Genomic DNA, 72,089 nt, shown 5'->3' with positions numbered 1-72,089 from the left:
TTGTTTTGGATATAACGTTTGACGTGATGAAGAAATACCCGATGGGATTTGAAGAGTTGACGATTGATGTATAAAAATTTATTTCTCTTGATGAATTTGGAAAAGCTTGGTTGCTGTTTCTTTAACGTGATGTTGCGATAGAGGTTCTTCTTTCTCAAAATAAGGTGATTAGTCATGCATGAGTGATCAATGATTTCCTTTGATTGATTTGGATTCAGTTGATTCTTGTTTTGAAAATTTCAAATTTTACTTTATCAGAATGAAGGTTTAGCTATCCCTTCACGATAAAGCGTGCCAAATGATATGGATAAGAGTTTCCCGATCTGGAAACTGAATTTGACAATTTGGAAAATTTCTAGACAAGTGTTTTTGAGATGAGATCCGTAAGATATTTAAAGGATTGAATTGATACCGATGATGACAAGTTTCCGGATTATGATAGAAAAGACGTCCTCTAATGCTTGATTCGTTTTCAGATTTGGACAACCTTGTTTGACGCAAATTTGACTTGAAAAATAGTTTTATGGCTTGTTTTTGTCACTCTGGTTTGATGAAAGACGTGTGTTGATAAAAAACTGTGTTTGAAATATTTTGAGATTTTCAAAAATTTTGGTTTTTCCAACTCTCTGTTTTTTTCCTTTTTCTCACGCGCTAAAACAGGTGGTCAATGCGCTAGTAAATTTTCTCAATGCGCTAAAAATATTTATCTACGCGCTACTCTGCCCTTGGTTACGCGCTAAACAATTGATTCTGGAAAATTTTGTAAGGTTGACTGTGAAATATGTACGCGCTAAACTGTATTTTCTACGCGCTGACTGGTTTGGTTAATGCGCCAAAACAGAGATTGTACGCGCTAAACTATTTGTTACACGCGCTAAAACAGACTTTTGTTGTGAAGTTTTTTGGAAAATTACGCGCTACCCTATGACCTATACGCGCTAACTGGTTTTGTCAATGCGCTAAAACAGAGGTTGGACGCGCTAAACTGTTTGTTACACGCGCTAAAACAGACTTTTTTGCTGTGAATTTTTTTGGAAATTTAACGCGCTACACTGTGATTTTGAAGCGCTATATGTTTCTGTTGCTGCGCTAAAATATTCCTAATACACGCTAGTATATGTTTTGGATGCGCTAAAATATTTGGTCTCTGTTTTACTTTCAGTTTGAAACGCTACTGTTCTTGTTGTACGCGCTATTTTGTTCTTCAGATGCGCTAAAATAACTGTTTGAGGCGCTAATATGTTGTTCCGACGCGCTAAACTGCGTTGATTTTTCCGTTTGGTGCCTTTGTGATGTTTTTGGATTTATGTTGAGAGAATTTTCAAGTAGGATGGATGATTTTCTAAAATACAAAATATAAACACGGCACACAAAGTACAATCATTTTACTTAATCTAACATAAAGTGTATGTTCTGTCGAGGATGTTTTCAAATCCCCAATGTTTTAACAGGTTGGATACAAGATAAACACTTCAGAAAGACTCTTTATTCAAGGGTCATAAGTAACATCATAGCTCACTAGTCTCGATACTCCGTCAGCTCAAACAACCGTGTCACCCCCTAGAGGGCGCCCGTTTTTTTGCCTTTTGCCAGAAATTAACCCAAAGTGAATTGCTTCACAGTTGAGTAGTTATCTTGGGAGATGTATGGTGAGTAATCTTGTGGGCGGATTCTTCCCCACCCTTGCACTATGATGTTACAAATGTTTGGATACTGACTCAGTTCAAAGTTTCTAATGCTAAGGTTCTTAATCAGGCTTCCCGTTCGGCCGTCAGTGATAAACTCCCTCAGGAGGCTTCCCAACCTTTAGAACAAAGGCTTTACATATCTCAAGGATACTGGGGGAAGGCTAATCGCTGCGCGCAACCGTTGAAAAGGACTTTCGTCACTTTCCACATTTGATTATAGTGGGTTGGAATACTTGACGTCAAAGCCGTTCCCCACTTAGGTCGTTCCCTTCACACCGGCCATAAACGGCTTTAAGAGTTGAGTGCAACTACTCGGGAAGGCAGGCCTGCTAAAGGATTTATTGCTTGAATAAAAGAAAGCATAAGAGTGGTTTGGCTTTTTGGTCACCCAGTTAAGGGGAGAGAATATACCTTCCACTTTCGATACACAGCAGATAAGTTGTTCTTTTTAGCCTTCAAGACAATGGTTTGCTAACCTCTATTTGGAGATGTTGCTCCAACAAGCATGGTGTTCTTTTTAACCCTTTATAGCAATGATTATTTAATCTATGGAAAATAGATCGTCAACAAAGCAAATTTCGATTTTCGAGGTCAACTAAAGGAAAAACGTTTTGTGGTGTAAAACAAGTCTCCTCACTTTTCCTGCAAGAAACTTGTTAAAAATCCTGCAAAAAGAAATCGATTAGTTTGTTTCGGGGGACTTCCACAAGTCTAAAATTATTTATTCGGTTACACAATTTTTTTGGTTGGTCTTCTTTTTGATGCGCTACAGAACAAACTGTACACGCTACAATATTGGGTCGATGCACTACTGTCCTGATTCCATGCGCTATTCTGTTTCACAGAAGCGCTACTCTGTGGTTTCGACACGCTAATTTATGAGCTGGTTTTTCAGCGGCCTGTTTTTCGGGAATTTTGGAATTTAATGCGCTAACTGTCCGTTCGGATGCGCTAGAAGATTTAGTCTAAGCGCTTGTATATTGGGGCGATGCGCTAATCTGTCAGGTAGAAGCGCTGATCTGTGTTTCGGTTTTTCTCGGAAAATGGTGAATTGTTATGCGCTAACTGTCCGCTGAGACGCGCTAGTATATGCAGGTGAAGCGCTAAATATGTGGGTATATGCGCTAATCTGTCATGTAGAAGCGCTAATCTGTGTTTCGCCGGCGTCGACACCTACAGGAAAATTTGTTAAATAGTGTCATGCGCTAAGGAACAGTTTTAACGCGCTAAGACAGAAAGCACACGCGCTAAACAGTAGGCTAGAAGCGCTAAACTGTTAGGCGGATGCGCTAAAATATGTCTTTGACGCGCTAATTATAGTTTTCCGCGTACCTGCAAAACTCTTCAAATTCAAAAAACGATAGGTTATTGGGGTGCGTGCCCCACGGTGGGCGCCAGAAATGTATGTGGGAAAAGTGGGTGAATAAAACTTAAAATGTGAAAATTACGAGAAATACCAATCCACACACACACACAGGACTTCTTGATGCAAGCTATGGAGTAACGTGGTGTTACTCAGCTTCCCAAGGAGGGTCCCATGGTTCTCTATCTCACAATGTCCCTCAAACCAATGTTTTGCTCTCAGATTACTGAGCAAAATGGTTTAGGGATGGCAAATATGAGAACGAGAGAGATTTTAACTGTTTTTAATATGAGATGTGTTATAAGCTAGATGAGATGCTAGAAATGCAACAAACTAAATGATAAGATGACGAGGTTAGTATGAAGATTATCCTAGCATACTATATTTAATCTATAATTGAACTAAAATGGTAAAGAACTTATTCTAAACATGCATATTAGTCTAATTTATGATCTAAGAGAGGCTAAATGAAGAGCATATATAAAATGAAAGCTTGAAACAATTTGAGCATAAGTGTGATGCTTCAAATTTGAAAGATGATTGTTAAGAATGGAGGAATGAGAGCTCTATTTATAGCACCAACAGGGCAATGGATGGTCAAGATTGAATGGCTTAATCAAGGGCCAAGTTTGAAAGTTGGGGATCCATGTGCACAATTGGCACCAATGAAATGATGACAAATGTCCACACCAGATTGGGTTGAAAGAAGAGGTTGGAGGCATTAAAGGCCTGAGGAGACCTCATGGTTATCTAAAGGCTAAGGGTCAAGTCTAAGTTAGGTTTACCCAATGAATTAAGATCTAATCCAAAGATAAACCTTTGTGCAAATGATTAAGAGATAATTATGGTCAAAGCATTAATGACCTGATGAGACCCTTGGGTTGGATAGAGGTTGAGTCAAAACAAATGTTTTAACCATGTGAGAGGGTTTGAAATAACCATTAATGGTTATTGGAGACTTTGGGGATTAAGTGGTTGAAGGTTGGAAGCCTTCAATGGTTTTCAAAGACTTTAGGGTTTTTGGTGGTTGAAGGTTGAAAACCTTCAATGGTTATCCAAGACTTTGGGCTATTTGAGAAGTGACCTCCCTTTGCTTAGGGATGTGACAAAGTTTAGAGGGGGTTTAGGTTAATTAGAATTGGTTAGAATATTCTAGAAGGGGTTAAGAAGGGGTTTGAGATTTTGCAAGTGGATGGGGAGGATAATAGGATTTAATTGAATTATTTGATTTTCATTCAATTTGGTTGGAATTAAATAAATTTGATTTATTCAATTTAGGATAACTATTTAATTAAATTTGAATTTAATTAAAAGTGGCTAGGGGGATTTAATTGAATAAAATGATTTATTCATTAAATGGGTATAGTGAATTTAATTAAGTGATTTACTTAATTAAATAGAAGAATGTGAATAATTTAATTAAATTGGATTTAATTAAATAGAGAAATGAACATAAAATATTCATTTAGGAATATGGTCATTTTTATACGTCTACAGTACCTAATGAATTTTTAGCCACATTATCAAAGCCTCGAATAGGATGAGAGTCCGGCTCAATTAAGGATGTATCCACATTCATCTTATGCAAAAGATTAATGCTACACACATTAAGACCAGAGCCATTATCTACTAGTGTTCGTCTTATAGCAGTGTCTTTCATGATAACCACAATCATCAAGGGATCATATTGATGTTGAATTTCACTAGTAGGCAACTCATCTTGGGTAAACACAATTTGAGCTTTAGGATTCATCACAGAGTTAACCAAAGATGCTATATTACTAGATGTATTCGGTGGAGGAACATTCAAATCTTTCAAGGCATCTTGTAACATTCCATGATGAGCGGAAGAAGTTTGAATCAAATCCCAAAGGGATATCTTAGCAGGGGTAGCTTTAAGTTGTTCTATGAGATCATATTCCTTGCCAAGAACTTGTGAAATACGCGGAGCTTGCGGAAGAATTGGTTGAGGATTCGGAAGAGAAACTGGAATAACAGGAGGAGGACTAGGCTGCCTATTATTTCTGGTATGATAAGTATGGGCAACCGCATGATAACTCTCTCTAGTTATTTGCTTGGCATAACTATAAGGACTTATAGGTTTTCTTCCTTGCACAGTGATGATTGGTTTATTCGGAGTATGAAAAGAATCAGGATCATACCCTCCTTGGATAGTAAGGAGAGGTGATTTAGGACCTTGAAAGGTGGGAGAAGGATAAGCACCTTGGACTTCAAAGAGAGGCTTTTTATGCTCATTCAAGTTTATCATGTTAACCAATTTAGAGGTTTTGTTTTTGTTTAGAGATTTCAATAAAGCCACAAAGTCATCAAGAGCATCATCCAACAAAGCATGATCATATCTATTAAAAGGTTTATCTTTTGATTCAAAAGGAGACATCTCCTCATAGAGGGGATTGTTGAAAACAACCATGTTACTAGATTTAGTGGAAGAGTTGACAGGAATGTACCCTTGAGAGGACTCATTCAACTTAACTTTCTCATCACAACGAAATGGCATAGTAACAAGGTTTATGAGTTTTTGGTAAAATGAAGGTTTGGCATCCTTAGGGTTCAAAAACTCATCTAAAGCTTCATCTAATTCATCTTGGCTATACTCATAATAATCATCATAAGCATGAACATTTTGCAAATAAAAGTCGGACATTTTGAAATAAAAATTCCATGAAATTTAAACACACAACACAAAGAAACACACTCTTTTTTTTCCTTTTTAATAAAAATGAAATGAAAACACACTAGATCTAGATCTAGGTCTAACAAATGCAATGCAAGAAGAAACAATGATAGTTTCACATCGGGTTCACCAAAATGTGTGGGGGAAAAAGCGAGACTAGGTTATCATGCCCTAATCCTACCTTTTGACACACATTACAGAATACGAAAGAGCCTAGAGGTATCACACAATTGGCTACTTCTTTTTGTGAAAGAGAGAGCCATGGGCTACCTATTAGGGTTTCTATTCCTTTGTTGTAATTGAAAGGTAAGATTATGCAAGTTCAATTCCTAACCCTAGAATGCAAGTATGAACTAATAACAAGATTGCAGAATTGAACTTAAACAATGGAAAGTTGTAAACACAAGGATAAGACAAGAATGTAAATGCGTACCCGGAGTCAAAATCTGAGTGGAAATGTTCGGGACGAGGGCGCGGGCGCCACTGTCCTGATTCTGCACCTGAAACTGCACCTGAAACTGTTGTTTTGCACTCTGGAAACTGTCTGAAATGCTGTCTGTCAGGAGGACCAGGGCGCCCAGCGCCTCTGTCCCAGGGACCAGGGCGCCCCACGCCCCTGTCCTGGTGTTCTGCTTTGCAATTTGATGTGGGGTGCTATCTCGACCTGCTTTTTCGGGATCTACAACCTGTGGTGTCATCCGAGTCTCGAAACCTGCACTTATATCTGAAAAAGGATGTTTGGGCGGCTATATAGGGTTTTGCCTTAGTCAAACCCCTGCTTCGGTGATTTCCACCTCCACGAATAGCCAAGTTGTATTGTAAAAGTAATGTGTGTGCAGACCTTGTGTGTGTGCAAGATCTAAAATGCAAGTAAGCAAACTAGAGCAACCTAGAAAGTAAACCCTAATTGCTTGTTAATGATAATGTGAATGCTCTAAATCAAGATGCAAAGTGATCTAAAGCATGAATAAATGAGATATTGAAGCTTATGCGAAGACATGAAAACAACATGAAATCATACCCAACCCTCAAGGGAGGAGTACAAGCCAATCTTCAGTCGGTGATCTCCTATTGTTCTTCAATGTCTTCCAAGCCCTAAATGAATGAATAGAATTGATAAATGCTTGATAGAGGGATGTTGAATGTTGTTGAAGTCTTCAAAGATCTTCTCTTTCGCTGCATATGAGGTTCCTGAAAACAAAATTTGGATCCCTTCAAATGAAAAAAGAGAGCTCTTATGTATGAAACTCTAGGTCGTAATTTCGTCTTTTGGCCGACCTAGAGATTGAATATCCCGCCAATTTCTTGGGGTTAAGCTTTATTTTATGATTGGATCGCGCTCCTAAAATTTCGGGAAAAATGTCCGGGACCGTGTGCACTCCGGGTGCCACGGTCCTGACAACTTTTCACCAAATTTTCAGGGCCGTCAGATATGATGATTTTAGAGAGAATCCCGAAGTTACAGGTGATTTTGAGATGTTTTGACCCCCGAAATCAAGCCCCCAAGCTCAGAATAGGGCCTAATTAGGGTTTTTGATTAAGTGATGTATTGGAAGAATAAAATGAAAGGGGCACGCTTTAATGAAAGGGCCCGACTTTATGATGTGGAAAATGATGAAATAGAACCTTTAGACCTAATTAATTTGATTAATTAAGTGCTAAAGGGGAAATGCAATGCAAAATGCAACTGCGCCAAGGCGGGTGCTAAACTAGGTGTTAAATTGCACTGCTTTAGCAAGTGCGTACAATTTATGACGTTACACAAAGTATATCAAATGGATGTAAAATCTGCATTCCTAAATGGTGTACTTGAAGAGGAGGTGTATATTGAGCAACCAGATGGGTTTGCCCTATCTGAAGACAGTAACATGGTATGTAGGCTACATAAAGCCTTATATGGACTAAAGTAGGCACCTAGAGCATGGTATGAATGTCTGCATTCCCATCTTGTGAAGATTGGATTTGATAGAACAAGTGAAGATAGTAATATCTACTTGAAGTCTGAAGGAGATCAGATCCTGATCTGTGAGGTATTTGTTGATGACATTATCTTTTGTGGAGATGACAATATGAGTCATGAGTTTGCAGATGAGATGAAGAAATAATTTGAAATCTCACTCATAGGGGAGATTAAATTCTTCATTGGACTGCAAATCCAGCAGATGAAGGATGGAATCTTTATCACTCAGTCCAAGTATGTTAAAGAGGTGTTGAAGACCTTTTGCCTGGAAGATAGCAAACTGGTTGGTACTCCGATGGTGTCCGGTTGTAAACTATCTAAAGAAGATGACTCATAATTGGTTGATGAGAAGGAATACCGATCAATGATTGGTAAGTTGCACTATGTAGTGCATAGCAGACCGGATATTGCACATGCAATTGGCATTACTGCAAGATTCCAGAAAAGCCCAAGAGAATCTCACTTGGTTGCAGTCATGCGGATTCTTAGGTATCTGAAGGGAATTGTTGACTATGGATTATGGTATCCTTATGGCAAGGATTTCAACTTGAAAGTTTACACAGATGCTGATTGGGCAGGCAATATAGATGACCGAAAAAGCACAACAAGTGGTGCATTCTTTCTCGGTGGTAGACTGGTCTCATGGATGAGTAAAAAACAGACTTGTATCTCTTGGTCTACAGTGGAAGCAGAGTATGTTGCAACTTTCATGAACTGCACTCAGACAATTTGGATGAAGCATGTATTAAATGGCTTCAAAGTTCCTGTATCTGAATCGGTAAGTATATTTTGTGACAATACTAGTGCAATTAATATCTCCAAGAATTCGGTTTTACATTCTAGAACCAAGCACTTTGAGCTTAAGTATCATTTCTTGAGGGAAAAGGTTCAAAACAAAGAGATTGCACTGGAACATGTTTCCAGTCAGGAGCAGTTAGCAGACATATTCACCAAGCCTCTCCCAAAGGCTACATTTATGTACTTAAGAGGTGAATTAGGGGTGTTGCCCCTTTAGGAGCTAAACTAAAAGCATATGCTCCACATCAGTCAGGTATTGCATAGTCAAATTTATTTTGGATTGATGTGTTGAAGGATGCTACTCGTCAGGGGAGCAACATAATGGAACAGGGAAGCTTGTGCCTCCACTTTGGCATTATTGTCAAAGGGGAGAAGATGTGAAGTGAAGAAGATATCTGCAAAAATTGGGGGAGAAGATGTGAAGCAGAGATATATCTTTGTATATTGCCATCAATGCCAAAGGGGGAGATTGTTGGCATTATGTGAACCAGTATGAGGACATAATGACATTGTATGTTGTCATTGATGTCAATATGCTGAAGAAGTGAGAATTGACATATGAGACAACCAGTAGAACACTGTGAACTAGCATTTATGCCAAAGTGAAGTGGTGTGTTTGTTCATGATGAACCGGCATATAGTTATGAGAATCGGCATATGGAAGTATTGTATGACTACCGGTTGGTAGTCTCAACTTCAGGGTTTTCGATTTAAGTGCTTCAAGCTTGTGTGGCTCAACTGGTGACTTTGTGTGATGAGTTAGCATGGTAATAAGGAACAGATCATGTTGCCATGTAAGCCTTGTGTGCGTGAAGGATCTTGCATGAAGGAGATTGTTCCTATCTACCTCGGGAAGGCGAGAAGTCTGTAAAACGGTGATAACGTGTGATGGGTTATCAGCCGCCATAAAATCGGTGGAAATGGATGATGGAGAATGTCTTGAGATTGGATCAAGAATTGCTGCATTTAATGCAGTGTGCTCAATGGTCAGGATTGAACTGTTTGAATTTCGTAACCTAATAGGTTTAGGGTTTAGGGTTTATACTACCGATCTATTTGTTTTCCTATAAGGTCGATGTTGTGTCTCTTTCTGAGGTTGTTGGCAAAAGTTGTGTGTGTGTATCCAAGAGAAGGGATACGTGATTCTTGCCAGACCTAAAGGAGAGAAGTGATACCTATAGAGTGTAAGTGAAGAAGGTGAAGAGGAGCTCGAGCGGATCTGCATTGGCATTGAGTGTTGTTACCAGATCATTGTAATACCTGTTGATCTCTAACCACCTCAACAGTTGGAAAATCCCTTAATAGGGTAGCCTTAACCGACTTTCTGTAAATCCTTTAACAGGGTAATTCAAAGCTATTGAGTTTGAAATCATTTTGCTATTGAGTTCTTCAAATCCTTTAACAAGGTAACCTTTAATAGGGTTTAACCCTTAACTGGGTATTCTAGCCATCCCTTAACCAGGTGATCCCTAACAGGATTGGTTCCTAACAGAACCTATTGTAATGTCTCTAACCGGACAAGGCTCCTAACAGAGTGGACTTCTAAAGAGTTCAAAAACAGCTTGTGGGTATTCATCCCCACCGTGGTTTTTCCTAGTTGGGTTTCCACGTGAAAAATATGTGTGTCATGTGTGATGCTTTTATCTTGTGATGCTTTTCTATTGTCTGTCAAGCATATGATGGTTCTGTGTTTTATGCTTGTCAATAAAACATGTTGAACTAGTTGTTATTATGATCTGATGATAGATTACCTGTTAATGCATAAGGGTGAAATGGTAGTGTAGTCTTGAGTTGAGTGAAAAGCTAAGTGAGTAACTGATTAATGCTTGTCTCAGTCATTTTTAGCTTTACCGGTTGCACTATGTTTCAAATCGGTGTCACTGTTTGCCAGTCATTTGAAGTGTCTGTTGTCAAACTGATTTAGGACAGTATTTTTATCTATACTGATTCACCCCCCCTCTTAGTATCGCGTTAGTACTATCCGTTCATCATTGAGTTATCATCCTCTGCATGCTGAACATCTGCTTGGGTATCCCTGCCCACATGTACATCCCGAGATAAGGTCTCCATATGACTCTGCGCGCTATCAATCTATCTAAGCTCAACCTCCAATAGAAGAGATCGTTGAATCGCCACTCGCGGGTAAGAGGATAAGCATATACCCTAGGCTGCTCTAGGACTAGCTTTATGGGGGGCTCCACTAGGCCTAGTGCAGGTGATATGCTCTAACATCGACACCTGTAGTAGCGTGCATGTCATCAGGTTGCATCCCTGTCCAAACACATACTCCCCAAGGTCGTGATAAGGATGCACAAGCATGCTCCGACCCCAAGAGTATACTCTCCTATGTCTCTCCATCGCTCGGATGGTGTAGATGAGTCCTCCATGCATATGTGTGCTGCACCCATTAGGGTACATGACTAATGCAAGGGTCACAATCATGAGTTGCCTCACCAATGGAACCTCGCCGGTAGGGTGTAGGAGCTAGCTGACCATGATGCGACCCCTCGTCTTGCTGCATATCACTCTCCCCATGACATATACCTTCTCTCTTCTGTAATCCTCCTCTGTCCAGTCGGATCAGTATCTCATGGTCTCTCCTCTAATGGGAAGGTGCAAAATACAGTATACATCCTCAAGGGTGACCATCATCTCCTCCACAGGTAGTGAGAATGTTGAGGTGTCTGCATCCCACCTCTCCATCAGTGCCATCCGCATCGTAGAATGGAATCAAATGGCCAACATGGTTATTGCATCCCACAAGCCCACTGCATGTAGCAAATCCCTCTCTCCCGCTGTCAACCTTGGGATCTGCTCCCGAAGGCTCCAAAAGGTGAGGTCAACGGTATGCTTGCAGGTGTACGATAATGTCTACAAAATGCAAAGCAATCTATCATTAGTAATCAATCAATCATCAATCATCATATAATCAATGCAATTATTCCAATTCTACCGTTCATCGCCTGATCCCATGTCGCCGCTGGTCACCCCGAATAGGGACCATGGCGCCCAGGTGGGACCAAGCACCCCCTTGGGACCATGGCTGCCCTAGGACCCCTAGGTGTCCGAAGAGGGGGCCTGAGCCCGGACTAGGCGTTGACATCATCATTCCTAAAAACTATGAAAGCATGAAAAGTCAAATGGAGTCAACGGAAGGTCAACTCACCTTGTCGAGTGGTCGACCGACGAGTACAAACTAGCACAGGATCTCCATCCTCGTAGGTCGCTTAGGTCGGTGTTGCAACATGATGGCTTGTATGTGGGCTCCTCTATAGTGAATAGTGCCAAAAAAGTTAGAAAGTGACAAATGAAGGCGTCACTTTCATATTTGTGTTATGCACTTTTTGACTTTATGTTTTTAGGTTAAAACCCTAATTTTTGCACTTTTTATTCAATCTATCATATCTTGAGCTAGGAATCTCTGATTATCGTACCCTCGGTGGTGTTGGAATCATGAGTTCGTCTTCTCGCTCCGCATTAGTTCCATAATGTGCTTGGATAAGCAATAAAGCCTTGTTGTGAACTTGCTTCATCAAAAATCTTTATCACAATTCACTGTGGAAAATATGATACCCTGTTTCACCTCACTAATAAGCAAGTTGAAATAGGGGGGCATATAGCTACCCACGGATTTCATCACCTTCCTTAGTAAGAATTAGGTGATTTTGTGATCTAACATGTGGTTTTGTAGGGTGTGGTTCCTAACTGTGTACTACAGATACCACTTGGGGCTTTGTTTGACAACTTATGGATATATCCTTTTTCAAATGATGTTTAATTTTCTATACTTTAGCTTGCATATGCACGCAGTGTCATATGACTTCTAAAGTGGGGGCTAAATGTAGTGTCGTAAATTGTACACCCTTGCTAGGGTGGTACAATTTCACACTTAGGTTAGCACCCGCCTTAGTGTGTCTTGCATCTTGCATTCCTAATTCCCCTTTGAGCATTTAATTAATTAATTAAATTAAATTTAAGGTCATGTTACCCTAAGCGTGCCCCTTTTCATCTTATTCCTCCAATGAATCATTTCATCATAAACCCTAATTATGTCTTATTTCTATCATTTAGGCCCGATTTCGCATATCAAAACATCTCGAAATCAGTTGTAACTTTGGGATGCACTATAATATCATCATATCTAATGGCCCCAAAAATTTGGTGAAAAGTTGGTCGAACTGTGGCGGGAATGCACATGATTTGCGACTTTTTTCTCGAAATTTTGGGAGCACAATCCTATGATATAATAATGCTTAACCCCAAAATATCAATGGGAAATTCAAATCCTAGGTTGACCTAAACATAAAATTAAGATCTAGGGTTTCATACTTAAGATCTCTCTTTCTTCATTTGAAGGGGTCTTCTTCTAAAAATCTAAGAGCATGTTTTTGGAGTATTAGAGCCTTCTTTGTAGAGAAAGAGTAGATCTTTGAAGTCTTCAAAAACATTCAACATTCATCCATCAAACATTCATCAAGCATCATTTTATCAATTGGGGGCTTTTGGAGATGTAGAAGAACAATAGGAGATCACCGATTGACGATTGATTTGTACCTCTCCCTTGGGGTTGGGTATGGTTTCATGTTGTTTTTATGTCTTTGCATAAGCTTAATCTTGATTCACATTCATGCTTTAGATCACTTTGCATTGTGCATCTTTAGAGTATTTACTTTGTCAATTATAAGCAATTGGGGTTTACTCTTTAGGATTGCTCTAGGTTGTTTACTTTCATTCTTAGGATCTTGCACACACATTTTTAGTACATTATCGACTATTCATGGAGGTGGAAATCACCAACATGGGGGTTTGACTAAGGCAAAACCCTATATAGCCACCTCAAACCCTCTTTTTCAGCTTCAGGTATAGGTTCAGATCCAAGCGTCGCTGGAAGTTTCGAGACCGAAAGGGCACACAGGGACAGTTCTCGGTTGCAAATCTTGGCAAAAGCCCCAAGGATAGGGGCGTGGCGCCATGGTCTTGCCCTCTGTCAGTAGGACTTGATAGAACAACACTTTGGAGGTCTCAGAATCCCTCATGTTAGTTGCAACTCCAGAATTGCAGAATCAGGACAGTGGCATGGCACCCTAGTCCCAAACATTTCTGCTCAGATTTCAGACACAGGTACACCTCTGATTTTGCCTTTTGATTTGTACTTTGTAGTAGTGTATCACTTGTTCTTTGATCTGCATTCTCAGATTAGGGTTTGCTTGCTTACTTGCTTTCTAGGTTAGATTGCATTTTGCATCATTTCTCTCTCTCATTTACAACAAAGGAATAGAAAACCTAAGAGGTAATCCATGACTCTCTCTTTCTCATAAGAAGTAGATGACGTGTGTTACCTCCCTAGGCTCTTTCGTATTCCATGAGTGTGTATGAGAGTGGGATTAGGGTTTCCATTCTTAGTCTCACTTTTTCCCCTACACACCATGTAGAACACGGGTCTATAACAATAAGCATGATGAGCAATGAGATGTCCACCAAAGCTACAATACCAGATCCTTACTTTACTAGCATATATTTTTTGCATTTTTTTTTTTGGTTATTAATGTTGTTTTTTCATACATTCATCTTATTCATCGAACCTTCTTTATGATGAATGCATAATTCTCATAATATTCTATTTCTATTTTGCAGTTGTGTTTTTTCAGAAGATAACTATCTTCTATATTATTATTATTATAATATTAAATTGAGATAATTACGAAGATAACTAATTGCATGATGGAGATAGACAAAATTGATTGATCAAACTCAAAGTGAGTTATGATTGAGAGGAGAAAATACATAGATTTTTAAAAAAAGTTTTTCATACAGTTAAGTAAAAATTAAATGCTTTTATTTTTTATTGACCAATGATTTTGCATCCATTAATTTTTATTAATTAACAATTTTACATCCATTATATGAATGTAATACACCTTGGTGCAAATGAGCTAGGGATAAAAAAGGGAAGTGGAGAAAACAATCATTTGGGACTAATACCAAAGTAGAAATAAATCACAATAATGAAAATAATTACACATAAAACCCCAAAATATGAAGTTCGCACCCTCATCTGGATTTGCCCCCAGGCAGGGCATAGCTGCAGTGTTAATTTGTAAGCGGGGGCAGGAGTAGTTTAATAATAGCGGGGATGAGAGTGGGAACAATAGCTTGCTATACTAGCAAACTGAAGAGCAGGAGTATGTGGGTGAGCACTCACAAGTCCAATGAGATGATGAAATACACAAGTCCAAATAATGTCGGCATAAAATTCGCCAAGCAGAAGCAGGAGCAGGTGGGAATGGGTTATGCTCATTTGAGCAATGCTCAGCCACAGTGCACTAGAGTCAGAGGTATTAACGGTTGTGCTTCAGAGCAGGAGGACTCGGCAGGGGATTCGAATCCTTCTCTTGTGGTGGTGTCATTTTACAAATTTGCAGATTTTCCAGACCACGCTGACATGCGTTCTCCTCTCAGGGAGCTCTGCGAGGAATTAGTAAGCTTCCCATCTTCTTCCTTTTTCTCTTTGTTTGAAATTTCCATGAAGTTCACTGCCCTACTGATGGTCTTGACTCTGGTTTTATCGTGGCCCGGAAATTCATTGGTTTAAACTTGATTTGTTCTGGCCCATCGTCAGGGCAATGTTTGTTTCAGTGATTTGTAATTGTAAAGCTATAATGCCTTGAGGGGTCATTCCCTTTGCTGTAATCTGGTATTGCCATCGATGTCAACTGGAGGTGGAGACATCATAATCATGCCAATTCTTAAAGGTCTCTCTTTCTTCCCACTGTAGGTCAATAATATATTTGCATCTCCAGGGAAGTTGCTCTCACTTACCTTTTGTGGGCTGACCACACGATGGGTATTTTCCCCTTTGAAGCAGCTTTTTTCATTAGTGTCAAGTGTAAAGGATTTGATGCTTAAGGGATTCTGTGATGTGGTCGGAGCTTCCTGATTCGTGTAATACAGGTCACTTGGACCGCCTGGCCTTCGCTAACACGTGTGCACTACTTAGGTTTGAACTCGGGCATCCTGACAGGTTTGGGTTGGCATTTGATCTCAAAACCTCAGCGACTCAAATGTTAAAAGAACGTATATATTTTGATTTTCTAACTATATTTTGGAGCAAGCATCTCTCAGGAATTGATATCTCTTTGTTTTGAGCTAGTTTTACCAAAGTGCAATCCTTACCAATTCTCGCAGTTTTGATACCACCCTTTATATTGGGGAACTCTCCAGAGACTTTTTCTCCATCTTTATTATTTTGAGATCCATGGCGTTTAGTTGTTGTCCATGATCTGGATACATTGTTTTGGACAAGTCCACCTCCGCTAGCATTTCATTACAGTGTAATTATGGCACAGACAATGGTTTGGTACTTATACGTAGAGGGAGTAAGCGGATTAAGGGAAGTATAGATTTTAGTTGGGATTTTTCTCTCTAGGTTTCTTTTTAAACCTTTTAAATATTAATTTTTTTTGACAGGATTTTCATTTTTCTTCTGGCTTACCAGTCTGATCCTCTTCAGCGTGTTTCAGGAGGGATAATTCTGGCTCCAGAAGGCATCAACGGAAGCATATGTGGGACACCAGAATCGGTTGAGAAAGTCTTGTTGTTTATTCAAGCTGATGACCGTTTCAAGGGGTTAAGGCTGATTGAATCTCCCGTCAGTCCAGAGGAGGAGGCTATTCATCATGGACACACTAGCAAATCTCCTCTCGGAGCAGGTGAAGATGCTCCCTTCCGTTGGGATCATGTGCGAGTAAAGCTTAAGAAGGAGGTAAATCTAGCATATATGGATTTCTGCTGTTAATGTGTTCTTGACTAGCCTTGATCAAAACATCAGCAAGTTTGATATACTCAACTTTTGCAGGTGGTATCTTTGGGAGTTCCAGGAATGTCTCCTGCAAAAAAAGTGGGAAAGTATGTGAATCCAAAGGAATGGAATACTTTGATAAGTGATCCAAATACGGTCAGTGGTCATGTTTTCAAGTTTAAGATCTGAATGCTTACCTGAAAGGCTTGTATTAGTTTTAAGTAAATGTGTTTTATAGTTATTGCCATGCGCAGTAAAATGTAGGATATAGTGGTTATTGTAACGGTCAGCATGTAGTTTGTAGATCATGATTGCAATTGGACACATTGTAAAAATGCATGCTTGTTCAGCAGACTATCATATGATACCCACTTTGAACCATGAACAAACACTGCAAAAACACAGCTTTTTTTTGAACAAGCATCTTTAAAAATTCCAATGTGACATGTGCACATAGGTGTCATTGCCACATGCTATGGCACCTAGTGTTGACAAAGCCTAGAAGAATTTGTCAACATACGCTAAATGAGGTAGGGGTAAAACAACACAAGGATGCTATGACTGACGCACATCCCAATAAGTATACCTTACGTGGCAAAAGACTACTAAGCCAAAGGGTTGGTACCATTGCACGCAACACGCTGATGGACTGTTGCCATAAGGATGACCCATTCAAAGATGTCCTAGGTGAAAGGGAGGAGAGTAAGATCCTTGATGGGTAGTGAGTAGATAACATTAAATAGGGAAAATATTTCATAATTTAACTAATTCTAATTAAATCCATTTGTGATATATATTTGATAATCTAAATTAACTTCTTAATTTGAAAATGTGAAGTTGAGGAAGAGACACTACATTGCCCATTTTACAAGCTGAGCCAATAGCATTTGACACATGGAAATTTAATAATTTAGTCCCTTCCAACAGTGGTAAGAATAGAAATGAGAAACATACATCTTTTCATACACATAAACATAGTCTAATTATGCTTCCTAGAGATAACGTATGGTAAATTTAAGTATGATTGAGTCTAATTATGCTTCCTAGAGATAACGTATGGTAAATTTAACTATTCAATCATACAGAAGAGGTCTACATATTAACCTACTAATTTTATGCTTTACTTACATTTACCATAGGCAATTCACTTATGCTTACTTGTTAATCTAGCATTACTACTAGCATCTGAGATAGAGACTGAACAAACACTTATTATTATCCCATCATATTAATGCATACTTCAACCCTTTGAGAATTAAGTTTATTCTTCTAACAACAACATGATACAATGAAGGAACATATAAGCACATAGATGTCAATCTATCCTTTTACTGCATTTCATGGAATAGATCACTTATCAATACAATCGCCCAATGCAATCATAAGGTTAGAAGAAGGTTTAGACATTCAAAGGTGACTTATGATCTACTGTGCATGACTCATTTGACATTAACTATTCACTATCTCATCATATAGCTAAAATACTTAAACATTAACAGTAGAAATAAATAACACAAGTTCAAAAGATTACGCAAAACCCCTCAACATGATCTATTTACCTAAGTCAACCACCTCGGATTGCGTACATATCCCCCTAGGGAATTGGGATCATGTAGCTCTCTTAGTGAACTTTTCTATTTATTATCCACAACACTACTAGTACACAAATTTACCATACATGTTGAGATTTGAACTTGATTGACATATAACATTACCAAAGAAATGATCATTACAAATATTTTAGAACTGTTTGACTCCTAGTATTTAATATATGAGCATGTCATCCTCAAAGCACCTTGAACAAGTAAATTATTTTTGTTGATGAAGAAACTCCTGTCTTGAGTGAGATAAGTATTCTTTATTTTAGCCATTCAGTAGAGACTATGGCAGTAATACATTATTAATGACAATGGGATAGCTTTGTTTATTTGCACTTTATGAAGGTGTACCTCCTATTTTCATCGGTTTGCATGTCACATAAATATCTTATTGATTTGGACTTCGATAACTATATACAAAATTTGCTTTCACATTCACCAATCAACAGTGATTTCCGTGGCAATTTGCTAGGCATCCTTAATATAAAACCATGTATGAAATAGAGATCATATCAATTAATTCAAGGTTACTCGTTTGTTTTCAAATTTTAATACCTACTATTCATCTACTTACAGAGTGACGTTTGACAGTCTAATTCCAAAATTCTCTCTCTTTTCAACCACAATTTTATTCACAAAAATGTTTCTCTATGATGAAAACAATCTTTTTGTCTGCCTTTTAAATTTGTACATATCTCATGATTAAAGCTAATTTCCCTAATCTCTTCCTTTTGATTAAACTTTGTAAATCATCCATAAGGACTGCTTAAACATGCTTATAATTTTAATTCACAACCTCCATATTGGTTATCCAATTCGTCACATATTTAGGTTCAAAATTATATTGTACTGGTTTTAGAGAGCTACGATCCATTTTTACAATTAATGTCCTTATTATTATTATTATTATTATATTCTAATTTATTTTAAATAAGACAAGGTGTTTCTTATCCGAGATGCACTAACTACACTCAAGCATTTTTCTATTGCTTAATCAAAGCTACTGCTTGTAAGCTCTTTCCCATGCAAGGAACGCGGAACAATTCTTCCCGATGGTTTAACAAAATTAACAGGACTGCATATATTTAACATTAATATTGCATATACAAAACCATTGCAGTGCTGGATGCCTAGCGTCTGTGTCTTGCATCAATATTAACAACTCTGTAATGGCCTTTGATCCTCTTATTACTAATCCTAAATCGTTTTGACATTGAACTATTACTGGTTTTAATAAGATTGTTGGTAACACCTAAATTGGCATTTTGTGGGAAGATGACAATGACAATGGGAAAAAATGATCATAGATGATTGGATGTGATTCTATCCTCTGCGATAATTTGATTCTTACTAAAGAATCATTGTTTAACCTCATAATTTTAAAATCTCCAAGCAAGTGTGCTTATATGGAATAGGGTCATGCTTAGAAAGCATGTACTAGTGGTGGTTCATCTATGATATTGAAGTTTCTCATGAAGGGTTACACCTAAAGTTTGACCATGAATACAAAAGATGTAGGCATAGTCCAAACAGCAAAAGGGAACAATTCAATATTTGCACACTTTTCAATGTGTAGTTTATTGCCTAGCTAAGTATTGGATAGCGGTATACTTAATTATCTTATCTCATCATGACATCTGAGATCACCTCAACAATAATCATGCAATTTTTTTAAATTCAGACATATCCTATGGGATGGTGTGCATCACCCCAAGCTCTCTGGAATGAATCTGCATCGTGCATGTTTGGTTATGTGATCTCCTTTAGTGAATGTCAGCTGATTTGACACAATTCAGTATCATGTTTTTTGGAGGAAAATTTAGGTTAAGGATTGTCTGATCTATGGTGAACCATGTTGCCAAAATGCATCAAAATTTGCACTAATTGTTTTCTTAGATGCTAAATAACATCAGTGCAGTGTGTAGTCCCTAAACCATATACATCCGGCTTAGTATATAAACTCGTAGTGTGATCTAATTTGCAGTGTCATGCCCCTGCCAAGGTAGGGTTAGCGGCCATTTACAGAAAAAAAACAGATTACAGCATTAATAAGTAAAACATAGACATTATAATAACTTTCCTTGAGAGAGGCCAACCAAGGAAAGAGGAAATTAATCATCAAGGGGGCCTGTCCAGAAAGAAGTATGAATATTATAAATAAGAAATAATTACAACTCATTATGAAAAGACCAAAACAAGGCCAACCTCATGACTATGCAAGATACACTTCATTATACTTTTCCTATGCTGGCTGACTCCTAATTAATGACAAAGGTGGAGCGAATTTACAATGAAATTAATTCTGTCTTGGCTGACCATAGTGTAATATTCATATGAAATCACCCAAGACAGATATAAATATAATAATGAAAACCAGCAATTAGAAAAGACTCCTAATGCAGCAATTCCAAAATTATGGATGCAGCAATTAATTAAGGGCAGTAATTGTGGAGACAACAATTAGTAATGAAGGCAGCAATAAATATGTTAAGGGAGCGATTAGTAAGTGCAAAGATGGAAATAATTCTTCTTAACAAAGGGCAGCATTCTATAATGGAAGGGTGCTTCTCTTGGAAAGAATGCATTCATTATGAAAAGGTATCTCTTTTCGTTTAGAGAAAAAGGTATAAAATGAAGATCATCGAACAACAGACATGGGGAAGGGAGGATAATAAAGAAAGAAATCTCATTGCAGAGAATTATGTGAAGTAGATTTGATAAGTGTGTGTGTGAAATAGAAAAGAACAATGAAGTGAAGGAACATAAATAAGAGATATACCAGCATATCATGCATACAGATTTGAAAGAGAGAGATATGTGAAGTATATTGACATACACTAATATATATCTGAGTATAACCAGCAGATCAGATTTATATAAGCATTGAAAGGGATTAAGGAAGAATCTGAATCAGAGATTAGAAAGTCGCCCAAAAATCACCAAACTCGGCGAGTCCGAGTCCGAGACATGCTCGTCGAGTCTCTAGAACTCAGACTCGGGCTCGGCCGAGTTTGGTGAGCAAACTCGTCAGACTCGCCGAGTTGGCGAGTTTGGCATAAACTCGCCAAACTTGGCGAGTCCAGTGCCTAAAACTCGACTATTGGCTGGGTTAAGTAAAATGACAAAAAAAAAACATTTTAAAAAGTTTTTTTAAAATGAATGGTCTCGTCTTTGTTCATTACAACCTTTGCTTGAGAATGAGAAAAATTAGGGTTACAACATGTAACCCTTGACCCCACCTTGGGGGCGCTGCCCCCAAACCCCCGTTGAAAAATATGGGGGGAAACTACGTCGATAGAAGTAGGGAAAATTTAACCTCCGAGTTTGACACTGATTGGATCGACCAAGTAGATATAGAGGTTGAGACTGTAGCCATTGTAGAGGAGGAGTGGAGAGCACGAGTACAAACATGAGATTCAGAGGCAGATAGTGACATGGATGTTCCTGATGTTGGTGAGCATGGCATGGTGTCACGGGGAGCAGCTATGGCTATCGAATCATCTAGGACCTACCTTAGACACCTTCGCAGGGGGCCGGGGCCGGAGGGTGCAGGCTCCTTTGAGCCATAGGCTTGTAGTTTTATTTACCTTTGGTATTTGTATGAAACATTTGATGATGATCATATGATGACATGGATTTTTTATTCCATGAGTTTTGTAATATTGTATACATTTGACAATATTTATATATCTATGTTTGTTATTTCCTTTAGCTACAATTTGCGTTTATGCTTATGTGATTGATGTATACTTGTGTATGTAATCAAATGAGTCGAGTTTGATGATGTTATTGTGTCTTTAAGGTGTATTCAATAAAGGGTGCCTGAAACAAGTTTTAAATCTTTAAAAATCTCTAAATTTCTTTTGTTTTTCACTTTCCCGAGTCCAGCCGAGTCTGAAGCCGAGTTTGACTCCGAGTCCGAGTCGGCCTTGCTGAGTCTGAGTCCCGTTTCTTTGATCTGAATACATGAATAATATTCAACATACAGTCCCTACACATTAGATGAGTGTTTGGGTCTGATGCATAGTGCATGAACCATGATCTTATTGATTTGCTATTTTGTCATTCATATAGAAATGAATAATATATATATATATATAGAGATATATACATGCATAATTAGTGATGATGAAGATTCTTTTAAAGTTTTAGTATATATATATATATATATATATTTCTATCATTACTATATATATACATGCATAATTAGTGATGATGAAGACCCCTTTAAAGTTTCAGCCAATCTGCCATCCCATTATGGAGGGGAGATAGTGTATATGAGGAATGCAAGTAGCTAGGAAGCCGTTTTGGTAGAAACACCCCAAGTGGGGCTGGGAGGCCGAATCACGAATGTCATTCCATGCTCCTGGGTTGGATGGAATGGCTCGAGGCTCCTTGTATGATCTCTCGAGTGGTGCTCCATAATGACAATGGGTTGTTGGGTAGAATCTTAAGGGAATCCATATGCACATTATGTAAAGTACAATAATGATTCAAATAATGTTACTAACCTTAGTAGGAAAGATTGATTTTATATCTAATATGATTGAGGGGTCTCAATCAAGATCTAATTGGTAAAGTTACACCTCTTACCATCTTACAATTCTTATTTGAAAGGAATTTGTGATTTTAGGGTAAAAAACTAGGGCATTCACAAAAGGGGACTATTGAGCATTCTCACATCAACCTTAGTCATCCAGATAACCGATCTGAGAAATCTTCGATGGCTAAAGCCTTGCTAAAATCTCTAAGGCCTAAACCCTTTAAAAGCTTTCCTGGCCTTATCTTTTCAGTTGTTGACCGAATAGGGCGGTCATTTCACTTAAATTTTACCGGTTGGAGGGTTCCCTTTTCATCTCGGGACCGTTCCCTTCTTACCCGCAACTGGTTGGCGGGGTTTATCTTATTTATCGCCATTTCGCGGCGGTCTGAGCTGTTGGTAGGGTCCCCCCCCCCCCCCCCCCCAATGAAACAACGATGTGGGCCATTGGCGGTGATGTTAAGTAATGTTATCGTAGTTTCGCGACGGTCAAGGTTGACTGCCTAGTTAAGGTTGCAAAACTGTGATGGCCAGCAGTATAAAAAGCAAATAAGGACATCGCGGGGTCGCAGCGGTCATGGCTAATTGCCGCTTGACCTTGGCGATGTAGTGATAAAGGTTGGCCGAATTAAGTATTATCACTGTTCCAAAACAGTTATGTAAAGAGGTTATTTCACCTCGCGAAATAGCGATGTGGTAGACCGAGAAGGAGGTTATTGCTGTTTTGCAGTAGTCGGAAGCAAAGAGTTATCTCTAGCCGCGAAATAGCGATAAGGCTCGTAGGGCCAGTTGTTTTAGTTGCGAATCTCGACCGTTCGATTTCACAAAAAAGGGAGATCCAGCGACCATGTTTTAAACCTCTTTTGAGGACCTTGTGGCGCGATCTATGTTGTCCATCCGCGCGCGATAAGGAACATCCAACAATCGAAATTTAAACTTGAGACGGAGGTCTAAATTTAAATATCTGTTAGAGGTGGTTGTCGACTTGATGGTCGATAATCAATTTCTGCCTTGTCGATAGCAAATCAGATCAAATCTGATTGATTTCAACTCAACCACTCTCAGGACCTCCGCCATTACTCCAGACATGACTTTGCAAGTTGATTACAGGCGCTGCCATTATTAAAATAATATTTTATAATGTTTAATGCTCAATATTCTTGTAATATAGTCGATAAAATCATTTTATGATCCTCTGCAGTTTCTTTTTAGAAACTTGCCTTTTTTTGTAAATCTTGTATTCTATAAGAGACTCGATCTCTTCTGTAAATAATATCAATCTGATTTTTTACCAATTACCTTCTTGTAATATGGTATTAGAGTCGAAGTAAAGATTTTTGGGCCTTCTGGTTTTCCATCCTGCAGATTTTTTGAAAATAATCCTTCTGTAAGAATCGTGTGAGTTTTTTGTGAAGAATTGCGGTTTTGTCCCTCGCTCTGCTTCTCTTCACACCACGCAATTTTTTTCTCCCGCAATTTTCATCTTGCATTTTTGATTGGTGCACGCTTATTTTTTCAACTCGCCATTTTTGCGTTTTTTGTTTCAAACATGTGTCGTAATCTTTGATCGCACGACTTTTTTCTGTGATGGATTTCCTCCTTATTGCGTCCTCTTTGCGATCTTCTGCACACAGGTTTGCATGAGTTTTTTTGTGCCTTTTTCATGGCCTTCGCGCACGATTTTTCACGCTTTCTGTGCACATTTCGCGACCTTCTGCGACCTGTTCGTGTGAGGGTTTTGGCGGGATTTTTCTCGCGTTTTTATTCACATTTCGTGACCTTCTGCGACACTTTTTTTTCTGCAGATTTTCGTGTTCTTTATTTGCGTGATCCCTTCTCTATTTGGGCTCTCAATTTTTTGCAAAGGGTGTTTTCCGTTTCGCGATTCTCTGTTTTTTGCCCAGCGTGTTACTTCTTTGCATGCGAGTTTTTTGCGATTTTCTCCTCTGCTAATTTCGCGATGGCTACTTCAAGTTTTTAAAATCCATGATGGGGCTGTTTTCGGCAGTAGTATGTGTTGGCTAGGGCACGGTTTTCTATATTTTTTTGTCACATGACCTAAGTTTTTAGTCAATTAGGGTTTTATCAAAACGCTCAGATTTTCCAATCGAAAGATTATTCTGATTACAGATTTCTTGTGGGCTTTTTGAGTGCTCTTTTGGGTCTCTGTCAGATTTTTTTGGGTTTGCCAATTTTTTCTCGAAATCCGTGCCACTTGTACTTCGTATTTTTCAATTTTTTGTACTTGATTCTGCCTCCATTTCAGATTCATGCCTTTTCAGATTTCTCATTTTTTCTTGCATTGGGAAACGTGCAAGATGGCATCATTGATCAACTTAATGTTGGAAGCCTGTCAACGATTTAACGACAAGAATTATAACACCTGGAAGCAACGCATGCTAACTATTTTTGAATATCGTCGCCTTGATTACCTTGTTTTGGGAAAATAATCTCGTCCTTCCGCAACCGGATCAGATCAGGACAAGTTTGATGACCGAAATCGAGAAGCTGTTATGCTCCTTAAGCTCTCTATCATAGACGACCAGTTGCCTCAGATTCCTTATAGCAAATCAGTATCAGAAATTCGGACGCATCTGAAGGAATTGCATGAGACATTCGACAAAAGCCGAGCGTTCTTCTTGAAGAACCAACTGTTCTCCATCATGATGGATGAATGTATGTCCTTACAGGAGCATCTCATGAAGATTAAGGACATTTGAGATCAGCTTGAAGCTATTGGTCGGAAAATGGAGGAAGAGGATATGGTAGTCATAACCTTGAAGAGTTACCAAAATCCTACGAGCACTTCATAGAAACTCTCAACATTATGTCTACGAATGTTGATATGAAATTTCCAGAGTTATGCACCAAACTTCTGCAGTAGGATCGTTGGAAACAACAGTTTGGTAGCGGTGCCACTTCATCCTCCTCAGAGCAAGCATTTGCAGCCAAATCCTTTCACAAGGATAAAGGCAAAGCTCAGTCATCGTGTTCATCTCAGCAGAAGGGCTCCTGTCAGTCTCAGGATGGTTCAAAGAAGACGAAGGTTCAATGCAACTATTGTTATAAATATGGCCATATGATCAAGGATTGTCGCAATGGGATAGCTTTCGAACAACATAAGCAGGGAGGTTCTCAACCTAAAGCCAATGTCGCTGAGCACACAGAGTCTGCCTTTTATGCCTTCATGGCTAAAAGACTTGCAAACCATGTGAAGTCTTTTGCTTGGTATATAGATTTTGGTGCTTCTCGACATTTCACTCATAGGCGTGATTGGTTTACAGAATTCTCTCCCTATTTTGATTTTGTTATTTTTGGAGGAGGTGAAGAGTATACCGTTGTCGGCAAGGGCAACGTTCAGATACAATCTAGTGGGAGGAATCTCATATTCCTCAATGTATACTAAGTTCTTGACATGGAACTAAACCTTCTCTTTGTGAGTCAGATTATGCGGAATTCTCCTCAGCTTGATGTGATATTCAGTGCTCACAAGTGTTCGATTGTTGATTGTGCATCTCACACTACTGTAGCTGTTGGCATCGAGGATCATGGTCTATACAGACTTGTGGATACGGGTGATTCTCTTGAGCATGCCTTCCCAGCTAAATCCTCCTCTATCACCAGTCTATGGCATCAACAATATGGTCACTTGAACATTCACTACCTTGCTCAGCTTGCTCGGGAAGATTTAGTACATGGCCTACCTGAAATTCAAACTTAGAATCAGCGAGTTTGTGAAGCTTGTCAAGCTGGGAAGTAGCATAGGACATCGTTCAAGGATGGTGACTCATGGCGAGCATCTAAGGTACTATAGTTGGTCGTATATGGTCCAATGAATACTCCTTTTGTTACTGGTTGCAAGTATTTCTTGCTTTTTGTTGATGATTTCAGTCGTAAGATGTGGGTTTACTTTCTTAAACAAAAATCAGATGTGTTTCCTGTATTTCAGAGATTTAAGGCCTTAGTAGAAAAAGAGTCTGGTGGTTCTATTATTACTCTTAGGTCTGATAATGGGGGGGAGTTTTGTTCTATTGCTTTCTCCACTTTCTCTGAATACACATGGCATAAAATGTCAGTTAACCACACCATACACCCGTCAGCAAAACGACGTTGTAGAACGTCACAACCGTACCATTATAGAAATGGCTTGGTCATTGTTGGAACATGGGAATGTTCCTAAGAAGTATTGGGCAGAAGCAGTGTTTATTGCAGTCTATCTCCTTAATAGGTCCCCCACTCATGTTGTTAAGGGGAAGACTCTTGAGGAACCCTGGACTGGTCGCAAACCTAGGATCAATCATTTAAAAGTTTTTGGCTCATTAGCATATGTATGGATTCTAGATGCCAAGCGCTCTAAATTGGATTCCAAGAGTCAGAAGCTTATGTTTATAGGGTACAGTAACAACCATAAGGCTTACCGGTTGATTGATGTAGACACTGATCGTCTTATGTTCAGTCGTGATGTTGTCTTTGATGAAGAACAAGGACCTTTTCAGCTTTCCTTGTCTGAGCAGAATTATGAGGATCAGCCTTTGAAGGCTTCTGATTTAGGTGAGACGTCTTCCATTTGGTTCACCTGATGGGAGTGATGATGCACTACCTTAATTTCCTCCGGACGATGCTAATCTTCCACCTATACCTGTTCCACCTCCAGTTCCAGTTATTCCTTCTGCATTTGATGTTGGCACCTCTACTCTCCAGCCTAAATGGTGGGCTAAGACCATCAGTGACCTTCGTCTTGATGAGCTCATTGAGGGTAGATCTTCCAGAAATAAGGGCAAGCAACAAAATACATTTAACTTTGCTCTCATGGCCAACATTCATAGTATTTATGAGCCTCATACATATGCAATGGCAAAAGGGATTCCAGAGTGGGAATAAGCAATGGACGCAGAATACCAAAGCCTTTTGAAGAACAACACCTGGGTTCTCTCTGATCTTCCTCCAAGGAAGAAGCCCATTAGTTGCAAATGGGTGTATAAGGTCAAGTATCATGCAGATGGTACTTTGGATAAGTATAAGGCCAGATTAGTTGCTCGAGGATTCACACAGTGGGAGGGCATTGATTATGAGGAGACTTTTGCTCCTACTGCCAAGATGAGTACAATTCGTCTTCTTCTCGCTATTGCAACTCAGTTTGGATGGAAAGTCCATCAGATGGATGTTAAGAGTGCCTTCCTCAACGGTGAGTTGCATAAAGAAGTCTACATGACGCAACCTTTTGGTTTTAAGGTTGTTGGCAAAGAACATCAAGTATGTAGACTCAAGAAAGCACTTTATGGACTCAAACAAGCTCCTTGAGCCTGTTACATCAAGATTGATTAGTACTTGGTTGCTCATGGTTTTCAGTGTAGCCTTTCCGACAGTAATTTGTATGTCAAACACTCTGGTGATGATATTCTCTTTCTTGTTGTCTATGTGGATGACTTAATCATTACTGGCAGTTCAGCACATTTGATTGCAGAAATCAAACAAGACCTATGCAAGGCCTTTGATATGATAGATTTGGGGCTTCTCCATTATTGTTTAGGTGTTGAGGTTTGGCAGACTGATGGTAGCATTTTTATTTCTTAGTCTAAGTATGCCAGGAACTTGCTTGACAGGTTTCAAATGCAGGATTGTAAACTTGCTTCCACGCTTATGGAGATAGGACTGGAGTTGTCAGCGAAGTCTGATTCTCCTCCTGTAGATGAAACACAATTTAGGAAACTAGTGGGCAGTCTGATCTATCTCACTTCCACTAGACCTAATCTCAGTTTTGCAGTGAGCTACATTTCATGCTTCATTACAGCCCCTAAGGCTGATCATTGGGTCGCAACGAAGTGTGTGCTGCGTTATGTGAAGGGCACTTCTGATTATGGACTTCTTTATACTAGGAGTCACGATCATAGACTCAATGGTTTCATAGATTTAGATTGGGCAGGTTCAGTTGATGACAGGAAATCAACATCTGGATATGTGTTCAGTTTGGGATCTGGTGCAGTCACATGGGCTAGTAAAAAGTAGTAGGTAGTGGCTCTCTCCTCAACAGAAGCAGAGTATCAAGGAGCAGTTAAGGCAGCATGTGAGACAGTTTGGCTTCGCTGGATGCTTGCGGACATGCAAATGTCTCAAGCAGGACCGACTCCCTTGTTTTGTGATAATCAGGGAGTGCTCAAACTTGCCAAGAATCCCATCTTCCATGAAAGAACCAAGCATGTGGAAACTCACTGTCATTTTATTCGCAAGCTTGTTGAAGATGGCTTAGTTCAGTTGCAGTATGTTCCAACTGCGGATTAGATTGTAGACATTCTCACCAAGTCGCTTAGTCTAGATAAGTTTGCAAAATTCGGAGGGAATCTTGGTGTAGTTGACAGATTGAGCATTAAGGGAGGGTATTAAAATAATATTTTATAATGTTTAATGCTCAATATTCTTGTAATATAGTCAATAAGATCATTTTATGATCCTCTGCAGTTTCTTTTTAGAAACTTGCCTTTTTTTGTAAATCTTGTATTCTATAAGAGACAGAGACTCAATCTCTTCTGTAAATAATATCAATCTGATTTTTTACCAATTACCTTCTCGTAATAGCCATGCGCATTTATTGCAGAATGAAGACTTTTGGGTCTGACAGAGGATAATCAGAAGCCATCTCAACGCAGAAGCTCCTTTATTTTCAAGGATTGCTACTCTTTCTCAGTTCAGCGAGGATCTTCGAGGATGCAACCATCATATCACCTATCTAATCTCATTCTTTTCTTCTTTTTGTAACCTAACCCTAGTTGGTTAGGGTTTTTGAACCTAGGGTTCTATTTGAGTTATGCCTGAACTACAAAGGCAAATTTTGTAACCTCTTTGGAGGATTTTCTCCCTCTTTCTCTTATAAAATTCTATTTTTTTGCAACTGAAAAAATTGTCTTGCCTTTGCATTAATAAAATTAGCTATCTTGCCTTCTTTCAGTTCTCGTAATCTGTGTAAACCCCTTTACCTCCTTATCTAAATGTATTCTCTTTTATTTCCTTATTTTATGTGATTGAGTTTATGCCTCTTTGGATGTCATCTGTGAATTGATTTAATTCCTTTCTTCATCCTACATGGTTCCAACCTTCACTTACACTTAGGGAGCTAATTTGGATAGAAATTTGTGCACACTTTGGGTAGTTTTCTTGATGTTTTGTGCAGTTATAGGCAGGAAAGATCATATTTCAATCTAGGTGCATCACCTCTTTTCCCTTTCAAGCATTCCTTCTCCCTTTTCCCCCCTCAAGATCACTAGATTAGGTCTTATCCGTGTTGGGTTGGTCCAACATATGCATTTGGATTAATAAGGAAGACAGCCTTCTCTGGAGACTCGACCTCAAACCAAGCAAGGTTCCACACTTGGAGGTTGTTTTAATGTTTCACAAGGTTGATGAGCACAGGTGTTCATCAAGGGTGCAAACTTTTGTGACAATAGGGACATTACATGCAGACAATAACATGAAGTTTATTGACAAATTGATGCTAATCATCTGTTTCTGTAGGCTTATGACTAAGAGAATAGTTGATGGGAACATCTATGAAATAGCAAAGCATAAGTTAGTTTTGGATGCAGCAGTCCTTGAACTGAAAGAGGAAATTGCAAATGAGAGTAATAGTGACACATGTAACATGGGAGAGATATTGGCTGCAAGTTCAGAGTTATGTTGCATTAAGAGTTTATACCGGCTAAATCATTTGAAGCATGCAAGTTGGATTTTACTGTCCACACAGGCTCAAACCAGAATTCAGTATTATATGGTTTGAAATAATAAAACTCTACTTACAAAAAATGGAGAAATGATGACTTATCTTAAAATAGCAACTCCTGAATCTGCATTATGACTGTCATTTGATTTTGAAACCCTTGTGAATTTAGACCACGTTAACCTTTGTGAATTTAGACTAAGTTATTGAAGGCCTTTTGTTCATCAACTGTGAGTAGGAGCTTATGTAGTACTGTCTGCTCTTTCAAAGTGTTTGTTGTGGCTTTTATTCATCATCTCATTTCGTTTCTTGGTAATCTCATCTGCCTTTTCCTCCAGATGTTGGATATACTCTGTGATTTGACATAGCTGATCAGTAATAGAAGTCTTGCTTCGTCTGTTTTCTTGAGGCAGTAAAGGTCTGAGTTGTGAACAGTGGAATTTCATGTGCACTCTTCTCTTTCTTTCCACTAGTCTATGAAGTCTCTTCTTGTCCATGCCATCTATTCTGTTCCATGGGTAGTTGAAGTCACCACTGCATTTGGTAGAATGCTGTTCCACAGGTTATGGTATCAAATTGTTAGGAGTAGGAATAAATCCCTGACAAAGTACTGTGAGCGAGATATTCCATTATCTGCTAAAGTACTGTGAGCGAGATATTCCATTATCTGCTCTGGTTTGAGAAAAGTGCAGGAAAAGTATTCATTTTCCTAAGCTGAAGAAAATGTGAAAGACAATAGATAAAAAAGAGATGCAAGTGGCTGCCCACCAACACCAAAATCTTTTTTCCTTGTTCATGGCTGTGGAGTGGGGAAGGAAATATGACCTGGAAAAGCAGGACATGTGCCTCACATAAATACTGTTTGTAGGTAGCCCATACCTTGAGTTTGCCACGTTGATGTTTTTATGTCCTTTCTGTTAAATAATCCAAAGTTTTGAATGGTTGAACAGATTCCAAGGCAGCTGACAACATTATATATTCATAGTTGTACATATTTATAGGTAATTAATAAAATTGTCTTCTTCTTTTAAAGTATGCCTTAACATTTGAAGGCAACTTGAATGGATAACTGTCACGAAAAAAAAATATTGGAAGATAAGGTCAACCATACTGTTTAGGTCTTCATCTTGGGGCAAAGGAGAAGTGAAAAAACAAATGGGGTGTTACATTAAGCATTACTTGTAGGAGCTTATTGAGAATACAAGAGGCCATAATTCAAAGGCTGCCTTCTGTTGGAACCTTCACTATATGCTACTACCTCGAAATAATAAAGATGCAAGTTGTTGGATTTTTCTTATTAATTGCCTCATGCGATTTAGTTGTCCATTTGAAGTTGGAGATTAATAATGATTTCTAACTTTATACTTTTTAAATGATCTGTGTTTTGTGTATCATAAAATTGCTTGTGATAGGGATGAGTATGGGCACCAAGATACCTGAGGTTCTATTTTCCTATGAGTTGATTTGTGTTATGCGTGGCTTGAGGCAGACTTGAAAGATGGTAATCAACAATTGGCATAAGGTAGTTAAGAGAGTTTGTGTCTTTACCTCTAAAAATAATCTATTTTAAGTGTGATTGGTTTTGGAGGTGGTTCATGAACCTTTTATAACTTTGTGCACTAGTGTAGATAAAGAGGGAGAGGTTGTGCACATTTTACACTCGTATGAGGACTAGCATTCAGCTTGTCTGAGGTTAAAGTGGGTAGTGCTAATATTTTCTCTTTCCAATTTTTTTTTGCATTAAGTAGTTTATAAGTTGTTGGTATGGTTGTGTTTGAATGGTATTAGAGTAACTATCGTTGTTGGCTCACATGCTTCCTTTGGAGAGGCTGATTCTTGTTTTATTTTCTGCAATGGTTGTCTCTCTGTTGGATGACACCATTAAGTGTTAGAATAGAGTCGGATCTTTTGTTTAATTGTTTAATAAATAAATTGTATTTAATGTCTTTCTGGACAGGTTTTTAGTTCCTTAAGCGATTGAAAACTTGTATGAGAAGTTTGGATCTGGAGTATTCTCTAGTTAGATTGAAAACTTTGAGTAGTTGTTGTGAAAGCTACCTTAATTGTTGCACAATCTATCTCAGTTACTGCACAACATCATGATGACTATGCAAATAATGCAAGAGTTCATAGTTACTGTACAACCACAGGAAATTGGAAAGGCAGTTTTGTTCCTTTGTGGTGATTGTTTGACTTTGTAAGTGGGTCATGTTTGTTGTTATCTTGTGATGGTTGATGTTAGGACAATAAACATCATTTTTGGCAGTTGTTTATTTCCTCTAAGCTGCAATTGTTCACTTTCCTGGCAGGTGATTTTTTCCATTACCGTGAGTGTTTGTTATGGTTATTGGTCTTGGCAGGGTATTTTTTTGTGGACCTACGTGTATTGCAGGCAATTGTTTCTATATGATGTAGCTGCAACGGTTATTTTAGCTGATGGTTGAATGGAGGTTGTTCCTCTTGGTTGGGTTGTATTATTTTTGCCCTAGGTTGTAGATCATTTAAAGTGGAGTAATGGTGAGTAGTAGATATGGAAGCAGGGTGTCTCCATTGACTATAACCAAAATGGCTGATTAACAAAGCCATACCAGTGGCTGGCAGATTGTTGGAGCCATGTAAAGGAGGCCTGTGAGTGTAGTTGGAGCCGAGAGGCTGGTTGACACTGAGCCATCCATCGCTGACTTTCGCTGGACCTAGTAGGCAAATTGTTGGAGCCATAGGGAATCTCTGGGCTGAACTTGGAGCCTTTTTATGGGCAGGAGGCAGAAGCAGAGTATGATCAGGGTGCCAATAGCATGTGGAGCTGGTTGGTTGATAAAGAGCTGAAGCAATGAAGCTGACTGGTTAACTGAGACTAGCTGGTAGAGAGGGTGCTAATATAAGGTAGAACATGTTGCAAGTGTGGCGAGACATCCCTTCAAGCATCCCATTTTAGTAGAGGTTGTATGCTGAGTCATTGGGATTGATGCAGCAAATTCCAGACTGTTGCAAGTTGACAATAGTCCCATCGAGGCATTCCAAACATGTATGACTTTGGATTAGTAGCATGGGAAGCATAAGTCTCTCTTCTTGGGTTTACTGTCTAGTTGAGGGTTTCTCCAGAGTAACTTTTGTTGCAAATTGTTGTGTGTGTGATGCAAGTTATTGTCAGCATTTTGAGATGTTTGTGTTTGTGTATAAGTCATAAACAACCATTAGAGGTGGTACATGCGTGCAAAGGTAGTTAGGAGCTGTTCTTTATAAAACCATATGTTATATAGTATATTCCCAAGTGCGGCGTAGCTTCCCTGAGTTTTTGGATCATTAAGTCTTCTTTTCTGTTCTCACTCCATGCTCATCTAGTCATCATTTTCATTGGGATCCAGTCGAAATGGTCCTGCCCTTAAAATAATCTGCCTAGATGCTCCTAATTTCCAGATGGCTGATCTGAATGATTTTTGCACATATTCCTTTGGCTGAATTTTTGTAGAGTAAGACAAAACTGAATAAAGTAATCATGGATGGAGATTCTAGAGTCATTATTTTGTCTATAAATTCATGTAGAAATGACAAATGTGGTCTATTAGGATATTGGAATTAAAACTTAGAATGGAAATCAAATAAGACTTTCTGGAACTTGAAGTTCAAACATAGAATGTATAATCAGATAAGAGTGGAATTGGACTACCTGTTGCACAAAAAGTTGAAATATATGGATTTCAAACTCAAAATACCCATTTTATTAAGAGGGGGGCCAATTGTAGTCATTACTAGCATTAGCTTGGTTTCCATGTATGATGCACTCAGAACTCTTTGGTTTTATGGAGATAAAGGGCCATTTATTCTTTATTCTTAGGGACCGGATACATTGGCAATTGAGATTAGAGGAGGCAAGTGTTTCCAAGTTTGACTTGAGTAAGAAAAAGGCAAAGAGGGAAACAATCAAAGAAAGGTTCCTCTCTAGAGTTGATAGAAGGTGGTCTTTACTCTTTACCACCTCAGAATTTGTCCAGAAGATGAGATGTTTTTAATGAGGATCACTCTATTAGCAAATGAAGGATTATGAATTGTTCGAGTCTTGTTATATTGTTGAGAAGGAAAATCTTATAGAGGTAGAAATCAAGGGTGGGTGGGCCCATGGGGATATATACCTCAGATAAAAAAAATTATGAAGTTGATGGTAAAAATAAAAAGGTAGAAAGACAAAAGCCAGAACACAGAGATGATCAAGATAAAGTCACAAAGATAAAGATCTAGTAAAAAAGGAACAGAGATGCAAGGGGGAAAAAATAGTTAAGAAGAGAAAGAAGAGAAGAAGCAGATAAGTTGATCAAAGAGACAATATAGGTGGCATTGAAATAGGCAAGGGACAAGCTTCCACCATTCTTGACAAAAATGAATTTTGGTGATATGGATGCTGACAGAGATGCATATATATGATTTTTGAAACAAGACATCATAAAAGTTGGAAGGGCCGTCAAAAATGATAGTTAATTGTGGAAATACAAGGACACCATGAATTATTTCTATTGGATTAAATTGGAATTTGGCATCCAACTTGGGAGGAAATGGATACTTTTGATGGTTTCAAAAAGTGTATCACATTTTAAAGCCGCTTTCCAAGACCTGTGGGTGTAAATTATATATTTTAGTAATTATCTGAACTGAGTGAAGATCATATGTAATACTAATAGATTTCAAGAAAATACTGGCTGTAGGCATAATGTCAAATGTAAAAATAAGCGTTTCTAGGGTTTTAAGTGCAATCAAAATAGAAGACATCCTTTGACAGACTTTATAAGATAGGAAATCAAAAGCAATGGTGTCCGTCATTTGGGATGGATTCCAGATGTACAATCAAATTAGCATTGTCAAGACAAGTTGAAGTTAACTTTTACCATGGAGATTTATTTTATGGATGCAACCAGGCTCCTCCTAGGTGCTGCAAATGCTCCAACAACCTTTTATTGCATTATTCACCATATACAGTAAATTAAAAATTCTTACTTGATGATCTGCCAATTTACAGGCAAAAAGGAGTATCCATAGGCATTGTGGGGATGTGTGCAGTCAACTTGACTTTAAAATCATTTATACTTTTTGTTAAAGGTATCATACAAATTTTGTTGGTCACATGGTTAGGGGAAAGTCTTAACACAGTCTAGAAAGGTGATTGAAATTTTGAGCGGCCAAAAATTGTGGACTAGGTGAGGTCAGTATTGTGGCATACGAGATAACCTAAGTTATTGATCTTGGTATTGGTTCAGGTTCAAGGGGTGTTTTGCAGATTTGGTAAAAAATTATGGAATGAATGTAGCAAAACATATGCTCCAATCGCAGTGAAGAAGCTATAACTTCCTCAAAATACATCAAAGTTGCCTGCATATCTATTGTTTGCATCCTCACACAATCTCCAAGGCACCCACCTGGTTTTAGATAAAAAATCAGTGTTCCACAGAAACGCGTTTCACCCCTCCAGGCCCAAGTCCCCACGTCCCCGAAACCAGTCCCCAAATTTTTTTCCCTTTGTCCCCCCGTCCCTGAAGCCCGTTCCCGCGTCCCCCTGTCTCCCTGTCCCCAACGGCTGTGGAACACTGTAAAAAATAGTCCATTAAACTGAAGAAATTATAACTCCCTCAAATGACATCAAAGTTACCTGCATATCTATAGTTTGCTTCCTAACAGAATATCCAAGGCACCCACCTGGTTTTAGATAAAAATTCATCAGTTGAACCCCTTAAAATTCATGGGGATTTGTTGGCTGTGAAAATAACTTGATAAAATGATCTCAAAAATGCTTTGAAACTTGATATAGAGCAATCAGACACCTCGTTTTACCTGTATACTGATTTTCAGCCCAAAAATTCTTTTGAAGTGGGTCAAATGGCCTTGAGAACAATGTCTGCAGGTTCAACTAGATGAAGCTAATCTGCAACTATTGGAATATTATCTCTTCCCAGTGGATTCTTTTGTATCATGCCTTTGGATTGAAGTCTGCAACTGGACAGGCAACATCTAGAAATTGAAGTAGTGACCAAAGAAATCTCTAACAGATAGGAGATTAAGAGAAGTGGAAACAACATCCATAAAGTCAAACAGATCCTTCCAAAAGTGAGGCATCCTTTCCATAATTCAAGGGATCAAGCATTCCTTTTCATTGTGAGAGCTATCAGTTTCTCTTCTTTAGGATTGAGAAGAATCAATCCATTAGAAACATGTCTATAATTGATAGGACAAAGTGTGAATCAGAATTGATAAACTCAGTGATTCTTCAGGTCAGCATATCTTTCCACATAGGTTTGAGCAAGGGATGGTAGAAAATGATTGTGAACTAATCGTTTGCTAGTGGCTAGTGACATTTTTAGGTGTTTTTACATCCATATGGCATGAAGCCTAATATGTAGGTATACAATATGCTGAAGAATGAATACCTATAATTGATTATACTTGGGCCTGGGGGGGGGGCGTGTTTCCGTGGAACACTATTTATTAAATCTCCTTCATTTTAGTTGTCTTAATGAATATTATATTTATTTATTTGTATTATTATATTATATATATATATTTTAATTTTAATTTTATCGTTATTATTTATTATTAAATCATATTTCAAAGTGGGGACATTACATGGGGCAAGCATACAATTTCATTCTACTTGCCCACCAGTTCTAACACAAAACTCCCTTGGTAAGTGGGTCAGTTGCTTGCTGCAATTTCCATGGTCAAGGAGATTAAGCATGCCTTTCCATAGTTGAGGGTTGTCAATTGTTATTTTGCAGAGTTAAAGAGCATCATCTTTTGGAATGCTTTCCATAGTTGAGAGGATATTTTGCAGAGATAAAGAGCATCATCTATTGGAATGCTTTCCATATTGAGAGGTAAAAGCAAGGTCGACTTAGTCATTTATGATGACTACTTATTATTTTGCAAAGGTTTGTTTAAGGGATGGCAAGAGACAGTGATGAAGAACTAGTATATCGACTGTGGGTGGTCATCAATCTTTGATGGTTTCACACCCAAAAAACATATGAGGACTTGAAATTTGATATGTATGTGTATAATATCATAAATGATTTCTGCCTACAGTTTGGTTGATATTTGAGTAGTTTTTGTAGGGCTTCATCTCATAAATGGGAGGAATGTCAGGTAATAACACTAATATCCACCCCAATATAGGTAGTTTCATCGTTGAAGCTATGACTTCCTCATACAACTTCAGAATGTCTTGAAAATTGATATGCAACTTCTTGACACAGTCTCTAAGGTGTTGATGGAATATTATATTTCACCTATTTTATGTGTTAGTGTGATATTCTATTGCACCTATTTTTATTTAGTTCACTCAAGTAAATACATTTCTCTCCTGGGTAGTGTTGTGACCTAATCACACATCACCCCATCCTAGATAGGGACCCCCTAGCTTTTAGGCCCTTTTGGTCGTTTGGTCTTGGTTTTTTTGTGTGTTGGTGGCAATCTCTTCAATCTCTCCGCTTTGCGGATGTTTGGGGGTCAGTTAGGTTTAATCTGCTTCTCTGTCGAGCAAATTCTGTGAAGTCTAGGGCCCGTTTTGTCCTTTTTTAGGGTTTCTGCCTTTTGTCCTAGATTTTAGGGGTTCCTGTTAGGGTTTCGGGAAAACTGAACATACGACTAGAATCAGGACCCTTCAAGGGACCTCCCAGTAAAATTTGAGCCCAAATGGAGCAACTTTCTATTTTTAGAAAGTCCCTATTTTTTAGGGATTTTTCCGAGTCCCGGAATGTCGTCATTTTGCCAAAAATCAAACTTACTATTTTTAGTAAGTCATTCTTGCACACTGTCTAAGGATCTAACGTTGACCCCTTGAAGGTTTCTGTTTTTGGAAAGTCATTACTGGCAGGGTCAGTCAGACAAGGCGACGAGCATCAGACGTTCGCAGACATTTTCTAATTTCGGAAAGTCAGGCAGTAGACAAAGAAAGCCAGAAATGGGTCAAGTGCTGGAAATCCATGCCTAAAATGGAAAGCTCAGGAAAACACTTCAAAATTACAGGAGGTCGAAATATTCGAAGTCTGGAAGATTAAATGAAGGAAAAATCGATGAATCCTTCTCCCAAGCAAAAATGCGCCCAAGTCTGGAGTCAGGCGTTGAAATGAAGAAGCCAAGGAGAGGAGGAAAAATCCGCGAGTCCATGGACAAAGCAAAAATGCGCCCAAGTCTAGACTGGGGTGCCAAAATGGAGAAGCCAAGGAGAGGTGTAAAAATCCGCGAGTCCATGAACAATGCAAAAATGCGCCCAAGTTTGGAGTCAGGTGCTGGAATGAAAAAGCCAAGGAGAGGTGGAAAAATCCGCGAGTCCATGGACAGAGCAAAAATGCGCCCAAGTCTGGAATTGCGCGCCAAAATGGAATTCCCAAGGACAGAAGGAAAATCCATGAATCCATGGCACTAGCAAAATTCCGCCCAAGTTTGGAATTGGGCGCCAAAATGGAATTCCCAAGGACAGAAGGAAAATCCATGAATCCCTGGCACTGGCAAAATTCCACCCAAGTTTGGAATTGGGCGCCAAAATGGGATTCCCAAGGAGAGGAGGAAAATCCGCGAGTCCATGGACAAAGCAAAAATGTGCCCAAGTCTAGAGTCAGGTGCTGAAATGGAGATTCCCAAGGAGAGAGGGAAAATCCATGAATCCTTGGCATGGTGTAAATTCCACCCAAGCTAAAAAAAATTGAAATTTTGCGTAAGGCATGGAATCCAAGGAGTCGAGGAGGAATAAAAAGCAAAATTCCCCTCGGGCAAATTTTCGAATATGCTATTTTTAGACACCAAATCTCGACCAAGTGTGGAAAATTTTATAGATTCGGAATCGTGGCAGAATTCTCCATCCAATGAACCTGGCTCCTAAATTTTAGGAGGATCCCTAAAAAATAGGGATGTTGAAAAGAAGACATGGACAATTCACAAAACAATGAATTCCTTCCTCAGGAGGAATTTCCGCCCCGACCTTGTGGAGGGCGCTAGAATGAACAGTGCACAAAGAGATGAATTCCTTCATCGGGGAAGAATTACACCCAAGAAGAAGAAATTCTAGGAAAGGTAAAAAATTGACTAAGTGTTTGAGATTTCTTCCTTCATGACATAGTTCTTGGAAATCATGAAAATTAGCTAAGGTATGAAGAATTTCCTTCCTCAAGGTAAGGAACAAATTTCTTTCCAAAGGAGAATTTCTCCATAACAAGAAATTTCCCCCCAGGGAAAATTCTCGGGCATCAAATCACATCCAAATTTCAAAAGTTTTACAGATTTGGATTCGTAGGAGAATTCTCTTCCTCCTGGACTTGAAACCCTAATTTGTGCAAAATTCCTAAAAAATAGATGTTGAAAAATCTTTGAAAATCTTTTCCAGAGCAAGGCAAGTTCAAAAACTTCAAGAAAATACTTCCAGAGTTAGAGATTCTCCCTCTTGGAGTTTTCTCTCTCCAAGGTTTTTTCCACCAAGTGGCAGCCGAGTCAACAGACGTTGAATTAATGAAGCATCTCCTTGCATGTTGCCTTCTCATTATGGTTTTATGACAGATTCTTCGTGCATGCCGCCGTCACTTGGAGAATGATGGGCATTTATGATGATGTCAGTTATATTCTGGGCATGGTCAGCATCATGAGGCATTTAATGTGCTGAGTGGGTGCTATTTTAGGCTCTTTTAATTAATTGTGCATGGGCATAATGGGTTATTAATTGCAGATTCCCACCTTGTTGCACCTTGAGTGGGGAATCTTTAGGGCAAACCCTAATTAGGGTTTTCGCATGTAATCATGGCTTGAGGCCTATATAAGGGGGTGACCCCCTCATTTGTAATGAGGAGAGACTATCGTCAGAGATTGTTGCTAAGAGTTTTTGAAGCAAACACTTAATACATTGTTCAATTGTTGGTGTGTTCTTGTGTTGTTTTGGAGCTCACATGGTCTCATTCTCTTCATAGATTAGATTTGCTTTCATGCTGTTAGACGAACTGGATCTGATAGGATCGCTTGTTGCAAAATTCGTGCTCATACTTTTGGTGTGCAGCTGATTGTCGCATACTATGTAAAGTTAGCCTGAGCCTCTGTTATATGTGTATGTTTAACTTCGATTATCAGGAGAGATTGTTTGACTTGATGGTTTCTCTTGATGATTTGAAAATCTTTAACACACCCTCTGAAGATTGCACTGCCTTCGTGTAGTTGCGCGTTGCTGGCAAAGCGAAGCGTGGTTGGATTTTGTGAAAGATATCCCGTCTCCTTGTTCGTAGGATTAGATTACTCTTTTAGTCTAGTTTTTCTCTACCCTATTCCTATAATTCAAAATCCAAAAGATCCAAAACTAGAGCCTTCATTGCAAACCATCCGTATAAAAATCCTTGAGCTTGCATAAGTTTCTTCAACATATGTAAGCCCCCTTGGGTTATCAGCAAACTCATCAAACAACTGAGTCACATCCACACACTGAAGGAACCTTGGGAATTAGCCGTTTGAACTTTAAGTAATCCTAGCATACGGACTAATCTTGATCAAGAGAGGATAAGGTGACCGTTGGTGACTTTATTCTGTGTTAGACGCGGTCATAAAAAACACGTCAACAGGTAGCTATTAAGGACATGTATCATCCAGGATTGGAGGTAATCAGGTGCTCTCTCCTCCCCATCAATTTTTGATTGATGGCAATTAGGTGCCATCTTTGCCTAGTCAAATGCCACCATTGTTTCTACTGGATTAAATTGACTCCTCTCTTGATTGAAGTCAACTCAACCTCTTAAATTGTTAATGCAAATCAATAGAGATTAGTTTTTGACTGTTCAATTGAATCTTTCGTTATAAAGTTTATTATAATTAATTTCTAAGCATTTTGGTTTTGAGTTTATTTTGCTTTACAAATGTAACTGGTACCACAGCAGTAATGTGTAGGGTTAGTTTATTTTCTATACTGAAAGCATTATGGTCTTAGTTGCATGCATATTTGGTGAATGGTGAAGTCATTTTGAGCTCACTATTATATCCAGAAGCATCAAATAAGCTAGGATCAGCCTTTTTTTGTCTGGATCTGACAACTAGAAACTTGCTAACAGGGCCTCTAGGATTTACATTAGTTTTTGTGCATCTCTTGCAGGTAGTCACTAGGTGAAAAATGGACTTTGTCACTTTATCTAGAAAGCTTCAATTTGTTAGGGTCAACAGTAATTATGCCTAGGTTGGAGTTGCCGTTGGACACAACAATCAATTTTATTTTTTTTGTGCTAAGAAAACACACAGTTCAATGCATTGGATTCAAGGCACAAAGCTCAGATTTCTAGGAGGTGCAATGCAGATTTGAAATATTTTAAATCAAAAAATGTACAATTTTGGTTTTTGCTCTACATTTTTGGTGTGTTTTTTTAGGTTATCCCTTGTTGGTGTATCTTTATAGACTGGTAGTCTCTATCTTGTTTTGGTAGTAACAGAGAAAAAAAAAGGAAGAAATGTGTGAAGAAGATATGGAAGGCAGAAGTTGAAAATGCTGGTTCAGGGACTGCACTGACAGTTAGTAACCAAAACAAATTTTTGATTAGAGAGTAGTGTCTTGCTGTTGGGTCCATGTCTGTAGCAAGTACTGAACTGATATTTGAGTGAAGAAATTGTAACGTTCTATTATTTTATTCCATTTTTTCAAATGTTGTTATGTCATGAATTCTTTGCTGCTGTCATCAATTGACTGAATGAGTATGTGGCTGCGAGATCAACAATATTTCAGTAGGCACTTGATTTCTCGCCTACATCAAGTGGTATTAGAGCAGGTTTGCTTGCTAGGATGTGGTGAAGACTGCCTTAAATGATATGAGGAAGACCTTTTTTTGGTTGGAAGGTATCTTGAAGGCTCTAGTGGTTTTTCTATTGTGGGTATCTTGTGCTTGTAAAGGGTGTGTGCCCCAGAGGATTTGTTGCAAGTGTGGAGTCTGGTGACTGTAGGGATCTTTGTGTTCTAGAAGGTTTGTTGCAGGCATCTATGATTGCAGAGAGTTGCATGCTCTAGTAAATTTGTTGATGGTGTGTGGAGGCTTGTGACTGTAGAGGGCTGTGAGAAAGGGGCACATGTACCAGAAAAGACTTGGTGGTTGAATGTGAGTTGAATTGTTTTGAGAGTTTGTTGTAGGTGCAAGTCCTGTAACTGTAGACAGTTGTATGTATGTGGAGATGTCTTCTAAAAAGAGGACAAGTAGGTCCTGAAGAGGCTGGTTGAGTGGGAATTTATGGAACAATGCCAAGAGGAATAATTCCTTGAAAAGATGGTAGATATGCATTTGAGATTGGAAAAGTTGCAAGATAAGCAACATGGGAAAGTTGCTGTAGACATGATTGGAAGTGGAGAAGAATGTCAATTTGGTGACATGGTGGAAGATGAAGCTATATGAGATGTTGAACCTGAGGAGAAAATCTTTGAAAAGATGATCGATATCCAATTGAGATTGAAGGTGTTGGACTTCCAGCAGCATTAAAGAGTTATACTTGTCATACATGTGACTGAGAAGGATGAAGATGTCATATTTGTGGCATGACAAAATAAAAGAATGTGATTGCAGTTGAAACATTTGTTTTGGAAGGCATATTGGTGGATGAGGTTGCAGCAGTGAACAATATAATGATGAATACATTGTTTTGTTTGTAGATACAGAGAGAGGTAAAGACAAAGAAGAGGAAGTCCTCATGCAAGAGGATAATTTTGAATAGAAAATTATGGCGGTGATAGAAGTAATAAATGATTTAGAGGTTGAAATGGTGGCCTGCAAAGGCCCTATATGTTTGATGGTTGATTTGATGAAGAGAATCTCTTGCTTGAAGAGGAGATAAATAAGATCGAGGAGTTGTTTGGTTTGTGTGATTCTTCACTCACGTGAATTTATTGCAGCAAAAGATAATGTAGGAGATAAAATTGTGGTGTTGAAAAAAGATCCAAGTGTTGCAAGTTGTTGAACCAAAAGAACAAAGTGTTGTAGCAAAAGACTCTATGGAAGAAGTAACAGATTTGAAAGCTGGAGTGATGTCATGTGAATACCTCATAGTTGATAGAAATGTACATAAATGTGAAGAGAATCTCTTGTATGAAGAGGAGATGAAGATTAAAGAAATGGTTAGTTTATGTGATTCTTTGCACATAGATTTTGTTGCAACAGAGAAGGGTGAAGAAAAGAAGGCAGAAAATAGATTCTTTAAATTCTCCCATATTGTAATAAATTGTTATGAGAGTGCAGCAGAGATTTCTCCTTTAAAGGATATATTGGTCAAAGTGGAAAAAGAAAGGAAGCACCCTGTTTTGAGTCAGATGAAGAAATGTTTATGGAGATATTTAATTTTCATAATATTAGTTGTGCTGATTTGATTGTAGGTAAAGCAGTAATGATTAAAGAGGATGAAATTGCAGTTGGAGCATGTCTTATAGAAGGCATGAAATTGTTGGTGAACTATGCTTCATAAAAGAGTAGAGCATAGTTGTAATAGTGGTTAGCCCTTTGGAGGACATGATGATATTTGTAGATGTGATATAGCAAAGCATAATTTGTTGACATGAAAGAAGTGGATGAAGAGTTGGTGATTAAAAATTCTGATTTCCATAATGTTTTAAATGCTTATAAAGTGATGAATGCAGAAAAGAAGACGACTATGAGGAGATGGTGATGAGAAATTCTTATTTCCATGAAGTTATTTTTTCTAAGTGGAGGTGGATGGGCAGTGGTGGTTTGAATCCCACGAGAAAAGGTTTGAGTGGAAGTGACCTTTGGTGGAAGTGGACAGACAATGATGGGTTGAATCCTACGAAGGATGATTTGAGTACAGGTAAAGATGACCTCTGATTTAGTTGAATCCCATGAAAAGATGGAGAAGATGGTAAAAAAGAAGCTTTGAGAGGATGAGGTTGGTTTATGGTGGACCAAAGTGCACGAAAGGCTTGAAAGATAATGAACGAATTTTGTGGAAAGAAGTGGGATTTGTCTCAGCTAAGCATTGGAAGTAGCGAAGGAAGAAATCTTTTGTGGTTCTTCATTATGGAGCTTGCTATGGATTGTGTGCTTTCCAAAAGGGTAGAAGGTGGTTCTCCATTCTATTTGTGAACAATACTCAAAAACTTCTTATTTGGCATGTATGATGTAGGAACATTTGGGTCCCTAGGCAATCCTCGACCACCCAAAAAAAATGATAGTACAATTTTGGTTTTTTCTCTAAATTTTTGATGTGTTTCTAGATCATCCTTTGTTGGTGTCTTTATAAGCTGGTGGTCTCTCTTGTTTTGGCAGTAACAAAGGAAAACACACCAGGAAGAAATGTGTGAAGAAGATATAGAAGGTGGAAGTAAAAAATGCTGGTTTTTATTGGACTGCACTGATAGTCTAACTGAAACAAATTTTGATTAGAGAGCAGTGTCTTGATGCTGGGTCCATGCAAATGGGAAGTAATGAACTGATATTTGAGTGAAGAAACAGTAATGTGCTGTTATTTGATTTCATATTAAAAAATGTTGTTATATCATGAATTCTTTGCTGCGATCATCAATTGATTGAATGAGTGTGTGGCTGTGAGATCAACTTTCACTAGGCTCTTTGATTTTTTGTCCACATCATGAACCTACGGCAGAGACAGAAAATAAAATGGCTTAGCAAATGTACAGAATTAGATGATACTTGATCCAATCTAGAGTCTAGGATTTGTATATATTCTAGGATTTACTTTGCCCTCAAGTATTATTGCTGTTCGGGTTCCTACTCAATTTTTACCATGATGTGTTTGACAGAATTGTTCACAGCACCACCATATCGCTTATCTTATAGCCAAGGCTGCTATATTATTTGTGGACACTTCCAAGCTAGCTTGGATCCACCAATTTATGTCTGACTAAAGGGTCAATCTGGGGGCTTACGGCAATTCACACTTAATATTCCTTCCCAATATAACTGTTCCCATTATTGGGTGACTATTATTACTTTAGTCCTTTATGGTGACTATTGTGACTATGCTTAAAACATTTCACACCACAAATATGCTGGATTTTGAACAAGATTTAAGGTGTGACTTGTTATTTATGCTTGACGTGTATACATTTGATTATATCTTAGAAGGAACAAACAGAAGGGACATACCTTGTTCATGCCTTTGCAACTGTTTCTCTTACTCTTGATTATAAATTATGAAACATCAGAGGATGATTCTCATGTTACAATTGTATCAACTTAATAGAACCCATTTGTCCTTATATTTGCTAGCTGAAGCTTATTGAAGTGCGAAATATATTCTGAATTTGAGACCTCTACTAGGTGCTGTTGCATGGATGATATGATTCAAATTGAAGATCCTAACTCTACAAGACATGATATTTCTAACAGGGTTATAACACGTGTATCACTGAACTTGGTCAGAAATAGATTTTGTATTATTATATTACATGTGTTTATTGGAGTTTTGATACACTGCTTTCTAATGTTGCAGATGGTAGTTGATGTAAGGAATTCTTATGAGATTCGAATAGGGAAGTTTAAAGGGGCAGTAGATCCTCAAACCTCTGCATTCAGGGAATTTCCATCCTGGATTGAGAAACGTCTTTTCATGCACCAGTCTGACAGTGGTATTTCACAATGTGAAGACACCTTAATTCCAGAGAACTCTAAGAATGATTTGGATGAACAGGCAAATCAACAATTGTTATCTGGAAAAATCCCACACCGAGTCGCAATGTACTGTACAGGGGGGATCAGATGTGAGAAAGCTACGAGTTTTGTTATGAGTAAAGGATTTGAAGAGGTTAACTATCTAATTTGTTTCCTGCTTGTATTTGTAATTTTCTTCTGTGCTCTCATGTTTATCATTTTCATGATGTTATTTTTATTTGTGTATGTTAAAATGTAGTCAAAATTAGATAAATGAATAATTATGCAGCCTTAAACTGTTTATTTCTATTGAGTTTTTCTTTTTCTTTCGTTCTAAGGTGTACCATTTGGAGGGAGGAATTCTGAAGTATTTAGAAGAAGTTCCACAATCTGAGAGCCTTTGGGAGGGTGAATGCTTTGTCTTCGACAAACGAGTTTCAGTTGAACATGGACTGAAGCAAGGAACATATAAACTTTGCTATGCCTGCAAGGAACCAGTAAGTGATATGGATATGCAGTCAACTGAGTGGGAGTATGGAGTTTCTTGTCCTCATTGCTACAATACAAAATCAGAAGAAGAGAAGGCAAGGGCAAGAGCTAGGCAACAACAATTTGAGATGTGGGGTGTTATTGGAGGACCTGATAGGGGTGTGCCTCCTCGTAAGAACAAATAGGATGCCCATTTCCTCTTCTCAAGGTTGTTGGAAGTTCAGTGAGGAAGTGTAATAATAATTGACTCTCAAAATACTTTCAATTGTCTGCAAGCTCTTTCATCATGGGATGCGGAAAAAACATGTGTGGGATGGTTACATATGATGATAAAAGAAGTGTGGGATGGTTACACACTCATTGAACTTGAGTTTATTCTATCAGCGTTAGGCAATTTGACTTGCCAAAAATGAAATTGTATGGGGTTCAACTTATCTTGGATTTATCCCTTGGCTATGTTAAAGTATTTAATTTTCCATTTAAAAAGAGAACAAAAGCTTCTCTTCAATTTCTTTGTTATTTTTATATTGTTTTTAATAAATTCTCCTAAAATATTCAAGTATTGTCCATTTTTTTTGAAAAATATCAGGCTCATTTGCATGACAGCCATTTCTCTAAGTAAATGGTTATACGTTTTCTTCGGGTGTGTAGCAATATCATAGTGTCAAATTGTCCGTATTTTGAATATCATGCCTCTCCACGCCAGTTCAGTTTGTTAGAACAATGCATGCAACACATGATTTCGTCTGCACACGATAAAGATTTAACTGTTCAAATTGTTTTCAGATCACAAATTCAATAATTAAAACCTCAAAGGAATTAGTATCGTGAGTATCGTGTAGGATATTTCTTATTTGATTTTGTTGAAATTTTACTTCGACACATCTCTTGTTTAGTCCATGTTCAATCTATATTAACAGCGAGGGATGGAGTGTAATAGTGTGTGTTAATAAAATTATTAAAGATAAAATATATTTATAAAATAAAATAAAAATGTGAGGTGAAATCAACAGAAATAAAGAAAATGAAACAACAGAATAGAATTATAATTCAAATGAAATCACAACCCCCACTCTTTCTCAAGAACAATTTAAATTATTAATAAACATTAAGAATAATTAATTCAGTTAAAATTTAAATTATAAATTTCCATTTTTGCAAGAAGATAATAATTTAGAAACAAAATAAATAAATGTAAATAAGCAAATTTTATAAATTATAATAAAAGATTTATATTGGGAAAAAAACAAAATTAGATGGAATAAAATTTAGATGTCTTTGAATGTAGTAATATAATTCAAAGTAAAATAAAATAATTTTAAGATAACAAAATAGCTCCAATTGATATTGGATAGATGTATTTAAGATATCTATACTAGATAATCTGTGATTCTAAGTTAGTCAAATTTGTGTCAATACACTTGATTGGTGAGTTAACTATATTGATTATTAAGTTAATTGTTTTAATTGGATAGTTAATTCATGAGCAATTTAAATTAATTTAATTGGGGATAATGTGGCAAATAATTTAATTTGAATTAGTTAAATAATAATTAATTAATTTAATTGTTATAAAATAATGAATTAGGGTAATAATTATTTTAATGGATTAAGAGGTGGTAAGTGCATTAATGTTAACATGAGATGATGTTACAAATCATTGTATATGTGATTGTTGTGTACATTTTGCTTCTCCTTGAAATGACATTGTGACTAGAATAAACAATGTCATTTCAAAGAAAGTAGTTATGGTTATAGGGTGTGTGGATATTGATGTGAGATAATGCCCTAAGCATTGAAGCTTAAGGGTTGATTGGCTGGATTGATTGGATTAATTGGAGGTAAGAGATCCCCTTCCATTGAACACAAATCCCTAAATTTAGGTGACAATGACATGTCGAAAGGGAAGAAGTTGACTCCAAAAGTACTCAGCAAGCCAAAAATTGAATCAAGATTAGAAAACCGAAATTGGCAAACAAGAAAACCAAAAGTGGATTGATGCTCCTGCATCAAATATTTAAGACTAGGATGATGTAGAGATGGAAACAAGAAGGGTAACGATAATGAAAAGAAATTAGGATGGTAGATAGGGGGGCATGGTAAGAACATAGTGAGATGGAATATGAGAATAGGATAATGAGTGAATCTGATTGTAGTATTGGAGCTTAAGATGATGGAGATGGGTATTGATGATTATTATATTTTCGAAGTATTCAAGCTTAGGCACATGTTGAGAATTTACAATAATTTAAATTGTTCAAATTTTTTATTTTTTTTTATTTTTTTATGCATAGGTTATGTAGCATGATATAAGGAATCATGATGATGATGCATCACATGCATAAATAATTGACTCTAATATAAGGGATCATGATGAAGATGCACCACATGCATAAATGATTGACTTAAAATAGTAAAGCAAAAATAAAAGAATTCAACACAACGGAAAAGCAATGATAAAAGACAAGACCCAAATGTTCCATTGATCATAACCTTAAGAGACATGCATAGTATATGGAACTATGATGTCCTTGTGGGAATCTGTCATGAGAATAGGCCAAGCATGATAACATGAGAATAACCAAGTTGTCATTTGTCCTAAAGTTGCCAGTGATAATTGGTTTGTCCAAATTGGAGTAATATAGTGGGACTAATGTGTGAGTGTTGTTCTTCAGTTTGATACAAGTAGTGTGACATGCAAAGGCTTATTATCTAATAAGAAGTGACAATGCCTACATACTTGAAAGACCAAGGGAAACTAATATCAAAAAGTATAGATCATAGCATCATAGTAAAGATAGGTGTTGTTGTAGAGAGGTTTTCTAAGCATCGATCAAGGTGCGATTCCAAATGTTGCATCAAGTTCCATGAGTAAGGATGTGGCAAGTGGATAGATGGCTAAACTTGATGCCCCTAAGTATGTAGGGCACTGAAAATAAAAGGGCTATGGAGTATCATATACCCTACCTATGAACATGTTTTCATCATGATGCTTGCCCAAGGCAACATAAAAATGGTTTTCGCTAGAGAACAAACCTTTTTTTTTTAATTTCTGTGATGTTTTTGGTTGTCAGACATTGATTGCTCCAAAGCACTATATAAATGGTTTTAGCTAGAGAACAATATTTCTCTTTACTTTTTTTTAAAGATTTTTGTTGCATATATTTTATCTTTATTGTTATTTATTTTTCTTGACTATGTGGTGTAACTAACTTGTAGGCACTTGAACCAAATTTTTCTATAATGATCTAAGGGCCTATGCAATGACGCTTGAATTTACCTTTCTTTTCTTTGTCTTGGTTGGGCATTTTGTTGATTTTCCTTGACCAAATCAATAATTTCAAACTTTTTGTTGTAGCTATGTCAAAGATAGTATTGGTAGAACTTTAGGTGATTTGGGGCCATGAGCCAATATTCATCTAAGAGTTCTATATCATGTAGATTTGTAGTCTAATAGTCTTCATCATTGAGATGTTTTAATGATATGCACAAGGAGAGAAGTTCTACCTCAATCGACAAGATGACCTTTGTACCAAATATTATTGAATAGGAGTATATTCCAAGATGCACAAATATTGGTATAATATGGCCAAAGGGTAGGGTAGAGTTGCAAGTGCTAGTCATGATTGTCATTGATAATTTTCTTAAAGAATCTATATTTTATTTGACAACTCAACTTGATTGTTGTCTTGAGGGTAGTAAGGAGCACACCATTTGTGTTGGATATGGAATTTATTGCAAAGGAGTTGTATCTTATGGTTCTTAAATAAATGATAGAACTAGGAATCCCATATTAGCAAATGATATGAACAAGGATGAATTTTGGAATTTACTTACTAGTCATGTAAGTGAGGGTGATGGATTCTACCAATTTAGTGAAGTATGCAATGGAAATTATAATGTGGTTATTGTTGTTAGAGGTGTTTAAATTTTCACATGGATAACATTATTAATATGATTAATAATATAGAATTATGTACATTAATATTAAGTTGTTGAGAAATAACTTATATTAAATTATAGTAAGTGTTTTTTTGTGAATTGTGAAAACAACCCACAAATTTAAGGTAGTGGTTATAGGAGGTAGAACAACCATCCTACAATATAGGTTATGGAAAACCTATATACGTGTTTGTAATTATGTTGAAGGTGTTTCATTATATGAAACACACTGGCTAACTTGCAAAATTAACGATTCACAGTTCATAGAATGGCATGCAAGACGATTAGGCCATTATAGTCATTTCATCTTTTCTGATGAAATTCACGTTTATTGTTCACTATTTTTTCTTGCCTTTGCTCACATTTTCTTAGTGATTATGGGTCTCTAACCATGTTTCCATGATTTTGAAGGCATCATGGTGGCGTTTCAATGTTGTGCTTCTTGCTTTTGTTATTCCTCGTCTTTAGCTTAGGTAGGTAATATGCTTTTCACGTGCATTAACCTATCTCTCTTATTTTTTAATTTAATTTTCCATCACATCTCATATGCCTCCTTTATTCCTAAATGTTATTTTTGCCTTTCTTCCTCAAACTGGTGTATCTCAAGCTTGTGTAAACCCCGTCGGGCCTTGATGATGGTTTCAAAAGCACTCCAAAGGCCAAAAATTGTAGGAAACTCAAAGTGTTTGATGTTTTAACAAGACTTAGTGGGTTATTAGAGGAATGGAGAAGGCCAAGAGAGCTCTTAAGAACTTGAAAATTTCCATTTAATGGGTGAATGATTTTTAAAGGAGGGTGACCAAGTCCAACGTAACAAATGTATAATGTCAAGTGGGATAATTTTAGGATAAGGTGAAATTAATATTGTAAATATTAAGCCATTCCCATTCCTTGGAAAATGTTCCCTAGGACATGTGAGAAAAAAATTAAATATTTGTACTTTATGGTTAATTGTAATTGCATTTTCAAGAGGTGAACATGAACAGATGATAAAGGTAAATTAAATGGACAAAATACACCCCTTCCCACATGCACATTGGGATATGAAGGGACATGCATTGGGTGCCCAAGTTTGAGAGGAGAATAGGTGTCCATTTGGGAACCTAAAGTGTTATTGGGAGTTATAGAGCATCCAAAATGTTAAAGGTTTAAGTGGCTTTGGGTTTCGCATCCAAGACAAAGTCACTTGAAGAATTTTATTATTTTATTATGTCTATTGGTTGTTCATTCTCCATGGTGTGGGTTTTTCAAGTGGTATTTTGTCCCTTGTTTTTGGAAACAATAGTAGTTTTCCCTCTCCAAATTTGCTATAAATTGGAAACACGACATTGTTGTTTCATCACAAGTCTCTTTGAGGTTTCCAAGTGGTTTCGGGTCTAGTTGGAGAAGTGTATTATTGTGGTGTTATTTCTTTTGAAGAATGATAATATAATTGCCCTCGTTCTCTGGTGGAGTTTTTTCTTGAAAGGGTTTCTCCACATCAATTTGGTGTCTCTTTTGGTATGCTGATTTTATATTTATGTTGAAAGGTGCAATCACATGTTTATTTCAGATTTGGCAAATCTAATTTCAGTTTTTCAATCACATAAGAAAGTTAATATTGCAAGCTTTCTTCAACTTGATTCTCAACAAGTTATTGTTAATGTAATAATAGTTTGATTCTTGCAAGACCATGCATTCAAAATAAAATAAAGTCAAAAAATAAATTATAAGTGGAACTATATAATTCAACATCATTATCCTAATCTAATTCAATGAAACACGCTATCTAAGAATATCCTAGCGTGTATTTAATGTCAAAACATGCTTATCTTTGTTTCAAAGAGTCATAAGGATCATGGGAAAATTAGGAGACAAGACCAATGATAAAGTTGATATTTAAATGAGTGCGAGTTAAATAGAAAATATCACCAACTTACTATGTATACAAAGTAGCATTAACACAAGGTTTGTTGAAAGTGGTAGTCAAAGTGACATAAGACTAAAATGGTGTGGACTAAAAACTATAATAAACCATTCTAAAATGACGAGGCAAGTCAATGGATACTTTTTCTATTATATAGAAATCCACTTTGTAAATTGTAGGACCTAAAGACCAAAATAATAATGTAAAAGTCTAAGATTAGTCATATTGAAGTGTTCCATCAAAGTGCGTTGAATATCTAAAAGCATGGATGAGGAGATACTATCTAGAATTCAATTATCTAAAAATAATAATAATATGAAATATCATCTTCATGTCTTAGAATAGATATTGTGTGAATGAAGTTGCAATTTGTGACAATAGATCTGCAAGCAAGAAACTACCAATCTTCTCATAACTAACTTGAGAGGATTGTTTGAGATCACATATTGCATGTAAAATAATATAAATAAGTGAAGATTCATGTACTCATCCTAGAGGCTACTCCATGTAGATTTCCTCATGAAGATCATCATGAAAAAAATAGAAAACTAGCCATCTCTTAGATGGAGTAATATAAAGTAGAAGGTGAGTAAAATCCATCTTGTTTACAAGAGATTTTTTTGGAGTATTCAATAACCTCAACCTATGAAAAACCCTTTGTTGAGAGATATTTCTTATATCTTTCAACAAAACCATTATCTATAAATCTAAATTAATACACCCAGTTACATTGAACCGTCTTTCTTCCCTTGTGAGGAGAAACCAAATCTAGAATACCATAAGACTCTTAAAATCTTTACATATTAGTAGATATAACATGAAAAAAATACTAGGACCAAAATTCTATGAGAGTGTATCAATAATTCATAGGATCACCAACCAACAATCTAGCCTCCTTAATAGTACTACGGGCCCATCTAGGAAAAAGACATGAGTAGGAGGAGGTGGAGTTGGAAGTATATGACCATAATTTGAAGTATCCTTATAGAATGAATAATGTGGATTAGTTACTAGTGAAGATGACACAGTCAAAGCAGGGAGATCCAATGAAGGACATCCCGACCTTCCATCTTCACATAAACCATGCAAAACACACCGGTAACCGGTAACAAGATGCTAGAAACAACGAAAAGAACAACTGGTAACACAACATAATACATAACCGGTAAACAATATGAATGAATCTCATTACCATCTGAAGGATTACACATGCCACATGCTGGATCACAGTCCAAGATACAAATAATGCTTACAACACAATTACAAGATCCGCAGATCATCTTCATATCAAATCGGCTTCCGGGAACAATCTGTCGGTTCAACCCTAATTCGGACCTCGGTCTTCCGACCTCACTCCAACAGGATCAGAATCCTACCGAATCTACATCTTCGCTCGATCTCAAAACTTTGTCTTCTATCTTCTAACTTTTGTCTATCCAAATGATTCACAAACCTCCATATATATACTGCCTACAAATAATTACAACTTAATCAAGTCGGCCCAAAGACCAATTGGTTCATGAAACGTGCAATGGTAACCTGTTGGCTTAAATCACCAAGAACAAAATAAAAAACATAAAACAATGTGCGGACCTCCGGGAATACCGATCAAAGCCCTAAAGTAACATCTCCAACGATCTGCAAGTCATGGAGATCAACCGTAACCCGATTCTGCTTTGCTCAACACACTGCCAGAATGACCGGTAAGAACATATCAACCGGGTCAATATCGAAATCCATATCTCACCGGAAACAAAGCCAAATGCCTTGAGACTCGAACACAACAAAGACCACGAACATAAGGGAATAAACCCAAAACCACAACGCTAAACACTCAAACATGAAGAAATGCCACGATCTTAATCAATTCCATTGAAAACTGCCCAACCAGTAAGAACTAGGCCGGTGCTCTCGCACCAGAAGAAGAAGAGGATGGAGGACCCATGTATTTGAATAACTCATCAACTTGAATTTATCATAATGTAAACATCTCTCATGATTAATTTAAATAATTGATAAGCCTTCATATCCTTAAAATAGTATAAGTAAAAGAATTGTTAAATCTTCTTCTCCATTTCTTTATATTGACCATATAGTATGAATTCACAACACTCAATCAAATACCTGAATAAGGAAATATTAGGCTTGATATTGGACAAAACCTCATTTGAAGTGATATTTTGAACTACCTTGTGGGGCGTGTCATTTTGAATATAGTTAGCACAACAAATTTCTTTATCCAAAAATAACGTGGCCATAGATCGTGATTGATGTATATAATTTTCATTTCTCTAAGTGAAATTTTCTTTAATTTTAGTGACATCATTCTATTGAGGGGTTTGGGGAACCAAATATCGATGATGTGTCATGTACTTAGTTTAGTAATCCTAAAAGGGTTGGTTCACATTTCCCCCCATTATCTATACATATCATTTGAATATAAGAATCCTATTTCTTCTCATTACAAACATCTTGAATATCCTAAAAGTGGTGAAGACATCACTCTTGTACTTAAGAAACTATGTCCACATGCAACAAGATTAATCATCAATAAATGTGAGCATATACTTGGCTCTTGAAAAAGGAGTTGAAAATGAATGAGGTCACCATAAACCAACTCAATTAGGGTATAAGCATAGTGATCCTTTCCCTTAGGAAAGGATTCTTGATGATGTTTTCCAAGAGCACCACCTTGGAAAACTCCCTCTATGGCTGAAACCTTAAGAAGTACAATTATCATATCCTATGCATCCAACTATGAAAGATATGTATAATTGAGGTGTCCAAATATCTCATGCCAAAGTATTCTCAAATAATATACATGGGTGATGAGTGATGAGTGATGAGTGATGATCCACAAGAAGACTAAAAGCTATGAGATCTATACAATCTAGACCCATGACCAACTTTTCCTAAAGAAACAATATTTTTTAGGATGTTGTAGTTCTTTAATAACTAAATCATGTGGGGAGAAATAAATTCTCTTCCCATCCTTGGTATTAAAATTCTAGTATATAGAGAGAATATTGGTATAAATCTTAGGAACATAGAGAAAATAATCAATGCAACCATCTATCAATTGTATAGTTCCTAACCCTAAAACTAGATTATGTATAGTAGTGATGTTACAAAGAGTCTTAAGAAGATCATGTGAAGGAGTCATGTGATGAGATGAACCTAAATCAGATGTCCAACCTTGTGTAGATGAATAAAAAGCTTTAGTCATAAGTGATTAACCCTTCCTAGGTTTGGGGATATCATTTTTGTGTTTCTTCATGGCCTCTCCCAAGGGTACAATATTTAGATAAAAACATTTGGTATCATGATTTTATAATCCATGAGTACATGTTTAACTACTTTTATTCTTTATCATGGAAGAATTCTTTCTTGACTTACAAGTTAGAAATGGACTGTCTAGCAAATTTATTCTTCTACTTAGATATACTCTCATTTGCTAAATTTGATTTTTTCTTATATTTTGAATTATTTTTTCCTTTAACTTTGGACATTTGTTCCAATAATTCTTGAAGTTTTTAAGAGGTGATTGAATCCATGAAGAGTAACTTATATTGTTCCTTCATTGATCTTTCACAAAACTACTTAAAACTAGTCATCTTAAATTCTTCACTAAGAGCATCCATTGTAGAATAAAGGGTAGAAAAAAAGACCTAATATGGAACTTTTAACTTAGATAGGATCACTTAGAAAATGCATTCTTTATTCTATTTATCTTTTCCACAACCTTGATGACAAAAAAAACAAAGATTCAAATTTAAGCAATAAATCTTCAATTGAAGGAAAGGCATCAAGGGATAAGATTGTCAATTTTAAATCTAATTAAAGGGATTAAAATTCATTGAATGTTCCAAATAAATCATTTAATTTATCCCCCATTTGATTAAGTGTTGTACAAATTACAAGAAGGAATAAAAAATATGAAATACATGTAGGCCAATGATTCCTATGGCTTCATCTATTTGTTCTAATATATAAGTTGATCACATTCCCCTATAAATTATATTTTTTGTTTATTTAAACATTTCAGATAAACTTTGATTCAATAAATTATTGTATTTTCACCTTTCACATGTGAAATTTATGTAAATTTAAGAGATCAAGTTTAGCTCAATATGTATTGAAACGTAAAGAATCACTTAGAATTGTGCCTTATAAAACCCCCAAATTTTGATTAGTGTTATAATATTAGAACACCCCCATCTGCCCCAAAAAAACACTTGTATGATTTATAATTTTGACAAATTTGAAAGCCTAATTTGATTTCTTATAATGCATAGTGATTTTCAAAATTTATTTGAAATATAGCCTTTTCAAGGTGTTAGTAAACAAATTTGTTGCTTTAAGTAATCTTTTTTGAAGAACCCTATTTCACCCTATGATCAACAACAAAATGTTCACAACAGTTGAAGAATTGCAAAACAATAGCAATTCCTCTCTGCGTTTGAGAGGGCCAACTCCCTCGTATGATGGGGGTATATGGATTTTCTAAGATTTAAAGAACAATATGAATAATCAAAATTGATTGAGAAATAAGATATAAACTTATCAATTTTTAAATTCCACACATCCAAGTTAAGATACCAAAACTTGAAATGATAATCTTCTTCACATGCCATGTTAGAGGAAAGCAAATGGTTATATCATTGATAGGACATAAGAATATTGACAATAACACTTGAGATGAATTGAACACACATCCAAAATATTTCTCTATTGCTTTCTTGCTTGAATAGTACTATTCGAGTCCTTTATACAATGCTTTGTGAAAAAGTGGAACCCCTTTGATTGAATTACAATGCGGTATATATAGGTGAGGTTAGTAACCACCTAAGGTAACTACCTTAACCTTTTTTATAACTATTTAGAATAACTAACTCACTTTAAGTGTAACAACTTGAAATAACTAACTCATTTTGGAATAATAGCTACTTAGAGTAACTACATGAGTTGATCACTTAAAATAACTACCTCATAAGAAAGAGTTAGGGTAAACCTAACTTTACAATAAAAGAGAAGAAGATAAGACTCGAATAAGAAAACTCGATCATGAAACTTGTTTACAAAGCAAAGCCAAAAACATGAGTCGAGTTACACACACAAAACAAAAATGAGAACTATACAATATGCATCACTGCATTTATTCTACGTCTGCCAAGGGTGCTACTGATTCTGAAAGCAGGTTCTGCTGACCAGATTCTTTATCTTTGAATATTTTGAAAAGTTTGATGGCTGGAGTAACGGATTTCCCTTTAGGAATAAGGATGTTGGCTATCCTCATCCTCCAAGTCTTCAAGTTTTTGTAGATGCTGCTCAACTCTACCACCATACTAGGTATTTGAGAAATATAAATCTTCAAGGAAGTTTAGATGTCAATCAACTTATCTATTGTGTTTTCATTGAAGACTCCTTTGTTAAAGAGTTGTTGATCAACCATGCTCTGAAAACCATTTTGTAATACTTGTGAGTCTTCCATCAAGGATGTACTTGGAAGGATGTCGGTGAGCTGATTTTGAAGTTTTGCACACACTTGATCACAAGCAAGTAAAAACTTTTCTTGCTCTATTGAAACTTGGTTGATGATTACCAGCTTCCAACCTATACATTCTATCCACATCTCTAAGTAATTTTCCTCTGTATTAGGTAGGATTTTCTTTGCTACAAGGGTGTTGACATTAATCTCCATCATCTTCTTGAAATCATTCATGATCTCTTTCCAAGATGCTTCTTCTTTTCTAACACTTTTTAGGTCCTTTTCAATGGTTTCTTTCTTGATTAAGGCCTCATCATGAACAACTTTCGCCTTAACAAAGAAATTGGATGCAATAATTTTGACTTTCTCCACTCAACTTTCTGTCACTTTCCCATAAACTCGATATTTTTGGAGACTATCAATAACACTTTTTTCAACTTCTCCTTCTGGGCCCAAGACAATTGGTTGGTGAGAAACATTGAGTGGCATGGTAGAAGTGTCAACCATGGACTTAAAGTAGGAGGACAAATTCTGCACTTGTTGTTTCAATTGATCCTTTGACTGCTTTTCTTTTTCAGTTCTCTCCACTAGCCTTGCAACTACCACATTGAAATTTTATATGTCAGCTTCATGAGTAGATGAACCCATATCAATTTTTGTCATAATAAAATTTGCAAGGGTGACTTTGTTTACATCTTTTTCAGAGACGGGCCAAGCTATCTCTAAGCACATATTTCCTGAATTCATATCAGTCTTTATTCTTGAAGTCACTTTGATTTTCTTTGGATTCTCGAAAAGATCAGATATTGTGTTGAATTCAGGAACCACTAACTCCTCCAATCTTCTCTTTTTCAATAGGATTTGTTCGAACCATGGGAGGGAAAGACTTTCTGAGGGCTCTTGTACATTACTTTGTTGAAGATTTTGTTGTTTAGGTACTAGTGAAGTTGCTTCCTCTCTAACTTCTTCTATTTGATCAACTGAATTCCTTGGGAAAGAAGGCTCCATAATTGAAGTAGGATGTTGTACTTCATGATGAGGAGATTCAATGAATATTTAAGGTGACATAGTTTGTATACCTTCATCAAGCCTTGGATCATCCCAGACTTCTACTGGGTCTTGATCTTTCTCTTCTCTTGAAGTAGATTTTTCTTCTTTTTCTTTTGATCTTGATTTCTTCTTCTTTTATCTGGGCTCATCTCTGCAAGTATTTGGAGATTATTTCTTCTTGGAGGATCTTCATCTCTGCCGCTTCCTTGAGATTTCTGGTGAGAAATAATATCCACAATTGGTGTATGAGAAGGAACTAATGAAATAGAACTGTCTTGATGGCTGCTTCTCCTTGGTTTCTCCTTTCTACTTTTTGGCTTTGTAGTAGTCATTTGTGCTATCCTCTTTTTGACCCAAGCTTCTGACTTCTTGATCACGAAATTGGTTCTTTCTCTGACATCTCTAACTTCTGGATCTGCCCAATTAATAGTAGGAAGAGGTTGAGCCTGGATCTTCTCAAAATAAGAGGGATCAATTAGATCCGATTTATCATCTTCCATACCTTAAATGATCCATTCCATCTTGAAATCACAAATTTGTTTCAAGATGAATCTTGTCCAATCTCTTTTCTTAACTTCAAATTAATCCTCACAATCTTCCCATAAGTCTCCAATATTTGAGAAATGGAGGTACCCAGGACCAAGTCTCAAATTATTCTTGACATATCCTTTACTATCAAAGGGGAATCTCATATGGTAGGTGTACAAATTGATTTTGGATAGAGTCCTTTCCACATCTTCTGCTTTTGAGTTGGACTCACATTTATAATGACCAAGGAAAATAGGGAAGGTAACTCCTTTGTTCTTCCTATCTCTGCATTTCTTTTGGACCGACATCAGCTATCTACAAAGATAAATCAAGAAGAGCTTATCATCCACATACGTTGGCAACCTATAGGGATAGCTATCAAATCCGCCTACTCGAAGGTAGATGAATTTTGGAAATTGAATGAAGTAACTTCCGTACTTCTTTATCAATGTTGTTTCTTATTTTGATATTCTGATAGATGTATTTCCTTGAAGTAGCCTCACTTCCAGCATTGTAAAGGCATCATTCACTCGTCTAAAATGCACGAAGCTCTCCTCCAACTGCAACTGCTTGTAGTAGTTGTAGATCCGTGTTTCCGGATTTAGAACACCAGTTGTACTCAAACCTAGCCATGACCTTAAATTAGCGATTGCATATATCAAATAGGAAGACATGTGAAAGCATTGACTCATCTTGAAATGGATCAACTGATTATGTATGCAATCACTAATAAGATGACCCCAATCAATGAATTGTTTTCCTGCTGATATGACTGTGATGAAAAGGTCATCCACATTTCAAATTCAGTATAATCAAGGCTGCCTGTTGCTCTGTGGAGTAGGACTATCATATGAAAGATCTCTTTAATAAAAAGAGAGCGGTGAAGCATCTTAGGAAGCTGAGATTGTCCTCCTCGTGATGTCACCATCCATTCTTTGGCTAAGTTATTCAAGTATTTACTTATGTTGTCACTGAAATACTTGTAAGCCTTCTGCTAATCAATGCAAGTGAATTTCTCCTTGTATGGAAATCGGAAAATAATGGCAATGGAAATTCCATCTAGTTTAGCCATCAGGCGCCCATCAACAGTTCTTATTTCTCTCGAATCAGGGTTATATCCTCTTGCACATTCTATCGCCAAATTCTGGACATTGCACCGCTATGGGAAACAAGCTGCATCAACCAAGCCACTGTCAGCTATCTTGTGGGACAATTTCGGTCAATGATTTTTGGATGTCCTGCAGGTTGACATGCCCTATTTTAGTATCAAGAACCTCAGGAAGCATAGTGTCGATCATTGGAGCATATTCATACTCTTGTGCTTTGTACTTCATGATGATGCTTTGCAAGTTCTTATACTGAAATATTCAATACTGAAAAAGCTGAAGCTTTGCCTCCGAGATGTTTATAATATGTAGGTAAGTGCCTTAATAACCTGTTTGAACCTAAATTTCAAATCTTATTGTTATGCTGCCTTCTAGAGCATCCTCCCTTCAAGACCATTTTTTCATTGTTTTCTTTGATATGACTGTATCTATGGAACTTGCAGTGGCTATCACTAATTCATCTTTTTGTGCTCTTAGACCCTATATATGCTTCATTCTTAACATTTAGTCGTTATGTGGCATTCAAAATTGTAGAGCATTTTAGTGCCGTAGGTTTTGACTTTACACCATTTACGTACCCTTATCTCCATTTCTACTTCCTCCATGCATATCGACTATCACTGGTCAGGTTAATACACTATTCATGCCTTGTTCACGATTTTGCATTGTGTATGCATGTCTGTTAATACACTGTGAATTATAAGAACTCCCAGAACTCTCTCCATTCGAGTGGTCACATGAATATGAAGGATACATTGACTGTGTTTCTTGTCGCTGCTACTGATATTATCTCAAGATTTCTAGATACTTGTCTACATACTCAACTTGTCACCATGATATGCCATGAGATGTTGTTTGTTAATGACCAACTCACGACTCGGCTTTAACCTTGAATAGTCATATCAACCCATCCATTTCCTGCATCTTGCGATTCATGGCTCTCTATGAGATAATGTCTTCTCTGAGAGAACTCTAATACATCTTGATGGGTTTGCGGATTGCATGCATATCTCTTGTGCATATTCGATACGTGTTGCAAGACTTTCATTTCTCCATGTTCACGGAGGGGAGGATTGACAAGGGTTTTTGGCTTTGGCTTTGGCTTTACGCCTTCCAATGGCATTTGCTTGAATATTTATAAAAAAACAATTCAAGGAATCCGTCTAGTGCACGTACTGCGACTTCATGTACAAGTGAAGTACAAATCGACACCCAAACTAGCCATTCCTCTTCCTTGCATGCATAGACCGAGTCTATTCGACCAACTTGCCGATAACACTTTGTATAATTGTCAACTAAAACCATAAACTTGAGATCAAACAAGCTGCCTGGTGAAATGGGTAATGATGACTGAAATTTGACAAATTGATAATTACTTCATCGATAGTTTAGGAAAAATCAATAGGTGGTCAATGAGTTGAGAATAAGTTGGTTTCAAATATATCACCTTTTTTGTTTTAAAAACTAATCACTTATCCTTATTTTGTGGCCTCCATTATTGGCTTGCACAAAAATATTCGACAATTTGGGAGTCATTATCAACACACCATTTTGATTTTATTTAAAAACCCATTAAGCTCCTTGTTGGCATCATGAAGAATAACAAGTAGGGTCAACACTAGGTTAAACAATTACACAAAAAACATATACAATACTCACTTAGAGAGGGAACAATATGAAATTACAACAAAATTGCAAAGTTGCTAAATAATATGGAATTCAAAAGTGTTGCACAAGTATTTCAAATTCTTAAAGTTTGAAATATAATTTAAATATTATAAACCAATGGTAAAGTGGAGATGTTTGTAGGAGGTGTAATTGATGTGTGTGTAGGGGTCTATAATTTTGAGATAATTTAGACTTGGAAGTCAAGTTGTAGTCCAGATATTGGAGTTGAATTACAATTTGGATTTCAAAGCTAAGTTAGATTTTAAAATTTATAGATAAGTTGTGGTTTAGACTTAAGACGCAAGTCATAGGTCAAAATTCAAACCCAAGTTGTCAGCCATGTTTTAGAGTAGATTTTTAGGTCATACTTTAGATTCAAGTTGTAAATTAGGCTTTGGAGTCAAATTGTAAGTTATAATTCTCAACAAAGTTGCAAATTAGAATTCAAAGCCAAGTTTCAAGTTGGAGAGAAATGATTTTATTAGTGATGCACCCATAGGAAAAAAAATGACAGCAAAGATAATTGTAAATGAGTTAAAAAATGGATAAAAATCTAGAATGGTGATAATAAAGAAGGGTTTCTTGGTGTAAAACTAGTTGAGACCCTAGTGATTCCATATAGTTGAGAAAAAATACCGAAATCCATAGGAAAAGGGTTAAAAATCTAAATAAAGGATGAAATATTGGAAAAAGGTTGGGAGGCTAATATTGTAAATTGCATACCCTTTTGAAATTTTGGTGGCGACAAAAGATTAATCTTTTACAAAAATAATTGACAAACATTTTTAAGAAGCACAAAAATCTATAAATTTGGACCTAGAATTTTTTAGCAATGTCACAAATAGAAAAAAAATATGTCGGGATGCTACAAATTACCTTGAAATTCTACTTTTATTGTTTCAAAGTGGATTTCTAGCAAAAAAATATCTTTATTGGCACTGTCATATAAAATTAGTACAATGCAAGTACAAAAAATGGATAAAATGATAGATTGTTTTTAGTTTTCCATGTCTTTGGATTCAATGTTGATGTAGATTTGGAGCTATGATAAACAAATAATAGGACTAGGTGCGAGATTCAAAAGAAATAGGAAAGGGTTTTCTATTCATGGCTTTGATACCATTTTGGAGTAGTAATTAATTGAAAGAAAAAACCAAAATTTTTAACAAATGAATGGGCACATAAGGATACCAAAAATTATCATAAAATGAATCAATAAAATATATAATGGACTCCTTATATATGTAGAACATGGAGGAAGACATAAGGTATGAGTAAATCATTGACTAACCCTATAAGAAATGTGAAATATGTAGAACACTTGGGATATGTGTGAAGAGATATGTAAAGTGCCTATGAGGTGATGCAAAATATATAGAACCTCTAAGTGATCATAATTGAGTGTGAATAGGTCTACTAGGAACTAGATAAAAGTAAACCATAGGTAGGTAATATCTCTTTTCGCACCAACACTTTCTTTTTCCCGTGTCTTTCTCTCCACGAAGAAAAAAAGATGAAATGTGATAACTGAAAAAGATGAAATTATTGGGGGTTTTATGTCACTATAATGTTCTCATGTTATAACAATGAGTGTGTGTTACATTTTTATAATGAAAGTATGTTATTTTGTATTCACCAAAAAAAAATTAGCTACGTTTTGGGCCTCCATCTTTGTGCACATCCCAAAGAATATTTTTACCTCTCAATGCACCTATTCGTGACAAGTGATCTCATGACATTGTACAATAAAAAGATGCGAAAACTATTAAATATGATAATTACATTCAATTTAATAATAATAGATAAAAATATTTGATATTTATACTACTAACAACTAACTTTCTCAAGAACTACTATGGTGTGTTGATCAACAAGTCATTCTAATAATGAAATTATGGATTCAAGCTAGTAGTTTCAATGAATCTCTTGAAGAATTCATAGATATTGTTTACACAATTAGTTCTAATCCACTAGATTTTCTTATGTACATTACCGTAAGACTTGATTATTACAATGGTTCAATATGGGAGCAAAAGGATACAAAAAATGTAATAGCTACATCATAAGGCAACCATAACCAACTACCACTATCAATGACATCGATAATTTCTTTACATAAATCCCAATGTCTAACACTAAATAGGACCACAATCAATATTGATATAATAGAAAGACAATTTCTAAAATTTACAACCATATCTAGAGTTAAATCAATAAAAGTACTTTGTATAGTATGGAAATTCCCATTTGATTGGTACTCTAGAATGAGGAAAAATTCTTACAATATTAATAGAAGTAAAAGATAAATATTAGGTCTACAATTACTCTCAACATCACATATGGATATGTAAAATTTATTCCAAGATTTCTTTCACATAAAATTTTAATTTATTTGTTTCAATTTTCTCTTTATCAAATATGAGCTAGAAGACGTTCATAACTAGTTCATTCTAATGTTTGTGATGTAAGTAGACATTCAATAATAATTTATCCTCTTTATCAATATTTTATTTTATTTCCTTTGCACTTATATTAATATAAAAAAAATGACTTCTCATTGTTTATACTATAATATTAGAATAACACAAAATATAAATTTATTATTTAAAATGATCACCGATATATTTATATGATTGGAGACTTGAATTACAAGTGAGAAATTCCATTCAAGTTGAATTACTAAAAGATCAAGAGCATATACAGACATGTAAAATTCATTCCAACCTTTTCATATAACATTTTAATTTAAATTCATTTTAATGTTTCTTTATCAAACAATTTTTAGAAAGCATCCGCTAATAACCAATTCATTCAAACATTTGTGTGTAGGTAGATACTCTAATCATAAACCATTATAACAAAAGATTAATCCTCTAATCATAAACCATTGTAACAAAAGAATCCTCCTTATTAGGATTTCAATTTTGTTTCTTTATTTATATTAATTAAGAAAAATTATCTTCTCATTGTTTAAACTATATAGCATTAAAATAAAAAATAAATACATATTTAAGCATTTCGATGAATATGAATCTATTTCAATATCTAAGAAAAAGAAGATTTATTAGAAAAATTCTTTAGTCACATTGATTTACCAAATGCTCAAAAGCACCTAAAAGTAATATTAAAAGATAAATGATGGTTGAAGTCAAAACAAGATAGTGTATCTATTTGTAAAGTATATTCTATTAATATCAAATGTTATAAAGAAGATAATAAAATTTTACCTTTGTTTATGATCATTTATATGTAATTTTAAAAATAATAATATTTTTTTTATATAAATGTCATATCACATATTAATAAAACATCATTTTTTTTTATGAAATGAGTGTCAATAAAAATTGACTTAAAATTTATGGGATCATAATTTTTAGTCATGTTTTACTCACACACTAATTAAAAAGAAATGGCATCCGTTACACCTCTTCATAATGCAAATGTTATTTAACTAAGAAAGAAGATACTCTCTTTTCAACTGTTTTTTGTCATTGTCCACATAAAAGTTAACATGAATCTATTTGTGAGAGATATATAATAGCCCGCCTAATATTCGTTGCGTCTAAATGGTACATCAATTATACCTCTTCAGAGTACAAATATTAATCAAATTAATCCATCAAATAAACTCTTTCAACTACTTTTTGTCATGCTAGAATTGATAGTAGAAGCTTTGTCTTTTCTGTCGGTAGTTTGTGAATGAGATGATGATGCACGCAATGTCTTCTCTAAGTATTTAACATATGTTTTTGAGAAAAGTAGATAGAATATATACAATCTTATTAGATAAAAGCTAATCCGTAAGATAAACTCTTTCAACTACCTTTTATCATATTAGAATTGATACCAATAACTTTGTCTTTTCTCTTGATATTTTATAAATCAAATGATAATGCACCCAATATCTTCTCTAAATATTTAACATATGTATTTTTGAAAAAGTTAAGTAGAATATATACAATCTTATTAGACAACTCACACATGGGCCACACCATTTTAAAAACACACGCAATGGATTTGCAGAAGGAAATGTTAAATGAGGAACTGTTTTACTCTATCATATCTGCACGTGGAGAATGCATTGAGACCTCCCTTATCCTCATGTTTTTCTTTGGATCTTCCAATTTCCATTAGACGGAGCACTTGGGAGTGGGAAGTCATGTCCCCGGGACCATGGAACTCCCAACTTGGACGCCATCTCACTTTCACATGAATAAGGATGGTACTGAGCTAGTTTCTTAAGAATCTTAAGACTAAAACATTTGTCAAATTTTGATGCAACTTTTCTTTCAAATTAAGGTATGAATGAATATTTCTTTTGAATTATGGTTGGGCATTAGATCAATTAACAAGATCTTCTGTTTGCAATGGCAATGGATGAAATACTGCAAAAATAAATTTGTGTTGTTCACTATAAGGATATTAAGAGTAATATTTTGTGTTTTGTATTTTGATGTGCAAAATGGACAGCACTAATATGTTTCGGTGGTCTAGTTAATTTCATTAGAAGTGTCATTTTGTTGTCCATGCATCTTAATTCTTTCGGATTACAACAATCCAACAAAGTATCTTAAGAGTCCTTAGAACAAAGTATCAAATTTTGATGTGGCTATTCTCTTGAATTGAGGCACCTATGAATGTGTTGTGTAAACCTACAAATGGGCATTGGGTCATATATAAAGTATCTCTTATTTTCTCCTAATTCAAGTAACATTTTTCTCGTGGTGGCATAAAACACAATCTTACAAAAATCATCAACTTTGTTTAGTATGATAGTGTTAAGAGATATTTTGTGGTATGTTCCTCATGACACTAAATTGACAATGCCAAGACATCTAGGTGGGTCACTTAATGTTACAAGACGTGTCATTTTTGGCGCACAAGCATTCCAATCCTTTCAAGTTGCATTGATTTAACAAAGTCTCTTAAAAACCCTAAGACCAAAATATTGTCAACCTTTGACACAATTGTTCTCTCAAATTGTACTAATTATAATGTTCCATCTAAACCTATAGTTAGACATTGGATCAATATACAAAAACCTCCCTTAATTTACCTCAATTCTTGATAGTTTTATTGTAGGGGCAATAAACAAAATGTTGCCAAAAAAACATCAGTTTTGTTCAATGTGAAGGTGGTGAGAGTGATTTTTTTCATTGTATACCTCATGGAATTGAATAGCTAATGCCAACACATTTGAGTGGACTAGTTAATGATATTGAAAGCATCATTTAACAACCCATATATCTTGATCCTTTTAGGTTACATTGGTCTAGCAAAGCCTCTTAAGATACCCAAGACCAAAAATATGCTAGACTTTGACATTCACATTCTCTCAAACTATGACACTTACGAATATTCCATTGAAACCTACAATTGGGTATTTGGTCAACATGCAAAAGTTTCTTTTATTTTTCCCCAATTCTTGATAGTTTTTATACTAGTAACGAGCACAATGTTGCAAAAAAATAGTTTTATTTATTGTAATGATGTTAAGAGTGATATTTTGTGTTATGCACCTCATGAAAATGAATGAATAGTGCTAATAGGTTAGGATGGATTGGTTGATGTTACTAAATTCATTTTTCTTTTCTCATGCATCTCAATCTTTCTAGACTACATCTTTCCAATAAATCCTCTTAAGAGCCTTTGTTTGTGTAAATGGGTTATATTACCTAACCAATTTACTTTCCTAAGTTCTATTCATAATAGTTTAATTAAGTTACTTTTATAGTTTTTTTTTTTGTCTCATGTTATATGATTGTGACACATATCATAATCTTGTAGTGACCTACCTCTCACCTTGCCTATATAAGCAAGGCCTCTCTTATACGTTATCATCATTGATCTATTTGATATTTGTATAATGTTTTAGCGCTAGTCAAACAATTCACCCTCTTAATACTCTCTTGTCAAAGGCTATTTTTGGTTTTGTCAGTGATCTTGGGAGCTTGAGTCTTTGTGCGACTCTTAGAACATTGGGAGAAAAACCCACTAATCTTTGATAGGAATGTCCTTGTAATATATGGTGCATATATATATTTTTTTCTAAATGTAATGTCCCCTTTTTAGCATGATCTCATTTTCAGTCAGTTTAGCCTATTCCCGACCCTCGTAATCTAGCACAGGTGGTTAGAGCATTTTTTGAGGCAGAGCCTTGGTCAACTGAGGCTTGTATCTTCTTCAGAATTCAATTTGATCCAGTTTGGCTTTCGTTTGGCACCAATAGGACTTCATTTCACACACTTACTATTTATAGTAAACTAGTGGGAGTATGACAGGTACCCTTTCTATTTTTAGTAAGACAATTGGATGCAGTGGGATTTGCAGTGTTGACCTTCAGTATCAGATGGCGTGATGAAATAATGAATATTAAAGGATTTATTAATGATTAAGTGGCCAAACATGATATTTAATATTAAAAGATAATATTATTAAGTTATAACTTAACTTAATTATTGGAGTTATATTTTATTAGCTAATAATTATTTATTTAATTATTAATCTATTATACTCCATACTTAAGCTAAACTTAGGAATCTTATAATTTTTTAGGGTTTTCTCCTTTAGGATTTCGAGTATCCTTTTATAAGGATTCTTTCTTTGTATTTTCATAACAACTGTAATTATTGAGTTACATTCTTGTTGCACAATCAATATGACTCCTCTTTTCTGGATCTTTGAATTCTGACCTCCATAACTTTTTTGGTTCTCTCCTTTTGTGACAGGTTTGCATGCAAGTGATCTTTGGGAGCTGTAGAGTTGATTTTTCCTCAACTCCAATATGGTATTAGAGCTCCATATCTGCATGCCCTTGTTCTCTTCATGATAGATTTTGGGACTTGTTCTTCATATTTGTGTATTCAGTGGTTTGTGTAGTTGCTTTTTTCCATTTCTGGGGGTAGCTGATTTTTTGGTACATTTTCATGCCAAAAGGACCTCAAAGTTGGATTCAGAAGGCTGATTCCATGAATTTTGATATAAAATTTACCTATTTTCGATGATAGGGGCATTTGGGGCATTATTTTTTATTGGCACATTTTTTCAAGGGATGAAAAATCCGTACGACTGTACCTGCAAATGCGTAAAAAAAAAAAGATTTTATTTTTTTATTTTTAAATTTGTTTTTTACCCTTTTTATGCCCCAAAAGAGGGGTTTTTTTTTCTTTTGGCCGTAACTTGGTCATACGGAGGCATTTTTTGACAAACCTTATATCGTCGGAAAGCTCTTTCCAAGCTCTATCTAGATCTAGAGATTTGAACTTTTGATTTTGCTTTTTTGATGCCATTGTTTTCTGTCAAAGCTAGAGGCTCTTTTTTGCACTCCGAGAGACATAACTTGAGCATGCAAACTCCATTTTTCGAAAACTTTATATTGTTGGAAAATTTGTTCTGTGCATTTTCTAGTGATATGAGTTTTCTTTCCAGATTATTCTCCAAGTATATTTTATTCAGTTTTTTGCTTTTCAGCTCTCTAGTGAATATCTTGGATATTTCAGGTCCTAGGATCTCTTTCTTTGAGTAGGATGTCTCATCTTTGGCTGTTCTTTCTATATTTCCAGTCTTCTGTCTCTTCTGATCATTGTAGCATTTTATTTATGCAAACACATTGAGATAAAGTGCCACTATGCATTGTATACTTGGTGTAGTCACATAAATCTGTCCATTTAATTAAATGAATATTTGCTATTTATTTGATTAATAAACTCACTAGCCAACAGTTAATTAAATTAACTTTTAATTAATTCATCTTCAAACATTCTCCTATTAATTAAATAAATTATTTAATTTATTTTAATTAATTCATTAAACCACATTCACAATCAATTAAATGAATAAATCCCATTTATTTGATTTAATCCACTTCTCTCTTTTAAATAAATAAATAATTTTTTTATTTAAATCATTAAAATCCCCCCCACTTGCATTCTCCTACAAATGCAAGTTGCAACCACAAGTTGAAATAAATTAATTTTATTTTAATTTAAAACCTATTTTCCCTCACCCACCAAATCCACTTGCAATCCTAAATCCCCTTCTAGACCCTTCTAACCACTTTCTAACCATTCCTAATTAGCCTAATCCATCCACTAATTATTGTCACATTCCTAAGCAACTTGGAGTCACTTCTCAAAGACTTCAAAGTCTTTGAAAAACATTTAATGCTTTATGTGTTCAAAAAGCTAACCTCTAAAGTCTTCCAAACCACTAATGGCTCTTACATGACCATTAATGACTCTTACATAACCATTTATGGTTAAATCCACTTGCTCCCATGGTTAGAGACTTTACCTCTAACTCAACCCTTATTTAACCCAGGGGTCTCTTCAAACATTTATTACTTTGACCATGATTATCCTCATTAAGTCTTGCACAAGAGTTTATCCATTGGATAAAGGCATTATTCCTTGAATAATGCATTTATTCACTCAACTCAACATTAACCTTACCTCCCAAGTTAACCCTTAATTCATGTCAAGCATTTAATGCTTATTCCCTCTCCTCTCAACCCATCTCATGCTGACATTTGTCATCTTGAGATTGGATTGAAAGTCCTCACATGGATCTTAAGCTCTTCAATCCCAACCCTTGTTGAGATTACTCAATCTCAACCATATATTGCTCCATTTTTACTATAAATAAAGCTCATTTCTTCATAATCCGGATCCTGAAAACTTGTATGCATCTAGCTTATAGTGAATTTTAGAGAGTATTTAGCACAATCATCTCACATTGTTATTTTGGGCTAAAATTAATCTTAGTTAATTACCTAATATATCATTTTAGTTTGTTCACATTTTCATTTTCATGATCATTTAGTTTATACTCTTGAATCTCCATAAGACATCCAAAATATAGTGCAAAAAGCTATTGAGAGCTATACTCATTTGGGAACTTGGAGAGAGGAACAAGGGAGGAGCAACTATGAGCATCTTGGTTAGCAGTTGGAGGAGCATAGTTTATCTATTCTATGTTTGTATGCTTTTTATTTCATGCTTAATATCTCTTTTGATATGCCTGTTTAGAATAATCTTTGGTTGCTAACACTAACATTTGCTTCTTGTGTGTGTTGCCATCAAGCCAAATTTTCTAATCCTTTTTGCAGAGCATCATTTGGTGAACCCGACGTGAATCTAAGAGCAACCATTTTGAAAACTATTAACTTTTTGAATGTTTTAATTGACACACAGGTCACGCTCTTGCACTTTTGTTCTCGCTTTAGCGCCTTTGCAAATTAATACTTTAGCGCTATTGCTCCCACTAATAGCGCTATTGTTCCCAAACTGGCACTATCATTTATTTTCTAGCACTATTGACCCTAAAATAGCGCTATCGTTCCTAGTATTAGCGCATTTGAGAACTTAGAGAGAGGAACAAGGGAGGAGAAACTATGAGCATCTTGGTTAGCATTTGGAGGAGCATAGTTTATCTATTCTATGTTTGTATGCTTTTTATTTCTTGCTCAATATCTCTTTTGATATGCCTGTTTAGAATAATCTTTGGTTGCTCACACTAACGTTTGCTTCTTGTGTGTGTTGCCATCAAGCCAAATTTTCTAATACTTTTTGCAGAGCATCATTTGGTGAACCCGACGTGAATCCAAGAGCAACCATTTTGAAAACTATTAACTTTTTGAATATTTTAATTGACACACAGGCCACGCTCTTGCGCTTTTGTTCTCGCTTTAGAGCCTTTGCAAATTAATACTTTAGCGCTATTGCTCCCACTAATAGCGCTATTGTTCCCAAACTGGCACTATCATTTATTTTCTAGCGCTATTGACCTTAAAATAGCGCTATCATTCCTAGTATAAGCGCATTTGACTCGCTATTTGACAGAGCTAACTTTGTTTGACAGCAGTTCTTTTAGCGCTATTGTCTCTTTGTTTAGCGCACTCACATTTTTTTAGCGCTATTGTTTATACTGTTGCGCTTTTGTGTTAAATAGCGCTTCTGTTTTCACATAGAGTAGCGCTATTGTAACAGAGAGTTGTAAGAAAATTCCTTGTAACCAAAAAACCAAAATTATAGGCTTGTAGAAGCCCACCAAAACATGCAGATTTTTCTAACTAATTATCTTTTGTGCAGGTTTTGACTAACCCCTACAATAGGATTTGTAGCAATTTTAGCTTAGGAAATAAATTTGTTCATATTGCTAACTTTGT

The 72,089-nt window shown here is 36.3% G+C and overlaps 1 protein-coding gene across 1 annotated transcript; it reads left to right on the top strand.

The window, feature by feature from the left end:
• Positions 1-14,552: 14,552 nt before the first annotated feature.
• LOC131078694 (rhodanese-like domain-containing protein 7) lies at positions 14,553-46,805 on the top strand. Its single transcript, XM_058016466.2, has 5 exons — positions 14,553-14,982; positions 16,015-16,266; positions 16,360-16,458; positions 45,590-45,901; positions 46,086-46,805. The coding sequence occupies exons 1-5, from the start codon at positions 14,638-14,640 to the stop codon at positions 46,419-46,421; spliced, it is 1,344 nt and encodes a 447-aa protein (XP_057872449.2). The 5' UTR covers positions 14,553-14,637; the 3' UTR covers positions 46,422-46,805.
• The last annotated feature ends 25,284 nt before the right edge of the window (positions 46,806-72,089 follow it).

The sequence above is a fragment of the Cryptomeria japonica genome, chromosome 2 (assembly GCF_030272615.1).
Source record: "Cryptomeria japonica chromosome 2, Sugi_1.0, whole genome shotgun sequence".
Lineage (NCBI taxonomy): Eukaryota > Viridiplantae > Streptophyta > Pinopsida > Cupressales > Cupressaceae > Cryptomeria > Cryptomeria japonica.
Note: the sequence above shows the minus strand (reverse complement) of the source record. Positions and strands in the feature narration are given on the sequence as shown.

Bases quoted from the DNA above. Each gene is read 5' to 3' on its own strand.
- LOC131078694 (XM_058016466.2), top strand. From the start codon at position 14,638: ATGAGAGTGGGAACAATAGCTTGCTATACTAGCAAACTGAAGAGCAGG. The intron at 14,983-16,014 runs GTAAGCTTCCCA...GATCCTCTTCAG, and splicing joins GGGAGCTCTGCGAGGAATTA to CGTGTTTCAGGAGGGATAAT. The intron at 16,267-16,359 runs GTAAATCTAGCA...CAACTTTTGCAG, and splicing joins GAGTAAAGCTTAAGAAGGAG to GTGGTATCTTTGGGAGTTCC.